At 53.2% G+C, this 69,776-nt stretch overlaps 4 protein-coding genes across 4 annotated transcripts in view; 1 reads left to right on the plus strand and 3 right to left on the minus strand.

The window, feature by feature from the left end:
- Positions 1-3,327: 3,327 nt before the first annotated feature.
- On the plus strand, positions 3,328-4,359 carry ZNF488 (zinc finger protein 488; the record flags this gene model as incomplete). The annotated part of the gene is made up of 1 exon (XM_046652800.1): positions 3,328-4,359. A coding segment is annotated over one exon (1,032 nt), but the record flags the coding sequence as incomplete, so codon positions are not given.
- Positions 4,360-14,494: 10,135 nt separating this feature from the next.
- Positions 14,495-25,554, minus strand: RBP3 (retinol binding protein 3). Its single transcript, XM_046652801.1, has 4 exons — positions 22,507-25,554; positions 20,103-20,293; positions 16,480-16,622; positions 14,495-14,931 (listed from the first exon to the last, which is right to left on the minus strand). Exons 1-4 carry the CDS (start codon positions 25,552-25,554, stop codon positions 14,495-14,497), a joined length of 3,819 nt encoding a protein of 1,272 aa, XP_046508757.1.
- Positions 25,555-45,679: 20,125 nt separating this feature from the next.
- GDF2 (growth differentiation factor 2) lies at positions 45,680-51,321 on the minus strand. Its single transcript, XM_046654764.1, has 2 exons — positions 50,822-51,321; positions 45,680-48,240 (listed from the first exon to the last, which is right to left on the minus strand). The coding sequence occupies exons 1-2, from the start codon at positions 51,159-51,161 to the stop codon at positions 47,297-47,299; spliced, it is 1,284 nt and encodes a 427-aa protein (XP_046510720.1). The 5' UTR covers positions 51,162-51,321; the 3' UTR covers positions 45,680-47,296.
- Positions 51,322-58,942: 7,621 nt separating this feature from the next.
- GDF10 (growth differentiation factor 10) overlaps positions 58,943-69,776 on the minus strand; it is a 14,326-nt gene continuing 3,492 nt past the window's right edge. The window contains exons 2-3 of the mRNA XM_046652128.1: positions 63,374-64,299; positions 58,943-61,416 (exon numbers count right to left, since the gene is read on the minus strand). Of these exons, the coding sequence (XP_046508084.1) occupies positions 61,225-61,416; positions 63,374-64,299 (1,118 nt within the window). The 3' untranslated portion in view covers positions 58,943-61,224. The remainder of the gene's footprint in view (positions 61,417-63,373; positions 64,300-69,776) is intronic.

The following is a 69,776-nucleotide window of genomic DNA, read 5'->3' on the forward strand; positions in this document are numbered from 1 at the left end:
TGTGGAAGGCAAGTGGACAGGGGGTCCCTCCGCCCCTCCATCTGCACTGGGGGGCTGCTCCACCTCCCGGGGGAACCTGAGGACACGGGCGTTCATGGGAGTCCGGTGCTCAGAGCTCCTCATGGCAAGGAGCTGTGCACACTGCTGCCTCTGACTCTGCCCCTCTCCCCTTGCCCTCCCCTGCCTCACTCACTGGGCTGGATTCACAGGCGGGTCTGGCCTGGCTCAGTATGAATAGAAAGGTCTCATTTAGGGGCACCTCTGTGTCACCCTGAGCTCCTGCCCCGCAACCTTCTCCTCATGGCTGGAATGTGCCCAGTCCTTCTTTGCCACTATGACTTTGCCTGTGCCGTTTTCACCATCACTTCCTGATGCACCCCTATTCATCCATCAACACCCAGAGCTAGTGTCACCTCTTCGATGGGGCATTCCTCAGGCCCCCCAGGCTGCTCTGGTTAGTGACTGTCCATCCCTGATCCTGCAACGTTTCTCCCACATTTTCTCCTCCTTCCTGTTCTCATGTAGTCTTCCCCTTCTACTAGGGAGATTCCACCCTTTCATGAGTCCTGGGCAAACCCCTCTCCATCCTCAGGGCTCAGCTGAAATGCCACACTTGCCCATTTATAACACGCACACACGTAGGCCAACACGTACTGTCCTGCTGCTCAGCACATCCCAGGACTGTCTTGTCACCACTGTCACCACAGCACCTAGGACAGAGCCGGCATGTATAATGCAAAGGTTTGCTGAATGAATGAACAAGTTAGGAAGTTAATGAAAAATACGACCTGTTGGTCATTTCTGTATATTTCCTTCAAGGATTCTTCCTTTGGCTTATGTGTTTTTGCCAAGAATAGATTACACCAAATATATAACCTTTTTCCCCTTCTTCCTCCTCAACGTTACATGGTAGGCATATTACACATTCCATTCCAAGGCTACATAATGCTTCATCTCGGCTACGCATCACAATTTACCACAAGTCTCTGTCGTGCGGCATTGAGCAGTTTGTTGTTTATCCTCACTGTGCACAACACTGTGATGGATGTCTCTGTTTCATCCCACATTGGGCAGATCTGCCCCCTCCAGCTCCTCCTTCAGCCACCATCAGTGTGGTCTGTCCCCTACCTGGAGGAAGGACACCTTCAGAGTTTGAGCTCCTTGCGTGGACTCATCCTTGGGAGGATTCTTGGCACCCACAGGCCACTGAGCCTTTCCCAGTCGGCTCAAGTGGCTGACCCTGGGCTGCCACTTCCCTGAGGAGAAACTGAGGGGCTTCTCACTGGGGGAAGCAATGCCGGGGTCAAGGGGAGGTAAGGGGATAGGGCAAGGCTGGAGGGCCTTGTGGTGCCTCATATTGGTCTCATGTCCGGGTTGGAGAGAAAAGGATGCCTTTTGCTGCAGATAGCAACTTCCTCACCTGCCGGGGTTGTGGACCAGGTGGGGCTGCGGGCCTGCAGAGAGGCTCCTGGGGGAGGCAGGTGCGGGAGAGCCTCAGAGCAGATGCCCCCGCCCTTCCCATGATGCGCTTTTCTCCTCCCTGGGACCCCACGGAAACATGAGGGGCTCACAGTGTCCTGTCTGTGCTGGGGGGAGACGGCTGCATGCTTTGTGAAGATAACGTTGATTTCTTCTGACGGTTGCTAAACCCATTTCATGTTCCTGAATTCATTCATTCAGCCAAGGTTTGCTGACCGCTGCTGTGAGCAGGCGCTAGGAAGGACTCAGATGGCGAGGCGAACTGATGTGTTGGACTCCTAGGGCCTGCCTTCCAGTAAACCACAAGTGGGTAAATATGATGTTACACGTGGTGCAATGCAGGACGTTGGTCCAGGTACGGCAGTGGTGGAGGCAGGAGTGTTCTCAGTGCCTGAGAGGATCAGGGGAGGCACAGAGAGGGGCCATGCCCAAGCTGGGCTTTGCCGAATGAGCTGGAGTTCATGGGTCCCATGGGGAATGCGGGTGTCCATGTGCAGGGGGATCCTGAAACAACACCTGGGGGGCATCTGGGTGACCCTGGGCAAGAATGAGTAAGACTGAGCAGGGGCCGCTGTTTGGGCAATCCGACCTTGGCTGGTCTTGGCCAGAGCAGGCTCGGCTCTGCAGTGACGGGGACCACTGCCCAACACACGGGGCTGGGCTGGGAGTGGGGGGACGAGTGGGGACATGTGACTCTTCCAAGAAGCCTGGCTCTGAGGAATAGGGAGACGACACAGAAGCTGGTGGGGCACGTGGTATGGACAAAGAGGCCGCTAGGCTGGGAGACAGGTCTGGCAGCCTGAGGGGTTATGGGGTGAAGTCAGAACAGAGACAGATGCTGTCAGGAGCAAGGACTATGAAGGCAACACTCCTCTGCACGCTGTGACATCCTGATGCTGTGACCTCCCTCTGTGCCCTTGGCACTCAGTGGGGCCAGACAGGGCCTGAGCATGGGGCAGGAACTGATGGTGCTGGGTGTCCTCACGCTGGAGTCCACTGTTGACAGATGACCTAGAACTCCTGGAGGGTCCTTGAGGCCTGGATGGTGCCTGGGACAGGCGCCCCTCCTTTCCCCTCCAACCTCTCTGTTCCTCAGCCTGGCAAACGGCCTTCCCCTGGCCGTTTCCGCCAGGGGAATCTGTGCGTTTCTCTCATCTCTCCTTGCTCCTGTCTCTAGGGGTTGCTGCTTCTAGGTATTTCTCAGCAGAGACCTCTGTCCCCACCCCCAGGGAGGACATGGGCAGTAAGGTCATTTCTTCCATTTCACAGATGCAAACAGAGGCTCAGAGAATGTAGTGGCTCGTCTAACATCACACAGCTAAGGATTGGCGAAGCCTGGATTCACATGGAGACTTGTTCACCCCCCAGTTCTTGCTCCTGTCACCACTTGACACCAGACATCAGGTTCCTGGTAAGAGGAGGTTTTTTTTTTTAACGTATGCTTTTTTTGGTGAGGAAGATTGGCCCTGAGCTAATGTCTGTTGCCAATCTTCCTCTTTTTTTTTTTTTCCCTCCCTAAAGCCCCAGCACATAGTTGTAGGTCATTCTAGCTCTTCTATGTGGGATACTGCCACAGCATGGCTTGATCCCAACCGGCAAATCCCAGACCGCCGAAACGGAGTGGGCAAACTTCACTACTCTGCCACAGGGCCGGCCTGAGAGGAGACTGTTTAAGGCAGCTGCAGCCTGCGTGCTGGGAGGTGATCCTGAGAGCCTGTGTCACTGCTGTTGCTTCCTCTCTCTGCAGAGCCCCGTGGGCCAAGTGTGGCTGGCCCGCTCATCAGGGGAACTCTCCCATCTCAGGGCTCCTCCCTGGCTTGAGCCCTCTAGAGCCCTAAAGCCCTGAAGACCGACAGCTATTGGATTGTCTACCTTGCTCAGCTGGCTCAGGCCCTGCTGGTCAACATGGCTGCTGGGAAGGGGGCTCTGCAGGGCCCTTCGGCTGAAAACAGATGGCGGCTTAGTGAACCCGAGCAGGGCCGGGGCCGCAAGCCTGTGCTGCTGGAGAAAACGAACCGCCTGGGCCCCCAGGTTGCCATGGGCAGTGGTGGCCGGGATGAGGCCTGTGCCGAGATGGCGCTGTCAGCAACCCCGGGCAAGCTCCGCCTGGGAAAGCCAATGCCGCGAAAGGCGTGCTGGGCACAGGGGCAGAGCGCCTTCACCGAGGTGCCTCGGCCTGGGAGGAGGCTGGGGGATGGGCAGGCCCACGAAGGGGAGCACAGTGGTCCTGCAGGCCGGCCCGGTCCCCAGGAGCTGACCGAGGATGTCCCCAGGGACCCAGTAGGTGGCTCGGTCTCCTTGGTGTGGCCCGTTGGAGCCCGAGGGGAGCAGAGAAGCGCCTTCAGCAAACCAGCCAGGTGTCCAGCAGGGAGGCCTGGGCCAACCTCTGTCCTCCAGGGAGGGGGACCTGCAGATGCGCTGGGGGAGCTCTTGGGTCTCATCAACACGGTAGATGCCTCTGGTTGGGGCCAACTTTCAAATTCTAAGCTTTTAGTGGCCGATTTCTGGAACCTGCAGATGTCGCCCCAAAACGCGTCTCTCTGCAGCCCTTTGGTGGGTGCCCCCATGCTGTGGCTCAAGCAGCCCACGGCCCAGACACCCACGCCCTCGGTGGCCTCCTCCACCGCCTCCTGGGCCCTCCTGCCCTCCACATTCACCTCCCTGGGCCTGTCCACCCAGAACTGGTGCGCAAAGTGCAACCTCTCCTTTCGCCTGACCTCTGACCTGGTCTTCCACATGCGGTCCCACCACAAGAAGGAGCGTGCGGCGCCTGACCTACAGTCTAAGAAGCTGAGAGAGGAGGCCCTCACTTGCCCCATTTGCCACGAGTACTTCCGGGAGCGCCACCACCTCGCCCGGCACATGACCTCTCACAGTTAGCAGGTGGCCGTGGAGCAGACCGCTGGGCACAGCGTCCACCTGGCTCACCGGGCCTTCCTTTGAAAGGGCTGGTCACAGTCGTCTGCAGGGCTGTGTGCTTCAGCATTTGTAGATGAACAGCTCAGTCGTCATTTGAAAAAGATAACCAAGCCCCTGTGATGTGTTTTGAAGGAAATAAAGTCGTGAAATAAAATGATGCGCTTTGCTCATCCAGGGCATGGTGACTAATAGGCACAAAGTGTTGGTAATGTTTTCAAAAGTGGGGATCCTACTCCTGTCACTACGCCTTTTGTTCTGTACAGAAGCAAGTTTGGAAAACAGCCTGGGCTCTGGAGGCAGACAAATCCGGATTCGAATCGCGGCCCTTTGCCTACTATTTGTCCTGACCTTGGACAAATAGCTTTAACTGTCTGAGCCCCAGTTTTCTTATCTGAAAAATGGAGATGATGACACCTGTGTCTTAGGGATGTTGTCAGGGTTACTTGGGAAGATGTGTGGAGAGTGGCCAGCATGGCGCCTGGCACAGTGTGATCACTGAGTAAACGATATTTATTACCAAGGTCCATCAGTCCTTGGACCTTAGTCCAAGGTAGTTCAGGTATTTGTTACCTGGTCCTTGGTTGTGGGTCTGTGGGTTGGCTTGGGCTGAGCTGGTCTTGTCTGAGCTTGGCTCCAGATTTCCGGTGGATGTAGGTCCATGCTCTTTTTCTCTGGGACAATTGGGCTTCTCTCACGGTTATGCCAAGAGCACAAGAGGATAAATCCAAATACACGAGCACATCTCAAGCCTCTGCTTGGGTCACTGTCATTAATGCCCCTTTGGTCAATGCAAGTCAATGGCCAAGCCCGAAGTTAAGGGGTGAAATGTGCACACTGCCCATGGTGAAGCCACAAGTGGGTGTGTAATCCTTGTACAGGGCCTGAAGAATTGGGACCAATAATTTCAACCTTCCACCTGGTCCATGGTTCTTCACATTCTGAATACATGAAAAAGGAAAAATGGGGAGGTCTAACACACCACACACACACACACACACACACACACACACACACACACTCCCCTTAGCTTTCAGGAAGTCAGCATATGCAGAAACTCAATGCTGAAAACATCATGAGGACTGGGGTAGTTCTGGATGCCATTTCTTATCTCTTGTCTGTGGAGTTTCTTTCAGTAACTATCCTGTTTACCCACATTTGTCCTTGTTCCTAATAATGCAGACCTCAGGTCAGGAGCTCTGATGTGGCACAGGCCATGTTGTGTGGAAGCCACTCGTTGGGAGTTCTTTTGAGTCAGTGCAGTTCCTTTGACTGGTTTCCACTTCACTGTCAGGATCTGTTCATTTGACCTCCAGTTTCCAACCCTCCACTGGGGCCTCTGTCACGGAGCTCAGGCTTGTGATTAGGGAGGAGCTGGTGGGGGTCTCACACAGAGGCCAGCTAGCCATCCAAAGCCCCTAGACTCTGCCTCTTCTCTCCATCTCCATGGAGCCCACCTTGTCCGAGGCAGCAGCATGACCTGCCTGGCCCGCCCAACCCCTCTGTCCCTCTTTCTCATCCTCCCTCACCTCCCACCCACACACCATCCATTCTCCACCCACAGCCAACCATCCACTCATTTACTGGCTTCCCTGGGCACCCATGCTGTGCCAGGCTCTGTGCCAGACCCTGGGTGGGGGAGCAGTGAATTCACCCATGATCCTTAGGGTGTGAGATGATTAGAGTGCAGTGTGACAGAGGCTAAACAGAGGTCTGTGCTGGGGTGCTGGATGTGGGGGGCTGCCTAAATCAGACCTGTGGGTAGGGGGGAAGGGCATGAGCTGAGCCTCAAAGTCCAGTGGGCGCTGGTGATTCAGACAGGGAGAGCAGTGGCTGGGGAGAAAGGGTGGTCCCTGTAGACATGCTAGGGTGGGCAAAGCCAGCGTGAGGAGCACTTGGGGGGGGGCGCCTCTGAAATAAAGACATAGGAAGGCCTCGAAGGAGAGGAGTTTGGACCAGGGCAGAGAGGGTCGGCTCTGAGTGGCACTTTGAGGTGGCCTCTGGCTGCAGTGGGAGGCTTGGGCTGGAGGAGAGGAGATGACCCCCTAAGCCATTTTCCTCTGCATCTGGAAGGAGCCAGCAATGTTGCCCATAGGCATCCCTCCAGGGCTTTGAACATCAGGCTCCACACTGCACTGACATCCATTACATCATTTCATCTGCCCAGCATGCCCACGAGGTAGATGCTTAATTCCCATTTTACTGCAGAAGAAACTAAGCTCCAAGAGGTTAACTGAGTTTCCTAACACCATGGGTTCAGGGGCAGAACACAAGAATAAGACCCCAGGACCGCCCAACTCTGAGCTCACATCCTTCCCAGCCTGCCTGCTCAGGAGGGCATGGTGACGTGGCTTCGTGGATGGTTCAGAAACTGGGACTGGGGCCAAGGCATTGTCTGAAATTTCCACTTGCACCCTGCCCGCCCCCCCCATTTCCTATCACTCTTCTTGCTTTAGCTCTTTTCACTGTTTTGCATTCTATATACTTTACTGATTTATCCTGTTTATGGTGTCTCTTATCACTAGTCTGTAAGCCCCATGCGGGATTTTGGCTGTTTTGTTCACTGCTGCATCCCCAGCAGCTGGAACAATGTAGACACGTAGCAGCTCTTCAGCAGACACTTGTTGCAGGAACGAAGGAGATGCCTTGTTCCGGCCTCACCCCTGACGAGTCTTGAATCAGGTTCTCACATGAGTTTTGCACCTGTCGAATGGTGTGCACAGCTATCCTCCTCTGGCTTATTGGATTGGTCCATCATTTCTGTGAAATTATTTTGAAAGGCAAAATGCATTATACCAAGATGCGATAGTAATTTAGAATTGAGAGGGACTGCAGATTTCCGGTCCATCCCCTCCCTTTATAGCAGGGAGCGTGGAGGTCCACTGATGAGCTGGTTAAGGTGAGGACCCCTGAGACGTCTAGCCCTGTGTGTCTCTCCTGGCCCGCCCACACTCTTCGAGGAACCTCCACTATGGCCTCAAATGGAATTATTACTAACAGTGACCATTCCATTCACAAGCAAGGGAGACATTTGGAAAACATTTAAATTAAAGTTATTGAAGAAGCACAATGAGACCTCTTCCTCTAACTCAGCTTTTTAAGATGGAGTTCATTTTGGTAAAGATGGATGTAGATGCAAGTTGCTTTGCAGCCATTTAAGGTAACAAACTCACAGATGAGTTACGGAGGTGATGGCTTGGAGTTTATTAACATGGCAGTTCCTGCTTGTCACCAGGCTGGGTTCCCAAAGTCCCCTTGGCAGTCAGATCCTGTCTCCTCTGCCCTCCTGTATCTACTTGAGAGTCGTCACTTCTAATCTGACTTTGCCCTAGCGCTCTCTTCCACCTTCTGGACCAGTTAAGAGTTGACGGGTGATGTTGTCACAAAACATCCCATCAGCGGGTATGCATTTTACTCTACAGTTCTAGGTGAGAAGTGCCACATTCCTCAAGTTCTCTCTATATCATTTCATCTGCTCTGCACCCCGATCCTGTGATTCTGGCAGGATGTGCCATCTGTCTTTTTCAATTCCTCTCCTGTGTCTCAAGGTCACAGAAAGCCCCCCGACACCCCCACCTAAGAGGGTATCTTCTCTTAGCCTCGTGAGGTCTCCCCAGGCCGTGCGGTGTCTGCCTCTGCACTCCCATGGCTCTGTCTCCTCTCTTCCACCTCTCCCGGAGTCTTGGGTCTTAGAGGTTTTCTGGCAATGCTGTCACTAGGCATGTTACACAGAAGCCACTGAGTCAATGAACAGAAAGGCTTGGCTGACTTTTTGGGCTACAGAGGGGAAAATACTCAGGGCGGCTGGAAAAACGGCTAATTATATCTTGATAAATTATCTCCCAGCAGCCAGTCCATTAAGAGTTATAAAAGTCCCCAAGATGTACTAAAATAAGAGATTCTGAATTCAGATTCATTTTACTGCTCAATTTTAACCAAGATCTGCTTTTCTCTCTGTTTTTATCCGGAGAGAAGTAAAACCTTGACAAGGCTGGGATCCTGGACTTCAACTTCTAGTCAATTCCTGAATCTTAGACCATGGATCCTGCTCAAATGCCCATCTAATTAGGTTAATGACGTGAGTGAAGCCCACTGAGTTTGGGGGGCGGGGAGAGTGAAGAGGGGCGGTCCTGACACCTGGAGCTCAATGGCGCTGGGTGAAGGCTCCTCAGCGCCAGGCTGAACACAGCCCTCAAGAAAGGCCAGAATCAGAACCGTATGTGAATTAGAGGTCAACGGATCCTGTTGTCTTTTAAACACTGACGGCCAAAATGGCATGGACTCAAGGAAGCTAGTCAGTGGTGGTGATGGGGAGGGGCAAGATCCCCCAGCTGGAGACCCCTAACTCTATATGCTCCCAGGCTTTGAGGGGCCTGGGTGCTGGGCCTGGCTCTGCTGACTTCACCCATCCACCCCCATTCCTCTGGGGACAGGAAGAGAACTATCTTTAGGAGTGAAAGTTGGTCGGAGTTGTCCCAAGGGAATTTTGCGTCCTTCCTTTCCTTGGAAGGCGCTGGTGCCCCCTGGAGGCAGCTGGTCTCCCCTGCAGGCCACTTCTCTGCAGAGAAAGGATTCCCACGCCCTGGCTATTTGCATAACTTATTTTCTCCTTTTTGTAGTAGAAGTCACGAGGAGGTCTAAAGATTATACAGCAAGATATAACTCCCAAAGAATAAATCTTTTATTTAAAAAATAACTCATTTCCGGATGTGTTTTGATTTGTGCCACTTCCTCAGAGAGAAGAATTTTTGGAAACCAGTTTTGAAGGGGGGGGCGGTGGAGGCAGTGCATGCTGGGAGGAGGGTTGGGGGTCTTTAAATTCGACTTCTTCCCGGCTGTCTTGTGTTTTCCCGGAGACAGGAAGCCAGCGGCCTCTGTCACCTGCTATTCTAAACTGCTTGGACTAGGAAGCTGTGTTCCATGCCTGCGCCCTGGTTAATAAGGCAGCAGGGAAGTCCTCAGGCGGGGCAGCCGCTAACTCTATAAGGACCAGGAGGTGTGAGATGGCGCCCTCTGTGGGCACGAGGGAGACAGGCTTCCCTGCCCAGGAGCGTGTTGGGGCTGCATCGTTGTCCTTTGTGAACCGCGGCCTCTCCTTGCCCTGAAACTGTGTAGCATAGCCAGGGCCCCAGCTGACACACAGACGTGGCAAGGGGCTGTGTGGGCAGGAACCGGGACCCGGGACGCGGGAGGCAAAAGGGTGAGAGAGTCGGGAGAAGAGGTGGGGTTCTCTCCTGCTCCAGCCCAGCCTTAGAGAGGAGCCACGAGGTCTTCCAGGGCCCCCTCACACTCCTTTCTGGATGGAGCATCTCACTGCTGTGGGGCTGGACTCTGCTGCCCTGGGGGTTTGGGCCCAGTCTTCAGCAGGGATCTCGAGGGTGAAGGTCACCATTTTTTTCTCTCTCCTAACTACATAGAGTCTGGTGGAGGAGTGGCTTAGTCCTGCCACAGCACACCTGAACATGGGCCCCCAGCACCCAGAGCCACCTCCCTGGACCCTGGCCACCGTGGCCCTGTGCTGCCAGCCCCTTGTCAGGAAGCAGAGGTATCCACTGTGCCCCCTCCTGACCCTCTGCCGCTCACATCTGGTACCCCGGGTCTCCTCTGCCTCCACGGCTTGCCCATGGCTGGCCTGCCACCCTCTCGATGCCCCCTGGGGCGGAGGCAGGAGGAGGAGATGGGCCCAGGATGCCACTGTGTTGCTTTCTCCCCGTAATGACCCTATGCCTGCCTACCTGGAGTGTGGTCCAGGTTTGATGAACCAGAGGGTTCATCCGCTGGTCCTGTCCTGCGCCAGAAAGCCGGCTTCGAGTCCTCTTCAGGTCCTTGATAATCCATTTGTCACTCACATTGTTACCACACAGCCCGGCTGGAGTCGTGTGGGCCTGCCGGCACCCATGGGTGCAAGTCAAAGGGGCTGCCCTCAGCCCTCCCTGCTCACTCCTGACGGACCTCCCTCCCCACCACAGCTCCAGGAGGGGCAGAGAAATAAGACGCCTTGGGCATCACATAACAATGCCCTTTCAGTGGAGAGGGGCCCCATTCATTCATTCACGGCCTGCTGACTTTCCTCTCCAGGGGACAGGCCTGTTTGGGGCTGGAAGAGCAGAGAGCAGGGCGAGTTCCCTTCCCTACAGAACAGGGGGAGACTGATGGTGCAGAGAAAGACAGACACTGTGGTGGGGGTGCCCCGGGGACTGAGGAGATGCAGAGAGAGGTCAGGGGGCTTCATCTGACTGGGTGCCATCTGAGCAGGTCCTGGGGAGCAAGCGGGGTTTGCCAGGTGAGAAGGGGGCATTAGGAAGCGTGGACAACCTAACACACCACAGGCCCTTTGTCGAGGTTGGGGTCCAGGTGTCCACAGGCCAGGGGTACCCTGGCGGTTGGGTGATGACAGCCTGGCCCAGCCCCTCTCCCTGCAGGGCGGGGGGCGCCTTGAAGGGTCCTCAAGCAGGGGGAGACGTGAGAAGGTTCTGTGGCAGAGCAACGGCCCTGGCTGTGGCAGGGGCACAGATGGGGCAGGAGACTGTGGTGGGGATTCAGGCATGGAGCCAGAAGCCCAAGACGAGGGAGAGAAGCTGGCAGTGGGGCCCAGAGCAGAGTGCTGTTAACTCAGGTCACTCATCCTGAGTCCCGATGATGTGGGCACAGGGTGGAGGGGCGGGGGGACAGAGCAGAGGGAGTCGGGAGTGGCTTCCAGATCTCTGGCCTGATTTCTGGAGGGAGGGGTGACTCTGTTCGAGATGGGGACCTGGGGGCAGGAATGGCGGTGGCCAGGCAGCCCTGGGGAGGGCGGGGGTGATAAGCTCATTCCGGGGCACCGAGAGTTTGAGGGGCCTGCAGTCCATCGGAGCAGAAGCTGCTGGGCAGCTGTGGGTCCCCTGGCTCTGCCTGGAGGGATTTTGTTTTTCTTCTTTTTTCTCCAGTCTTCAGTCTCCAAGCAGGTGACAGTGCAAGAAGGCTGAGGTCAGGAAGCTTGACCCTTTCCCTTGGCCTGCTCACCTCTGTGCCTCTTCTAAGACCAGGCCCAGGACCTATTCATGATGTGGTGGAAACAGCGGGCGCCTTGGAGCCAGACACATGTGGGTTCAGATCTCGTCTGCTCCCTCCCCAGCTGCCCGAGACAGTGCAATTCGTTGTAAGAAAACAAGCCTGTGGCTGATTGGAGCAGAAAGGGGTGTCTTGAGAGGAGCCTGGGCTGCCTACTGTGTGTACGGGTAGGCTAGGGGCCCAGGCTGGGCAGTGGGCGGGACAAGGAGCTACTGGACAGGACCTCAACCACGGTTGGGCCGGGGAAACACCTCTTGGGGGCGCTGCTGCTCCCACCCCTGCTGATGGCAGGCATGGCCGTGCTGCCTTGTACACTGGGCACTGGCCAGTCTACTGTCCGGCTCCCTTGGGTCACTTCCTCCAGAAAAAACATCCTGCAGAGAAGCCTCTGATTGGTCCAGGCAAGACCATGTGCCTGTACCCCACTGTCAGGGAGCTGGGAAAGTGGGTTTCCTGAGGTCTAGCTTTTAGTGGGGAAATGAGGACAGCTGCCATTGGCTGGGCACTGGATTAACTCATTTAATCTTCATAGCCTCAAAGGTGCTATCACCTGTCCTATTGTACAGATAAGGAAGCTGAGGCCCAGAGAGGTGAAGTAAATTGCTCAGAGTCACACAGCTGAGAAGTGGCTGGACAGCCCTTCCCACCCTGTGTGCTGAAGCCAGAACCTGGGCTCCCAGCCACCTCACTGCTTCTTCGTCTGCTGCCCACAGATTCATACGTGGAGTGATTCCCTGAATGTCCAGAGGGGTGCGAATGCTGGGTGGCCTAAAGGAGGACGACTGTCCGCTGTGCTAGGTATGTGACCCCGGTGAATTGTTGAGGTTCTCTCAGTCTCAGCTGACTCCTGCAGAGATGATAGTAACGGTTGTCCACGTGCTGTGAAGCTCTGAAGAGACAGCCGTGCAGGTCCCCCAGCCTAAGGGCTGTGCCGCCCCTTCCGCTATTGAAGACCCGCCAAGATCTTTGCCATCTGCGAACCCTACGGCACCTCGCCCAGCACCTGCCCCGGGAGAAACTGTCAATCACCCCAGTGGTGCACATCAAGGGGACCCAAATTCTGTGAAAGGAAAACCCCCGAAAAAAATTAAACAACCACTGCTGACCGCTAAGGAATGGTTAGTGACTCACTTATACAATTTATTTTATCTGGTTTACTTTATTTTTCGAATAATGACTGCTGCCTTTGAAGATAATGATGTATGCTCATTTTAGGGATTTCAGAAAAAAGGAAAAGAATGAAGAAAGCTAAAATATCCCCCCTGATTCTGCCACCTAGAAGGAACCATTGTTTGATTTAGGGGATCATTAGAAAGCCGTGTGCGTGTGCTCGTGCACATGTATGAGAGAGAGCGGGGAGGGAGGAGAGAGAGCTCCTAGAATGTAAGCACGGAGAGGGGTCGCACATTTGCCTGGACATTAACAGACATAGTAAAGAAAAAGGTGAGACCACAGTGCACAGGCTGCTACTAAAATTCAATCCTGCACTGAGTCTTCCTTGACTTTATCAGGAGAAGGAACTTGAGTGAAATCTTGCCTTTGGCTGGGGTGCTCCTCTTTAAACAGGGCGGGTTCAAGCTTTTCCAGTGGAGATACCTCCCCGCCCCCGGTGTTGGTGGTGGCCCAGAGGCGTGCCCAGATCCCACAGCTCTCTGGGGTCTGGGGAGGGGGGTGGTGAAGTAGGGCTGTGTGGTGAAGTCAGCCGGGTGCCATGGGGGAAGCTGCCTGTGACAGCTGCAGCCTGGACTCACCGGACAGCAAGGCCAGATGGCACCAATACTTCATCCTCGCTCGGACATCGTAGAGCCTGGGGCTCCCAGAGCACTGGCAGCGGCTGAGGTTCCCTCCACCCTCCTGGCCTCACCCCCACTGTGACTTGGGGCAGGGCCCTAGAGGTCTCTCACTTTTGGGTCCTAGTGACTCCAGCAGAGCAGGCTTGTGTGGCTCCCAGGGCACCAGCCAGGGGCCTTATTCACCCCTGGTCTCCTTGTCTCCTCCTGGGGTTTGCTCAGCTGTGGAGGAGGTCTTGGGGTCTGCATGCTGCCAGCTCCTCACCCTGTTAGGAAAGGGCATGGTGACCAGAGGCAGCACAGTGAGAGGCTGCACTTGGACAAATAGGGCAGGCACGCATACCGCCGCCCGGGGCTGCTCTCCCTTCCTCGTGGCAGGATGCTGTGTGGCAGGAGACCTCACTTTAGGGTCTGTGGCCGGAGCTGGAGAGCTTGGAGAGAAGCTGGAGGAAAACGCAGACTTGGTGCCCCATATTCACGTGTGTTCATTGCGCGTCCTTCGCCTGGGCACCAGGTGCCGTGCTGCGTGGCCGGCAGCAGGAGACGAGGACAAATACGACGACTCCTGCCCCTGAGGGCTATGCAGCAGGGTGGGGACAGAAATGATCCCAGGGCAGAGGGGGAGAGGTGCTATAACAGGAAAGACGCAGGTGCAGGGAGGGTAAGGTGGGGCCAGTGTGCCGGGAGAGTGGACGTGCGTCACCTCTGGGCCTGTGCTGTCCCACACGGGAGCCACCAGCTTCCAGTGGCCCCAAGCAATAAACATGTGGTGCACAAGAATGGGCATGTGCGCTAAGTGCAGCCCACACGTCAGATTCCAAAGACTTAGGGCAGTAACATCTCATTCGTAATAATTTTTAAGTTGAGTATGTGTTGAAATGAGACTGCTGTGAATCTAGTGGGTTAAGCGAATTATACTATTAAAATTAACTTCACCTGTTCCTTTTTACTTTTCTTAAGTGTGGCTGCTGGAAAATGTCAAGTGACACGTGTGCCTGGCATCTGTGGCTCACTTTGTGACTCTATGGGAGAGAGGTGCTCTAGTTGACAGCATGAGGAAAAGGGGTTGGCCATTAAGAAGCATGGGTGTGGGCAGATCCGGACTTCCGCTCCCCAAAATAACTACAATGGAGGGGTGGCCTTTGAAGGGGGCCAGCTGCTATCCTTAGGTGTCCAGAGAGGATACTGGCAGTGGTGAAGAGACTGATGGATGAGGCTAATCAGAGCTCAGCAGGGCCCTTTGCTGCCCCTTGGGGGCCTCAGGCAGGACCACATGCTGGAATGCCCTTGGGGTATGGCCCAGAGGTCCCGCCCACCCCGGGGCTCTGCTGAAAGAGGTCATCCCGGCAGCCCTGCAGGCCTGGGCTCCGCCTCGCCCTCAGCAGAGTGTGCTGGAGCATCTCCTTGGCTCTGGTGAGGGCGGCTTCAGCGGGGACAGCCACGTGGGGCACCACGCCCACCCCTTCCCAGGAGCTGCCATCTGCAACCCCCACTGAGCGGGCCGTGGGGATGGTGAGGTAGAGGTCGGTGTCATCCACGTGATAGGTTTGCGGCGGCTGGCAGCCCCCGCTGGTCACCTCCCCGACGACCACTGCCCGCCCCAGCCTCTTCATGATGTAGGTAAATTCCTCTGCAGCGCCAGCCGTCACGCTGCTGGTCAGAATGACCACATTCTTCTTGGAGCCGTAGCGTTCACCTGCAAGACAGAAGGCCCTTCAGCGTAGGGAGTCAAGGCATGACCCGGGGGCACCTGCCTTCTCCATGCTGTCTGTACCCTCCGAGAGAAGGGCTGAGATTTAGTTCTGCATCCTTGTGTCCACCTGCAAGTCACTCCCCTTCTGTGAGCCCCAGTTTCTGCATCTGTAAGACGGGGATATGAATGTGTGCCCAATGCCCAGCACGCATGTGCTTGAGAGCTCCCTGATGCACGCTCTTTTATCGCCAAGTAATGGGAAAAAGCTCGACTTTCCTGAGTAAAGGGCGTGCTTCCTCTTTACGAATAATTAGAATGCCTAAACTGACCCTATTCTCTTTTCACTTTGGACCCTCGGAGGAGCCAAATTTGTGGCTTGACAACTACACTCAAGGACAGAGACGCCCCATAGAAATACAACATGAGCCAGAATGTGAGCCACAGATGTCATTTCAAGTTTCCGAGTAGCCACATTAAGCAAGTAAAAAGAAACAGATGAAATGGACTTTAATAATGCCTCATTTAACTGGAGATAGCCAAAATATGTTCATCTCAAAATGTCATCACATGAAATTATTAACGAGATATTTTACATTCTTTTTTCTCATACAAAGTCTTCAAAGTATAGTGTGCACTTTACACTTCACACGTCACAATTTTTATGGCCATGTGTGGCATGTGGCTCCCATATTGGATGTTGCCTTTCCAGCACCTCATGATCTGCAGATCTGAGTTTGTTTTTAACTCCTGGTCTTGAATTTTTGTTTGAATTCAGAACTCTCCTGGTTCTGATTTTTATTTGCATTTTGCAATATTATTGAATGTGTGTCCTGGATGGTCCCCCCGAATCCTTGTGTGATAAGGAGGTATACAAATGGAAACTGTGGGTGCTTTTCTGGTCATAGGTACCCCCTCCTTGGTCTTCCAGCCCCCCTTTTGTTGGGTGGGATCACAGCTTCCTTAGTTTGCCGAACCAGGCATGGGAGATGGTATGAGGCTGACCACCTGGGACGGGGCTGGGAGAGTCATGCGCGGCTCCACGGAGCAAGGGGCCTGCATGGCTCTGGGCCCAGGGCAGGTAATGGGGGACCCCTCAGAGTCCTGAAATTCCTTCAGGTAAGTGTGTGCAGCTGCTGCAAAGAGCTCAGGGAAGATGAATACGGGGAACCCCATGGGGTTTGGTGATGGACAGGGGGACCCTTCTTGTTCTGCATTCACCTTGAAGGCTGATGGTTGTAATGGTGAGAATGGGGGACCTTTTGGTTTTAGACAAACCAGTGTTCAAATTTTGGCACTTTCATTTTGGTTTTAGTAGCTGAGTGACCTTAGACAAGATATTCAACCCAGTTGAGACTCATTTTTCTCCTCTAGAAAATGAGCATAACGGTATGAGTCTGGGGGGGATTAAAGATCTTGTGTACAAAGGGCACAGCATAGGAGACGGGTTTGATATTCCATTTACTGTTACTTTTACCCGAACCTTAGCTATCGTTCCCTATTTTCCAGAAGCTTCTAGAATGAGAACAGGAAATAGCAGCTTTCTCCACGCACCTGTAAGCTGAGAGTGGGTCCAGAGCTCACTGATGGAGTCGTTGGGCCGGCTGTAGATTTTGTCCAGCAGAATCGGAGGGCCTTCGTCATAGAAGAAGGAACACAGGGCGGAGATGGAGGAGGTGGGGCCACCGATGTTGAACCTGAGGGAAGGAGATGGAGGCCACCGAGGGGCTGAGCTCCCAGTGAGGCCCTTGGTCCCCCCGGGAGCCCTGGCTCTTTCCCCTGTCGAGGGTTCCAGTTCCAGGCAGTCTGCGTCGGGGGCCCCTTCCTCCTCCTATTTAATGCCTTGGTCAGCATTTCCCAGAGTACAAAACTCTTGAGAACGAGAGACTTTGTGGTCAAATTCATTTAGAAAATACAGGCACGCCTTGTTCCATTGTGCTTTGCTTTATCGCCCTTCACAGATATTGCGTTTTTGACAAATTGAAGGTTTGTGGCAACCCTTTGTTGAGCAAGTCTATCAGCACCATTTTTCCAACAGTGTCTGCTCACTTTGTGTCACTGCATCACATTTTGGTAATTCTGGCAATATTTCAAACTTTTTCATTGTTATTATATTGTCATGGGGATCTGTAATGTTTCTATGGTAATTGTTTTGGGTGCTATGAATTGTGCCCATGTAAGACGGCGAACTTAAATGACAAATGTGTGTGTTCTGACTGTTCTCCCGACTGGCTGTTCCTCCGTCTCTCTCCCTCTCCTGAGACACGACAATAGTGCAACTAGGCCAATTAATAACCTCCAATGGCCTCTAAGTGTTCAAGAGAATGGAAGAGTCAACGTCTCTCAATTTAAATCAAAAGCTAGAAGCAATGGAGTTCAGTGAGGGAGGCATGTCGAGAGCTGAGACAGGCCGAAAGCTGGGCCTCTTATGCCAAACAGTTAGCCAAGTGTGAATGCAAGGGAGAAGTTCTTGAAGGAAATTAAAAGTGCCGCTCCAGTGAACACACGAATGAGAAGAAAACAAAACAGCCTCATTGCTGATAGGGAGACAGTTGTAGTGGTCTGGACTGACGATCAAACCAGCCACCACATTCCCTTAAGCCAAAGCCTAATCCCGAGCCAGGCCCTCACTCTCCTCAATTCTGTGAAGGCTGAGAGAGGGGAGGAAGTTGCAGAAGAAAAGCCTGAAGCCAGCAGAGGTCGGCTCATGCGGTTTAAGGAAAGCAGCATCTCCACAGCATAAAAGTGCAGGTGAAGCAGCAGATGCTGATGCAGAGGCTGTGGCAAGTTCTCCAGAAGCTCCAGCTGAGATGGTAATGAAGGGGCTGCACTGAACAACAGACTTCCAACGCAGATGAAACAGCGTTGTATCGGATGATGCCATCTAGGACTTTCACAGCTAGAGAGGAGAAGTCAGTGCCTGGCTTCAAACTTCAAAGGACAGGCTGACTCTCTCATGAGGGGCTGATGCAGCTGGTGACTTTCAGTTGAAGCCAACGCTCACTTACCATTCTGAGAATCCTAGGGCCCTTAAGAATTACACTAAATCTACTCTGCCTGTGCTCTATAAATGGAACCACAAAGCCTGGATGACAGCACATCTGTCTACAACATGGTTTACTGAATATTTGAAGCCCACTGTTGAGACCTACTGCTCAGAAAAAAGACTCCTTTCCAAATATTACTGCTCATCGACAACCCACCTGGTCGCCGAGGAGCTCTGATGGAGATGTACGAGATTAACGTTGTTTTCATGCCCGCTAACACGACATCCACTCTGCAGCCCATGGATCAAGGAGTAACTTTGACTTTCAAGTCTTATGATTTAAGAAATACGTTTTGTAAGGCTATAGCTGCCATAGATAGTGAGTCCTCTGATGGATCTGGGCAAAGTCAATTGAAAACCTCTAGAAAGGATTCACCATTCTAGATGCCATTAAGAACACTCATGATTCATGGGAAGAGGTCAAAATAACCCTCCTGGATGATTTCAAGGGCTTCAAGACTTCAGTGGAGCAAGTAACTGCAGATGGGGTGGAAACAGCAAGAGAACTAGAATTAGAAGTGGAGCCTGAAGACGTGACTGAGGTGCTGCCATCTGATGATAAAACTTTAATGGATGAGGAGTTGCTTCTCATGGATGTGCATGAAAGTGGCCTCTTGAAATGGGATCTACTCTTGAAGAAGATGCTGTGAAGATTGTTGAAATGACAACAAAGAATTTAGAATATCACAGGAACTTTGTTGGTAAAGCAGTGGCATGCTCAGAGCTATGGAACCATGTTGAGGATGAGAGAGCCTATGCCCGTCCCAGGCCATTTGGATTTGCCCTGTGGTGGGACCTCCCTGGGCCTCTGTCTCCTCATCTGGGAAATGAGGAGTGCAGGGCTGGCTGTGTGTGAGGAGCTTTTTCTGGTTGATGGTCTAGGATGGCCCTGCTGGGTTCAGGGCCCATGACCTCAGCCTCTGAACCTCCAAACCTTGGGCAGGAAGGATCTTAAAGCAAAGCACACCTGTAGGTTGGGCCTCTTCCTCTTTAAAAAATATGGATGGCACAGGTAAGCAGAGAGGGACTTAGCATGACAGTCGTTTGGATGTTCGATAGAGCATTTGAAGAGCAAAATGACGAGAGGTACCACAGGAACCCCCAAGCTCGTGTTCTGGGCACACACCCTGGAGCCCTGGGAGACGTTTCATCTCCCAGGGAGGAAAGCCAGCCTCTGGGATCCAGAGCCACCTAGGGACCACTAAGAACCACGGGAATGTTGCAGGCCAGAGACCAGAGCTGGACTGGACACGCCCTCTTGGCCAATCTTAGCCACGTCTCTCTGGCAGCCGGGGGTCAGTGGGGAAGGAAGCATCCACATCCCAGGGGAGCAGCATGCCACTCCTTGTGTGGTGAAGGATGCCCAGGGCAAGTTCTCTCATGGACCTGGGAGTCACGGGAGGCCTGGGCCCGGCCACTGCCCAAGGGCATTCTTCTACTTTTCCCGAGGGAAACTCACTCTAGAAGCTGACACACACCTTTACAGAGGCAGAAGGGCGGAGGCTAGCTGAGAGCATCCCTCTGACTCTCATTTTGTGATGCAAAGAGTTCTTTTTACAACAACAGTGGCTAATTCGCAAATTCTCTCTGGGACTCCGGCTTTCTGGTTCTTGTGACCAGGGTGGGCATGGGCGGGTTTTGTATGATGAGAGGCACAGCCACAGGTGGAGGCCTCGCTGTCTCACACGTGCCTGATCATCAGAACTCCCTGGGCCTGCCTGTTAAATAGACGGATCACTGGGCCTCGTGCCTGGAGCTTTGGACTCAGTGGGGCTGGGGTGGAGCCCTGGAATCGGTGTTTTTAAGGTTTCCCTTCCCCTCCCTCTCCACTGAGTCCTATGACCAGGCAAGTTTGGGGACCACCGAATTAGCTCAGTGATTCTCAGCCTGGAATGCACATTGGGATCATATGAGGAGCTGAAAAGAATCTACAGGTGCTGGGGCCCAACCTGGCCAATTACGCCAGAACCTCTGGGCTAGGGCCAGAGCCCTGATGGCCAGGTCACCTAGCCCCTCTCAGCTCCCGTCCTGTGTCTCAAGTCCTTTCTCTTCCCTCCTAGGCCCGTAGCTTTGACTGTTCTCCATCAGCTGGCCTGGCCGGCTTGGAACCGCTGGCCCCTGGCCCACTGACCTCATGTCGACAATCATGGCGTCCGTGTGCACAATCTTCTTCCAGACGTGCTCTACCAGCAGCTCGGAGACCTGAGTGAGCAGCTCATTGTCTGCGAACATGTCGAATCGCAAGTAGCCGATGTTGTCTTCAAGCACATTCGTGTGGAAGGAGAACTTGATCAGGTCTTCGAAGGCCTCAGGGGAGGGAATCTGAAAGATCGGGAGGTGCAACCCAGCATCAGGAGAGGAGTGGAGCTGAGAGCGTGGGAAAATGGGCACCTAGGATTTCCTTCGTGTCGTGAGAAATATTGAGGGTATGGGAAGGGAACGAGCATTTCTGAAGGAGGCGGGAGGTGCCAGGGCCTTTTCCAATGGTGTCTAGGAAGTTACCCGGTTGGCTGGCCTGGGATGTGAACCTACGTGTAGTCAGCAGCCTCACCACAGAGAGTGCTCATATGTGCCCACCCCACGCCCTGGTGTCCGGAGCTGAAAGGCCCATGGTCTCCACTTTGACTCCCCCGACTTCACCAGACACTTCTTGACGTCCCTGAGCATCCTCCCTGGGCAGGGAGGGAAGACATTCCTGCGCCCCTGAGTCTTTACCAGGGGCCTGGTCTTGTGCTGAACACATTGTAGTCCTTTTCTTCACCCCCACGGCCAACTTGTGGAGGAGACACCATTATCCCTTCTTTTCAATGAGGAAACAGAAGCACAGAGTGATTAAGTAACTTGCCCAAAGCCACACAGCCAGTAAGTGGTGAAATCAGAATCTGAATCTACATGTCGCACCAAACTGTGAGCTCTGACTACGCTGGAAAGGAGTGAGCCGTTGGTTTAGAATCTGGGGACCTCACGAGCCTAGTACAGGGATGGCACTTCCAAGGTTCCCCCAGCATGCCTGGGCCTCTGCTACTCTCTCCAAGGCTGCTGGAGGGCGGCAGGCTCTGTGAGAGGGGCTGAGAGCAAGGAGCTGGCAGGGACCCCACTGTTGACAGGGACACCTGGTCTCCAGGCCCTGCTCCACCCTCAGTCTCAAGCTCTTTGGCCACAGGTCACACTTGTCTGCACCCTTCCAGGCCTCAGTTCCCCTTTTTGTAAAATGGGATAACCATTGTGCAGTAGATGCTTTTGGTGCCCTCAGCCCTCGTCTGATTTCAGCTGCAGCTGGACCCCTGCAGACAGGGCCAGGCCTCCAGCACAGCCCTGTGTCTTTCTACTCTCTGCTTCAGAACCTGCTTCAAGCTGCCTCTGAGTTCGAGAGTTCATGTCTCTGGGGGGACCCTCAAGCCATCGAGGACTGGCGCTGTTGGGGGGCATTCCTCACACTTGTCAGGGGCCCGTTGGAACCTTCAGAGGCAACGGCCTCAGTCATGCACCCACTTGTCAGCTTTTCCTCCTTTTCCCACTTTCCCTGCCCCCTCTCTGGGCTTCAGCACCACCTCCCACCCAAATGGCCTGCCCCGAAGCTCTTTGTCTCGGGACCCGCTTTCAAGGCACCCAAGACAGCTGGGGCCTGCCTGCTCACCGTGACTGTGCGGTGAGTCACAGATGGTGGACGGTGTGGAGAGGTGTTGTAAATGCTGCTTTGGATGGAGCTCTCCTCCTACGGGAACCTGGGTGGACCCTGAGGCTGACCGTGGCCCCAGTCTGCAGACTCTGTCCGTCATCCACCCAGCAGCAAGACCCTCAGCCTTGATGCACCTTTTCAGTGTTGCCCAGAACTGCAGTGCTGGTTTCAAATATTTCATCACAAGAGCCTCGCTTAGAATCGCCGGTCCAGCCACCCCCTGGATCAGGCCGCACCCCCACCCAGTGCTTTGGGTGTAGTGCTTCGCGTTGTGGGAGGAGACGAGCAGGCAGCCGGTGCCTAGCGAGGAAGGCTCACCACTCTGGCTTTCTGGGCTGGGCCCCGGCCCCCCTGACCATTCCGGGGTCTGTGTCCAGGCTCCACGCTCCAGCTGCCAGGCAACTGTGAGGCCAGGGCCCCCCGCCTGCCTCCCCGTCTCCCACCCTCCCACTCGTTCACAAGAACTGCAAAGCCCTGAGGCAGGAGAGTGGTGAGCGTGAACACATGCTGCACGTTTCCAGAGGACAAAATCGAGGTGACTTCACGCGACCTATTGACCCCAACACTGATAAGGAGAGGCCCAGCGAGTCCCTGCCTCCCACCCAGCCAAGAGAGAAGCGCCTTCTGCACCAGGGCTTCTCCGACTGAGTTCCTGTGGGTGCCAGGGTTCTACAGAGGTGCTCAGGGACCCCACGGGCATAGGGAGTTGATGGGAAAAGATGGGATGGGTGACAACTTAAACACAAAAGCAAGTCTAGAAGCCTTTGTCCCGCACCATGCACAGAGCCCGGGGCGTGAGGACAACTGGCCAACTCATTCCTGGCACCGTGCGGGCCGAGCCCCCCGTGATTCTCACCTGCATGGGCACAATCCCAGGAATTCGGTCCTTGGCATCCTCGGGGATGTGGGCCGTCTTCAGGTGTGGGTCCCCGGAGAGCATCTGCAGGTCGGCCTCCAGCATCTCGGCTAGGGCGCCTTCGGAGGTCACCCTGGCATAGCGGCTCTGCATGCGGCTCAGTTTGGCAGCCACCTTGGCCCCCAGCTCGGGGGAGGCATAGTTATCGGCCACCAGCTTCCCGGCCGTCTGCAGCACGGTGGGCACCTTGGCGCGCAGGGCCACTATGTCCCGGGCTGTGGAGAGGGCCTCGCTCATGGGCACTGTGATGTCGGGCTCCACTCCAGCCAGGTCCCAGGCCTCGCCTGTGGTGGCGCTCAGGGCCATCTGTGTGGGCATGGAGGCATACAAGGGGCTGCTGCCCACCTGGTAGATGCCCACGGAGAGCGCCCCTCCAGCCGTGGGCTCCCCGATGACAGTGGCCCTCTGCAGGTCCTGCATGGTGTGAGCAAAAGCCTCGGCCGCAGATCCACTGGTGTGGCTCATCAGGATGTAGAGGTCCTTGTGGGAGCCGTAACGCTGGCCTGCCACTTGGCGCACGGTCCACACCTCCGTGACCCTTGAGGTGGCCCTATCAAAGACGGAGTAGAGGTGCTGGTGGGGCTCGGCCTCAAAGAAGTAGGAGCAGAGCAGCGGCACCGCTGTGGAGTAGCTGCCGGGGTTGTAGCGCAGGTCGATGATCAGCGCGGCCGTGTCCACCAGCCTTTGCCACACCAGCTGCACCAGCTGTGGCCCGATGGCCCTCACCGTCTCCAGCTCGGCCATGGCATCGAAACGCAGGTAGCCCAGCTGGCCGGGAAGCACCTCGGTCTTGAACAGAGCCTCGATGAGATAGGAGAGTTCCTCTGGGGAGGGGACAGCGGGAGGGGGCGGGGGCGCCTCTTCGGCCGCGAGCTCGCCCGGGCTGTGGAACACCAGTAGCCGGTGGTCTCCAGACATCTCCTGCAGGTCGGCCGTGAGCTGGGAGGCCAGCGACTCCAGGTCCACCGCTGTGCGGTAGGCCCCCTGAGCCAGCTTGGCTTGCAGCAGGGCGCCAGTCTGCCCGACCACCTCTGGTCGGGCGTAGTGGGCCTCCAGGAGGTGTCCTGTGCCCTCCACCAGGGCCCCCAGGTTGCGGTGGAACTCCAGCACCTCCTGGGCTCTGTCCAGGGCCTCCTCGGCCAGCACGATGGCGTCGGGCACCACTCCACCTCCCAGCCAGCATTCGCCGTGGTTGTCGATGAAGGTGAGCACGGGCACCGTGAGGGCCAGGCCGCCCTCGGGCGTCTCCAGCAGGGGCACCGTGCAGGTGTGCAGCAGGCTGCCGGCGGTGATCTCACCCACCAGCGTGGCCCAGCCCAGCGACTGCATGAGGAAGGCCAGCTCTTCGGCGGCGGTGGCAGTGCGGTGGCTGGTGAGCAGGTACACCCCTCGCTGGGTGCTGTAGCGCTGGCCCAGCAGGTCCGTCCGGCTGAAGTGCTCCTGTGTGACGTTGGTGCGACGGTCGTAGGTGGTGAAGAGGCGCACGGGGCCGGGCTCAGGGCCCTGGAAGTAGGAGAGCAGGAGGGGCACGGCGGAGGATGGCCCCCCGGGGTTCTGGCGCAGGTCCAGGATGAGGTGCTCCGTGTCCTGCAGCGGCTCCCACACCTGGCGCACGATGTACGGGCCCAGCGGCCCCAGCACGGAGGCGTCGGCAAAGCTGTCGAAGCGCAGGTAGCCCACGTTCCCCGGCAGCACGGACACCTGGAACACGGCATCCACCAGGGCCTGCAGGGCAGCCTCATCCACGGGCACTACGGGGGCTATCTCTGGGGGGGCATCAGCTCCAGCCTCCAGCCCGGGAGGGGTCTCTTTGGACCTGACGACCCACACCAGGAGCCTGGGGTCCTCGGAGACAGCCTGCAGGCCAGCGTTGAGCTTAGCGACCAGATCGTCCTCAGAGACCACTGAGGAGAAGTCCATGCTGGCCAGGTGGTGCAGCAGGGCAGGCACGCGGTCCACCAGCGTGTAGTAGTCCTGTAGGGCCTCCTTCAGGCGCTGGATGACTCCTGGCAGGGCACGGCGCAGTGTGAGGATGGCCAGGGCTTTCTCTAGGGCCTGCTCGGCCGGGGTCCCCACACAGGGCAGAACTCCACTGCCCTCCCATGTTTGGCTGCCCCCGCCCAGGGGCCCCAGGGACCTGGACACAGGCACGGTGAGGAAGAAGTCGGACTGGCCTATCCTCAGCTTCTGGAGGTCCAGGGCACCTCCCACGGTCCGCTCGCCCACCACGATGGCCCTGCGCATCTGTTTGAGGATGTAAGCAATGTCCTCGGCCACGCCCCCGGTGTGGCCACTGGTGAGGACCACCACATCCCTGTCGGCACTGTACCTCTCTCCCAGGACCTCGGGCAGGGTCCAGATCTCAGTGGTCGTATTGGAGGGGCGGTCGTAGATGGTGTCCACGTGCAGGACCGTGTTTCCTGGGTGCAGGTAGGAGATGATATAGGGGATGCCGGAAACGTGGCCCCCAGTGCAGTGCCGGAGGTCCAGCACCAAGGCAGAGGTGCCCATGAGCTTCCTCCAGACATTGTCCACCAGGAAGCCCCCCAGCTTGCTCACCACCTCCTGGCCTGGGATGTCGTCCACTCGCAAGTAGCCCACGTCGCCCTCCAGAATGTCATAGCGGATGCCCTCCTGCAGCCGAGCAAGCAGCTCCTCTTGTGTGAGGTTGGTGAGTGCCGGGGCTTTCTTGGGAGCCTCGAGCATGCTGGGCTCATAGGAGATGACCAGCCTAGGGTCGTTCAGGGAGTTTTGCACCCCGGCTGTCAGCACTTGGGCCAGTGTCTGTGGGTCTGAGATGGCCAGGATCTCTTGGCTCTTGATGGCCTGCTCAATGGCTTCCTGCATCCCCATCAGGTTCTCTGGGAAACAGTAGTTGTCCAGGAGGACCTTGGCCATGTCCAGCACCAGGCTCGGCTGGAACAGGTGCGTGGGGCCAGCCAGGCCACAGAGCAGCATGGACAAGATCAGGGCCCATTCTCTCATCATGGGGATCCAGAAGGAGGGCTGGCTCCTGTGCAGACGCTCCCTAAACTCTTCACAGCTCTGCACTGCACGGCTGTTGTCTTTCCTGTCCTTCTCAGCCGGCGGACAGAAGGTCTGGGGAGTTGGGGTGCGGCTTCCAGCTCCGGTAAGCCTTTAATCCTGTCTAATGCAAGCACATCAGCCCCCGGGACTGGGGAGAAGGGGCTGAGGTGGTTTGACCCAGAAGGTGTGTTGGACCTCCTCTCACTGTGCCACCTCTGTGTATGATAAGGTGAATAACTGTCGTGTCCTGGGAGCCCCTGCCACGTGCCAGGCACTGTGCTCCATGCTTTATGAGCTGACAGTCCTCACCAGAGCCTCGCAAAGTAGAGTCATTAACCGCACATCAATAGCATTGCCCTACCACACTGTGGGATCCAGGACTCTGGAATTAGGTGGAACGTGGAGGCCTGGTTCTGCCACTCTCTACTCTGTGTCCTTGCAGAAGTGTCTTACTGATTGTGTCGATTAAGTGAGAAAATATGTATAAAACACCTCACAGGGTCAGGCAAGGAGAAGGCACTTGATGGCTGATGAGTTCTCCATGTTCGATATTATCTCTGGTTTACGGCTAAAGAAGGAGAGTTCAGTAGCCAACTGAAGCCCACCATCTTAGGCAGGGAGCTGTGGGGGCAGCGAGAAGAAGCCTGTGGGGCCACAGTCAGCTCAGGCCACACACAACTTGAGTCTAAGGCCGCCGTCCACGTCAGAGCTTGAAGTTTACTCCTAGTCCTGCTAATGCCTCCAGGAAACCCGAATGGCCCCCTCGACATCTTTCAAACAGTGGGATGAGATGTCTGGACCTCAACACGGGTGTGGTGAGTGGGAGGGTCATCCGCCTTCCAGACACCGTGGGACCCGTGACCCCACGTCAGATGAAGTTAGCTCTGAGATCTAACAGGCGTCCGTTCTTCCAGCTAAAGAAGACCCCTGCTGGTGGGGGCTCAGCCCGCGGCCCACTGCTTGCAGGGAGAACCAAGCCGCAGGACTTGTCTCTCTGGGGTCCCAGATTTCACAGGTATCCAGATCACCCCCGCACCTGCAGGGAGCTCACGAGCCAGTCCCGGGTGACCTGCTGACTCTCGGGCTCCCAGCTCCTGCTCCTTAGCCTAGAAGAGACATGGGTCCTGCTTGTGACGGACTCTCCACAGATATCCAAAAATACCTGCCACCGAGCCTAGAACCTAGAACTTCTGCTTTTAGGGGTCCCTCTGGGGGAGGGCACTGCCCTCAATTAACAGAAGAGCAACTAGGGCTCGGAGTGCTGTCGGTGGCGCAGCCAGGGAAGAGCGCTGGGCGAGCGCCTGGCTCGGCCCTTCTCGCCTCCCCCTTGTCCCAGCACACTTCCTGGGCCCTGCGGGCAGCAGGCCAGCGCACGTGTGCCTCAGCAGGCAGCCGGAGGAGGTGGTCTGGGGGACAAGGGGGCTTTCTCAGCACCCTCGAGAGCCACAATCCGCTCTCTGGAAATGATTATCTGAGGATGTTTACCAAGTGGTTTATGAAGGCCAAGAGGTCAATTAGCTAAAACAAACATATTTTTAGCTCATTAGGATTTGTTTAATGCCCAAGTGACATATGGTCGCATCACTCCACCGTTTGCAGCCAATGAACTGAGCCCGATTTATTATAATAATAAGGCCTCCTTAGTCCCCGCCTCCCCTCGGGGCATCACAACTCAGAGCGTACCATCCCGGGCCTCTGAGGGCACGGTTCTGTCGTCACGGAGCCCAGGCAGAGCCTCTAGACCTGGAAGAAGTCTCTTATTGGGGAAAGCGCTGTTCCCAGACCCTTCTTAAAGTGCAGTCTCTGAACGGGACGCCTGGAGCTGTTGCTGAGCTGCGATTTGTGTGGAAGTCTCAGAGCCAGGTCTGCTTCAAGTCACAGGGTGCCTGAGTCAGGCCGTGCCTGCAAGGGGAGGCGAGGTGTCCTCCTGTGGGTGTGGCCTGAGGCCAGAGAGAGGAAATTCTGTCCCGGGAGTCCTCCAAACTCTCCAGGGGACCTGGAGGTGAGGGGGAATGTAAGCAGGTGGCAGCCGGCAGAGGAGAGCATGCTCTGGGCAAGCCCCAGAGTGGGATCCAGGAGGATCTCTACATCTTCCCGTCCGGCCCCTGCCAGCTGTCGGCCCTGGGGGCTGCAGAGTCCCTTTGCGATCTTGGGGTTGAGTCTGAGTTGGGACTGAGTCAGAAGTCCCTGCCTCCCCTCGCTTGTACAAGCACATGGGCACGAGGGGTCAAGAATGTGCGTTTAGGAGCCACCCCAAACCCTCCTGCTTTCTAGTGTAGAGACTTCGATTAGACAACATGACTTTTCTGTGCCTTGGCTTCCTCAAAAGGGAACGGGGATGAGGAGAAGAGCCTTGCAGTATTGTTGTAAGAGCATTAGCGAGTATAATAAAGAAGCCGAGGTCACAGCAGGAGTTGATGAGTGGCAGCCATGATCGGACCTCCCCTGTGGGGTTGGGAAGAGATACTCCAAGAGGCTGGGGTTGTCTTTGGGACCCTCCGGTACTGAGTGCTTCTGAGGTCCCAAACCTTCTGTGTGTGTCTGGAGAGACTTTACACCTGAGAAATACCCAGTCCTGGTGCTTACTCCAAAGCACCCCACACAGTGACCAGAGCATCAGATTCAAAAGGGAATGATGGCATAAAAAGTGTGCTGTTAGGATGGTCAAAGGGAACATGCCTGAAGCCTGGGCAAGCTAGGAAGGAGTGAATCACCTCTTACAATATAGATTCACTCTTTGCACTTCACTTGTCTGTTTGGCTATTTATGCATCCACCCAACCATCCATCCATCCCTATCCATCCATCCATCCATCCATCCATCCATCCATCCACCCACCCATCCATTCTTCCATCCAACCATCCATCCATCCATCCATCCATCCATCCAACCGTCCATCCATCCATCCATCCAACCGTCCATCCATCCATCCATCAATCCATCCATCCATCCATCCATCCACCCATCCATCCTTCCATCCAACCATCCAACAATCCATCCATCCCTATCCATCCATCCACCCATCCACCCCCATTCATCAGTCCATCCATCCATCCATCCAATTATCATCTATCTATCTATCTGTCATCTATCTAATCTATTGTTTTATGTTAGCGTTTCCCTCAATGGTCACTATGGACACTTTCAAGTAGTATAGCAAATATCCGCATCCCATCTACCTAGATTCTACCACTGACATTTTATTACCCTTTGTTATGTCAGCTTTGTCTCTCTGGCCCCCTCTCTAACCCTCAAGCCCACATATTTTTTGGATGCATTTCAAAGCAAGTTGAATCTTGACTTTATTTGTTTTAATCCTTTTTCGTTTTAATTTTTTTAAAATAAGAGTGAAACATACTCATTTTCACAAGTTAAATAATTCATAAGTGCATGACCAATCTTTTACCAGAGCCTGTCTAATCTGGCCAATCATAACAGTTTAACGTGTAGCTGTCCTCACCTTTCTCTGTGTTCACACGTGGAAGCACATCTGTAGGAAATAAATCTGTCCATCCACCTATGGTTGCCCATCCATCCATCCATCTATCTATTGTCACCTCATAATAGTATACACAGTAATTTGCATTTCGTTTTACTCATTTAAACATACGGCAGAAACAGCTTTCCAAGTTGAAGCGCATACGTAATGTTCATCCTTTTAATGTCTGTGTAATAGTCCTCGATAATTTACTGATCCATTCCCCTAGAGAGGGATATTTTGAGTTCTTTCTGTTTTTGCTTCTGTAAACAATATTGTGATAAATGTTCTCGAACACGTGTTGATAAGGACTGGGGCTTCTTATTTCTGAAGAAGAAATCAAAGAGCATGTGCACTCTTTATTTGATTTTTTTCTTTATTGTATTTTCCAGTAACTTTTAAATTATATGATAAATGTATATTTTTTACAGCTCTATGTATAATTTACATACAATAAACTTCCTGTATTTGGAGCGTACGGTTTGGTGAGTTTTGACGTGTGTGTATACACCCTTGAAACTATCACCACAATCAAGATAATGCATATTTCCTTCACCCTCAAGTTTTGCTCGTGCCCCTTTGTTATCCAATGGCCCCTGCATCTCCATCTCCAGACAAACACTGGTCTACTTGCTGCCATCACTATAGATTTGTTTGCATTTTCTAGAATTTTATATAAATGGAATTATACCATGTGCACTGCTTTTTGTCTGTCTCTTCTTACTCAGCATAATGATTTTGAGATTCACTTATGTTGTTGAGTGGACCATTAGTTTATTTGTTTTATTGCTGAGAAGTAGTCTGTTCCCTAGATATACCACAATCTGTTACCCCCTCGCGTGTTGATAGCCCTGCAGGTTGCTTCCAGTACATAACTATTACAAATAAAGCTGCTGTGAATATTTCAGTATAAGTCTCTGTGTGGACATATGTTTTTATCTTCACTAGGAAAGGAATGTATGTTTGTTTTAAGAAACAATCTGTTTTCCAAAATTTAAATTTCTACCAGCAACACATGAGACTTCCAATTCCTCCACACCAATGCCAACAATTGGTATGTATGGTCACGCTTTAATTTTAGGCATTCTAAAGTTGGAGGACTCACACTACATGGTTTCAAGATGTACTACAAGCTATAGTAACCAAGACGTAGTATGGGTGAAAAGGTAACGGTGAAAAGACCAACAGATAAACACAGCAGAATGGAGAGTACAGAAATAGAGCCACACATATGCTGTAAGTCACTTTTTGACCAAATTCCAAGGCAGCTCAATGGAACAAGAAAATCCTTTCAATGACTAATGCTGGATCAACTGGATATCTACATGGAAAAAAATAAACCATGACCTCTACCTCACACGATACATAAAAATTAACTCAAAGTGGATTATAATATAAAGCCTAAAACTATAGAACTTCTAGAACAAAATATTAAAGAAAAGCTTTGTGACCTTAGGATAGGCAAAGATTTCACACATATGGCACCAAAAATATAATCATAAAAGAAAAAGTTGATAAATTGGAATTCATCAAAAATAAAACATTTTAATCTTCAAAAGACACTGTTAAGGGCATAAAAAGACAAGTCACACACAGATTGGAAAGAAATATTTGCAACACATGTATTAGGCGAGAGACTCATATCTAGAATATAAAAATATCCAACTTTGTTATTCTTCATCAAAATTACTTTGGCTTTTCTAGTTCCTTTGATTATCCATATAAATTTAGATTCACGTAATTGATTTTAGTTTCAGATAATTGATTTCAGAATCAGACAATTGACTGGGATCGAATTGAATCTATAGATCAGTTTGGGGGACAATTGTCATCTTAATAATACCAAGTCTTCCAATCCATGAATATGGTATATCTCTTTATTTATTTAGGTCTTCTTTTTTTAAATCACTGTTGTATGGTTTCAGCATACAGATCATGTAAATCTTTTGTTAGATTTATACCTTTTTCTGATATTTTTGGGTGTTATTGTAAATGATACTTTTTTTTTTGAGGAAGATTAGCCCTGAGCTAACTACTGCCAATCCTCCTCTTTTTGCTGAGGAAGACTGGCCCTGAGCTAACATCTGTGCCCATCTTCCTCCAAACGATACTTTTTTACTTAATTTTTAATTTCCAGCTATTCATTGTGTGTTGATCTTATATCTTGCAGCCTTGTTAGACTAATTTATTCATCCTAGTATGCTTTTTTTGTAGATTCCTTGGAATTTTATAAGGGGATATTAGTGTTGCATTCCTTTCTTTCCCTTCTGCAGACTTTATCTCTTGTTCTTGCCTTATGGCACTTGTTAGGACCTTCAGTGCCTTGATCTTGATCTTAGGGGGAGACATTGATTCTTTCTCTATTAAGTATGATGTGAGCTGTAGATTTCTTCATTTGTTTGCTTCTGGTACATGCTCTTTATCAGTTTAAGAAAATTCTCTTCTATTCCTAGTATTTGGGGAGTTTAAAAAAATTAATAAATGGATATTGAACACTGTCAAGTGCATATTGAGAGGATCACGGTTCTTTCTTCTTGAGCTTGTTGCTGTGGTTGGCTACCTTGACTGGGGCATCCATCACAGTCTTCTTCCCTCTTGGCTCTGGTATCAAGGTAATACCGCATTAAATGAGTTGGGAAGTATTTTTTCCTCTTCCTGTTTCTTCACTTTTCTATTTTACAGTACACTTTCTGTAGAATTGATATCATTTTAAGTATTTAGCTGAGAAATACTGCTCTAGACAAGGAAGGAAGGCTTCTGGTTTCTTTATTTCCACTTCTCAGCTGAGCATGTTCCCAGCTCTGTGCCATGAAGAGAAAGCAGTAACTGAAGTCCCAGAATATGGATTATTCCGGCTGTTCACCCCACACTTTAGGAAGTGTTCACAGCCCCAAAGATGAATGACATCATTTGCCTGATGTGAAAGCGGGGAACTGGAGGAACTTCAGTTGCAGCTCCCACCAGGGGGCGCTGTGTGCCCAGCCAAGAGCCTGGTGGGGGCCCATGGGGAGCCTTTGAACTGGAACCCGGTTCTGAGGCATGTCAGGGGCTCAGAATGGTGGCCAAGGTCCTTTCAGCAGTGGGACCATCCCCCCCCCATGCTTTCTCTGCATGGTGGAACCCTCTCTGAAGCACCTAGTTGTCCCGTTCGTTTCCTGCACCGAGCCTTTTCTATGTAGTGGGGGCAGAAATTCAAGCTTAGGGACAAAGAGTAAGTTGTGGCTGGAGCCAGCGTGGAGACAGAGCACAGGAGAGTGAGGCTTAAGGAGGTTCTGGGAATGCATGATTTTCACAAATAAGTGAGAAAAAAATTTTGAATTTGGAGAGAATTCATGTCTAATGAATCCTTTTCACCAGGAAGGTAAGACCGTAAGAATAGTGACCAAGGGTCAAGTCGGTTTCCTCTGCCCCAACCTGCAGGGCCTCGTGCAGGGAGCACTGGTCCACGGTGATGCCTTCGCTCAGAGGCCTCGCCCGCATCCCTCACCTGAGGGATTTCTCCTAACCACCATCCCTCTGTTTTCTGGATGAGGAAGGTGAGGCGAGGGGAGCTTAAAGAACTTGCCCGAGATCACGGAGCTGAGGAGTGACAGCCCAACTGAGAGGAGGAAGGACATTGCCATCCTCTCAGGATTCTGCACACACCTCCCCAGGCTTTGGTTCCTGTCCCGTGTCCTAACCCTAGGCATGGACTTGTGGTGGGAGGCAGGGGGAGGCATGGCAGGGCCTCGATCCCTTTGGATTTAGCAGCCCCAGCAATGTTGTGTCTCTGATAACCCCAGGGCAGGTGGTCTGCTGGATGCTGGGGTAAAGCCTGACCCCAGCAGGCAGTGCACCCCCCTGCCGCTGGGAATCCAGGAGATAAAATAGGATGACGGGGGGCCTGGGAGTAGTGGGGGAGGTGAGTGGACCACAGTCTTGGAAATCTAAGAGCAGGACCACATAGGGGGCCTGGAAGCACGTATGGGGTCAGACCCTGGAGGACGTGGGGCCTAGGGCTGGTTCAGATCCACGGAGTGAGGCTGGGACCACACCAGGATGCAGGCTTGATGTGAGACTGGCTCACATCAGGGCAAGGCAGAGGGGTAGGGAGCAGAGAGGGCAGGGACTGGACCAGGAGGCAGGCCTTGTCCCTGTCCCTTGTCCAAGGTGCCTGGTGTGGAACTAATCCTGGGAGGTGAGAATGCTGGTCCAGGATGGTCTAAGATAAGGAGGTCCCTAACGAGCACTCCCAAGAGGCATCTTCCTCCATGTGTCCTCCATCACCACCCCTAGGTGATTCTGGAGGCTGGGTAGAGATTCCTGTGCTTGGAACACTCGGGCTGTGTGTCCTGAGCCAGACTATAGGCAGGGCTTGGTCTGCAGGGGCATCTGGTCCCTGCTGGTGGGCCCAGCTCTGAGAAGGACAGTCTGGCTCGAGGTTCTGAGAGCGGATAAAGAGGGATTGGAGGAGATGCTTAGAATCACAAAAAGAAAGAGGTGCAGGGGACAGAGACAGATGGCTTTTGAAGGCAGAATGGATCTGAAAAATAATCGCCTATCTCATTTGTACCATGTTGCATCCCTTTTGTGAACACAGTCTTATTGAACCTTTGTTTAAAAACAGCTATATTAGGATATAATGCCCACATATACAGTTCACCTATTTAAAGCACACATTTCAATGTTCTTTAGTATAGTCATAGAAATGTACAACCGTCATCTGAATTGGGGCATCCTTGGGTGTCAATAATTTTAGAACAATTTCATCATCTCAAAAAGAAAAGCTGTCCCCTTTAGCTGTTACCCTCTATTCACCGTCCCTTCCACCTCTGCCTCCTAGCCCTAAGAAACCACACATCTACTTTCTGTCTTTGAAGATTTCTCTGTTCTGGACTTTCCTATGAATGGAATTGTATAACGTGTGGTCTTCTGTGACTGGCTTCTTTCTCTTAGCATAACGTTTTCAAGATTCATCCATATTGTAGGGTGTATCCGTATTTCATGCTTTTTATGGCTGAATCATATTTCATTTTATGGATGTACCCATCACATTTTGTATGTCCATTCATTCATTGATGGGCATTTGGGATGTTTCCATCTTTTGGCTATTACGAATAATGTTACTATAAACATTGATGTACAAGTTTTTGTATAGACATATGTTTTCATTTCTCTTGAGTATATGTCTAGGAGTGGAATTATTGGGTCATATGGTAACTCTATGTTTAACTTTTTGAGGAATTGTCACAGTGTTTTCCAAAGTGGCTCACCATTTTACATTCCCACCGGCAAGGTATAAGGGTTTAGATTTCTCTATGTTCTCACCAACACTCATTATCATCCGACTCTTTGATCCTAGCATCCTAGTGAGTGTGAAGTAGTTTTGCTTTGCATTTCCCTAATAACTAACAACAGCAAGTATCTTTTCATATGCTTATTGATCATTTGTATGTCTTCCCTGGACATACGTCTATTCAGATCCTGCGCCCATTTTTAAATCGGGTCATTTGTCTTTTCATAACTGAGTTGCAGGAGTTCTTTATATATTCTAGATACAAGTCCCTTATCAGATATATGATTTGCAAGTACTCCCCCCGCTCTGTAGGATGTCTTTTTCACTTTCTTGGTGGTGTCCTTTGAAGCACAGAAGTTGTTGATTTTGGCGATGTCTGGTTTACCTAATTTTCTTTTTGTTGTTCTTGCTTTTGGAGTCATATCTAAGAATCCTTTGCCAAATCCAGGGTCCTGAAGACTTACCCTGACATTTTCTTCTAAGACTTTTATAGTCACAGCTCCTATATTTGGATCTTTGATCCATTTTGAGTTAACTTTTATATATGATGTGAGGTAAGGGTACAAATTTATTCTTTTGCCTGTGGAAATCCAGTTGTTCTGGCGCTTTCTCATTTAATCTTTACAATCTAGTGAGGTCAATAAGGATTCATCAGGACTTCTCCAGGAAACCATATACAGATAGAGATGATTTATTGTTAAGAATTGGGTCATGCGATTGTGGGGGCTGGCAAGTCTGCCATCTGTAGGGTGGGCCCCAGCAGGCTGGAGACTAAGGCTACCTTGAGGCAGAATTTCTTTTTCCTCGAGAAACCTCAGTCTTTCTTCTTAAGGCCTTCAACCGATTGGCTGAGGTCCACCCACACTACAGAGGGTAACCCGCTTTACTCAAAGTCAATGGGTGGTAAATATTAATCACATTCACAAATATTGTCACAGCAACGTTTAGGCTAGTGTCTGACCAAACAGCTTGGCACCAGAGTCTCACTATGTGGACATAGCATTAACCATCACAGGTGGCATTATTCCCATTTTATAGGTGAAGAAACCAGCCTGGAGAGGTCAACAACCTGGAGAGGTCAAAGGTCTTTTCCAAGGGCACAGTAAGCAGCAGAGTCAAAACTTGAACTGAAGACTAGCTCCAAAAAGCCACGCACTCCGCACTCGCGTACGAGGCATTTTTGTTTGTTCTGAGGATAGTTCAGGCTTCCAGATCACTTGAATTCTCAGTGCATCAAACAGGTTCCAGAAAAAATTACAGTCTCACTGACCACAAACACACACATGCTGTCAATGACTTGAGTTTCTCTAGAACATAAACTCCTCATGCCATTGCCCCTCAACTTTTAGCCACAATAGTGCCTTGCTTCTCATAAAATGTTAAGTGAGACGTAGCTCTCTCAGCCCACTTTCTCCAGATGTCCGGATGGGCCTGAGTCCACCGCCCCGTCTTCTCTGCCAGGGCATCCTCTATTTGGGTCAGGACAGCCTCTCCTCTCGGTGATCCTGCGAGAGCTTGCTTTGTCGTCTTTTATCCTCAGCTCCTGAAACATAGTGTATTGTCCTCTATCTCCAGGCCTCAGCAGTTCAGGGGTTCAGCCGGGAGCATGAGCTGAGCTGACTCAATAAGGACGGCCAATCTCTGCTGAACTCTGTGTGCCTATGTGTGTGTGTGCACGCGTGTGCACACAGATATGTGTGTACGTTTGTGTGCTCACATTTGTGTGTGCTTGAGATCACATGTGCCTTTGCACCTACATTCCCTGCTCAGGAGTTCACTCTGCCCTCCGATGAATCCTGTAGCCTGGGAGCAAGCAGGAAGCTGGTCTGTGCAAGTCCAGCCCACAAGGCCACCAGGGCAGGGCAGTGCGCTGTGTAGCTCTTTGCAGCTCCTGTAACAAATTACCACAAACTTAGTGGCTTAAGACAACTGAGATTTATTCTTCCTCAGTTCTGGAGGCCAGAAGTCTGACATAAAGGTGTGACAGGGACACATTCCCTCCGGGGCCCTGGGAGACAATCCTTCTTAACCAGTTCCAGCTCGTGGTGGCTGCAGGCATGGCTTGACGTGTGGCCCCTGCACTCCACTCTCTGCCTCTGTGCTCACGTCTCCTCCTCCTCTTCTTTCTCTCTTCTCTCTATGTGTCTGTCTCATAAGGATACACGTGATGGCATTTAGGGCCACGTGGATGATACAGGACGTGCTCCTCCTCTCAAGATCCTTCATCACATCTTTTGCCATTAAGGTGACACTCACTCTTTGTGCCATAGAAGGTCACACTCACGGATTCTGAGGGTTAGGTTGTGGACGAGCGTTTTTGTGGCCCACATTCAGCCAGGGCTGCGCCAGGCCTGAGATGCCGTCAGGCGACGTCAACAGCCCTTCTGCCCTGGTCCCCTGGCTCCCGGGCAAGGTGTCTCGCTGAAGTCCTGCATCTGATGGCTCCTCTGTCTCTCCAGGTGTCCCTCTGCCTTTGCATCCTCCCTCAGTCCTGGCTTCTGCTGTCTTCTTGGACGCCACCCACCAACTCTAAATCCCAAATCCCGTGTCTTATTTTTTTTTTAATTGAAATCTCTCTTACCAGATTTGCTGCAAACAAGAAGAGAGAGAGGGAAAGACAAAAGTGGTCAGAGGCAGGACAGACAGTTAAGAGTTTAAAAGCAGCTCACATTCTGCCTTAATGGCAGCGTAATTAATAGGAACAATGGTGGTTGCTGCCTGTAGCTGGAGGGCGTTTTTGCAGATTCCATGAGCAAAATCACCGTCTGAAGAAAGAGTGTTTGAGTCTTCATGGCAACTGTGACTATCCGTGTTATGGGTGTGCGTTTCCTGGGTGGTCGGTCAGGAAAAGAAACTTCCGACACGGGGACCCCCTTGAGAGGTCTGGGAGACGGGTCTGCTGTCTGTGTTGGCATTTTCAGGCCAATATATTTTTTCCAGTGTGGCCAACATGCTGTCCATAATCCACCCCACGTATTAGGAGGGCCCCAGGAATGCCCCTAGACAGGCCGTGTAGGGTGGCAGTTCTCACGGGCCATTCCCATCTGGGATTCTGGGTTGGTGGGTGGCCTCAGTGCCCCGCCCACAGGGCCAGATGCGCTGTGGCTGCTGGACATGAGTTTGAAATTTGGCTGGTAATTTGGGACATACACTTGTTTCAGTTTTTTTCTCGGCTTTTTGCTGTTTGTGTGGCGCGTGTCTGTCTGTAGGTTTCCACATGGAATACCATTCCAGGACGCTAGTCCACCGTTTCCCAGGGAAAGTCTTTCTTCTTATTTCATTTTTAACATTTTTAATACACTTTATTTTTTAGGGCAGTTTTAGGTTTATAGCAAAATTGCGTGCAAAATCCAGAGATTTTCCATAAACCCCTGCCCTCACTCATGCACAGCCTCCCCCATGACCAACATCCCCCACCAGAGGCGTACAGTTTTTACAACTGATGAACCTACGTTGACACATCAGAACCCACCAGAGTCCACAGTCTTCATTAGGTTTTGCATCTTCTCTGGGTTTGGCGCAATGTCTAATGGCGTGTACCCATTATCATAGTATCTTAGAGTGTTTTGCTGCCCTAATATGTTGTTCGAGTCTTGCCATGGTTTTCCGACGCCTCCTTTAGCAAACGCCTGCAGAAGTGGGTCATCCTGCTGTTCTGTCTCTGTGCATAACAGCTTCTCCCAGTGGCACGGAGACACTCGCTGGCTGCTCGGTCACGGTGTCCCGTGCAGACCTCCCTACACTCGCATGCTCCCCATGAGCAGCCGCAGCCAAGGGCTCCAGCACATGCTCCAAAGGCAAGTGCTAGAAGCTGGTCACTCTGTCCATCGGACTATTTGGATTCCAAACTTTAACTTCCAATTTTGATGGCTCAATGTCATCCGCTTCTCCTCCTAAGAACATTTCTGGGACATCTGCTTGATGCCGAGTCCCACTCTGCCTCTGCCTCTGTGCCAGCTGAGAGCGTTTCCACGAAGGAACCAGAGACTGACAAGTGGAAAAACAGCCTTGTCCCTCCCGCATATGACAGCCAGCTGTCTCTTTCGGAAGACAATGCTGCCTTTTCCCTGATTCACAGTGGTGTGACAAAAGGAGTCCTCTGGGTTCTGCTGGAGTTTCTGTTTGTTGGTCAAGCCAGCCTTTCTTGGTGTTTTAGGGTCTTCCTTAAATGTGGAGGGATCTGGTTGTGTCTGAAGCATCCCACTTATGCTTCCACCTCGCCCCTGGCGGATGGGCTGAGTTCTTCTATCCTCTATCAGACATGGGCTCCTGGAGACATTCTCAAAGTGCTTGTCGTCTCCAACCCTGAATGAGCTGGCGCCCGTGCCACCAGCCCACCTGCACCCACAGGCCCAGCAGAGCCCACTGGCCTCATTGCTGCTGCTTCCACCTTGGGCTTCCACGCTGCTATTGAGGCTCTGCTCAGGCCACTGGGCTCAGCTGCCCTCAACCTCTGCTGTCCCTTGAAGATCTGCTGTCCAGGGGGCTGCCTCCTGCCCTCTCCTGCTCCTCTCTGTCTCTCTGTCCGGCCTCTGAGGAAACGTCTTCCTTTTCTGGTGCCCAATCCTCGTCCAGAAGGTCGAGAGCTGGTGCCCCCTGTGTTGTAATTCCACCGGGTTTCCCTCTCAGTGGTGCTCTCCGGCCTGGTTGATTCATGGTCCTCTCATCCCCAGCGTGTCTTGTCTGGGGTGGCCTCACCCTGTGTCTAGGGTCAGTGACACACTGCTGCTGAGCAGGGCCTGCTCCCCAAATGCCGTCCTCACTACGCTGATTTTCCCCTAAGACATAAATGCTCTTCTTGCCCTTCTTTCTCCCGTTTCTCCCAGGCCTGTGAGACGTGTCTGTATATGTCTGAACCCCAGTAATGAACTGGCGTCAGGATCTCCCATTTCTCCCAGGAGCATCAGGGCTGTGGAGAGTTGTCTCTGAGGTCCCCAAGGATGTGGCTCGGTTTCCGATTTGGGTGCCAGTACACGGAGCACCTCTGGTGTGTGCACGTGAGGAGGGTACTTGCTGGTGGATGTGACTTTCATTTCCAACCCAGGTACAGGCAGGGAGGCTGAGGATGCTCGGAGAACTTGGGGAGAGAAAATGAAGAGGGGGAGATGAAAAAGATCCGAGGAAAGAAAAGAAGGTTCCAGAGTAGTGGAGTGTAAGAGGAGGCAATAAGAGGCTCTAACATTTTCCCAAGCATCGCTCAGAAGGAGAAGCAAGGGCCCCAGTGAACTTTCCCTATGTACCCTGGAGGCATTTTTGTGTCATTTTTCAGGTGGTAAGCAAGGACATCAAGACTCAGTGAGCCTGTGTCCCTTGACATAACCATGAGCCAGTAGGTGACCTGGTCAGGATCTGAGCCCCAGCCAGGCTACCCCATGCTCTTCCCACCCCCTGCTGATCCCAACTGACCTCTATGATTGGCCCCTGAGCTGTCCCTGGCCAAGGACACCATATAACATGTCGTCTAAATGGGGGCCCCAATATTAATTATACAGGGACAGCAGGCGTAAACCAGGACTGTCCCTGGGAAACCAGGATGACAGTCACTGAGCCAGAGGAAGAGGTCGGCCAAGCACTGCCCAGCAGGAGCCTTGTCCAGGCAGAGGAAGGACAGTCCAGGCGCTGACTTCGATGACCCCAAAGGCACTGGGGTGGGGCCCCGCGTGGCCTCCAGAATGTGAGCATGATATGGGGGTCCTAAGAAGGTCACAGAGCTCACACTCTCACCATCCAGCTCCGTGGACCCAGGGATGCTGTGCAACACCCATGGGGAGGTCACGCCTTGGATGTCATCAGGGATTAGAAAACTGTTTGCAGTTTTATGCTTTTCTGAGCTGGGTCTCACCTTCCCTTCTCTGTGTGCTGCTGAGAGTCAGGGGCGCAAAGTCCAGTTCAGCCTGGGCAGCTGCTGCCTTCGTTATCCATAGAGCCGATGCTTCCAAATGCCCTGGCACTAAGGATGTCACCCCCCGCCCCCGCTGAGGAACGTCGTGTGCAGAGGAGTTGTGAACACCAGAAGACCTGAGTTCAAGTTGGCTTTGAAAACCTCTCTTCCCTACCTTTCCGCCTAATTAGTCTCAGAAGTGCAAACAGGTGGGTAAGAGCTAACAGGTGGGTGCCAGCACAGTGCCAGACAAGGAGGAGGGAGGAGGGGACAGACATTCATCTAGCCACGTGCTGGGCCCAGGCCCTAGGCTCTGTGCTGGGACCCAGAGACAAACCAAGCTCACAAGTGGGAAGGCAAACATATGAAGAAATCTCCGCAAGGATGATTACGGAGGCCACTGCCAAGTGCAATGAAGACTCTGTGGAGGGCCCAATGGACACTCCCTTCCAGGAGAAGAGAGGAGGGGCAGCGTGAGGATTGAAAGAACTGTGGGCCTGGAGCCCAGTCTAGTGAATGAGATATAAGCAGAAGCCTGCTAGGGACCTCTGGACCAGCAACCTCTGTGGGTTGCTGCTTCCCCTTCCTGCTGCGGGAAATAAATATGTGATGCTTGACGCCCAGGTGGCCATCTTGTGGCCATGAGTAGCAAAGCGTGCGCTAAAGGCCAGAGCATTGCTGAAATGCTGACTCTCACGTCATCTAGCTGTTGGCCAATGCTAGGCAACAGCTCACCTTCAGACCCATGTTTTGTGAGAAAAGTAAATCTCCTAGCAAGTGTCTTGTTTTCTAAAGTCTGCAGCTGAAAGCGTTCCTAACTGATGTGGCTATTAGGGAAATGAAGGCCTTTTCAAAGCCTGGTCTTCAGAGCTTGGCCAAGCCCATGTGGAGTATTCATTATGGGAAAGCTGGATGTCCCAGGATTTAGAAGCCTTAAAAAAAGAGGAGAAATGAAGTCTGTGCCAGTCCATCAAGTAGGGCCACACCCAAGGACACCCCAATTCAGAGGCTGACAGCTGAGTCCTCTGTCCATTCAGAGGCCAAGACTATGGGATATTTTTTCTCGTCTTTTTAATTTTTTTTAAGTAAAAATATCCTAAAAATTTCCCAAATAACCCGGAACAAAACAATTACCCATATTTCAATTGCCCAAAACCAACACTCTCAACACCAGTTTATCCATTTCTGTTCTTGTTCCTGTGTATGTATTTAAAAAAAGAATCACAGAAGTAGGATAAAAAGACCTTTCTAGATAAAGGGAAATGCATTTTTGACATTCCCCACCTTCCTGCGATTTACTGTGTCCATCTAGCCCTTTTATAAACTCCTTCCTTATATGGAAGCATGTGCTTAGAATGCACGCAGATTTTTGTGGGTTTTTAGTTCTGTAACTGACATCATGCTGTACATTTCACACGGTAGCCTGCTTTCCTCACTCAGCGTTGCGTCTTTGATACTGATACACACTGGTGCACACCAACTAGCAGGCTTTTTATTTGCTCTGCGTCATTCCACCATATGCATGTGCCACCCTCCAATCAGCTGTTTGCCAACTGATGGGTGCAGGTCAGCTTCCCAGGGCAACAGACCGAGACAGGACTGGCTGCAGAAGCACACAGGCAGTGCTCCAGGAGCTGCACCCGGACTGGACAGAGGGAGATGTTAGGGGTGATGGAGCTGCAGTGGGGGCCTTCATCACCCACACAACCAGGTATTGGATGGAGGCTGTCTCTGAGGAGGGCATGTAACCTGAGTCCATCCCTGTAGGGAGCCGAGGACACTTCCTAGGAAAGGTAAACTGTGAGCCGTCAGCTGATGGTCTTGACGGGTGACCTGGCCACTACAAGGCCATCGCAGTTTTTCATGATTACAAACCATGTTGCAATGCTGTCTCTGGGCATGCCTCTCTGCTTATAAGTGCATCTCTAGAATGACTATAAAGAAATGGAGTTTCTGGATCTCTCAGCTCTGACTGATGCTGCTGAATTGTCTTCCAGGGTGACCAACCCCACTGGCAGTCCTGCCAGCTGCCAATGACAGTGCTCATTTCCCCCTTTGCCAGCGCCCACGCATTCTAGTGTCACATGCTTTCATTTATGCAAATCTAATGAGTATAGGATGGAACCTCGTTATCATTTCCATGATCACGAATGAGGCTGAGCACAGACTTTGGCCCAGGCTCAGGAACATCCTTCTGACGAGCGGAGTCGTCCGCTAATGAAACGGGCTCCCTCGGGGAGTGGCGGTTGTCTGAGTGAGCAGTGCTCAGGGAAGCTGGGGCCAGTGGTGGGAGATTTCTGCCTGTAGTGGATGCTCTAATTTGGGAAGGAAAGAAGTTCAGAAAGTTTTATGCAGTCACCTGAATAAGCGTAAGCCACTTAACCCCCTGTGTGCAGTGCTGCCTGCCTTGTGCACAGTCTCAGGTCTCCTCGCTAGGTGAGTCTGGGTAAAGCAGGATCTCTTCACTCCTGGATGCTCCTGACACTCCCAGGAACCTGGATCCCCCCAGGTTGCTGCTGTGCGGATGGAACAGGCTGGCCTTTGAGAGCTGAATAGGGTCGCTGTCTTTGGTCACAAATCTGAGAAGCCTCTGGACCTCCTCAGCGTGCACCACTGGGGAGTGGGTGGGGTTTATCCTATTGCTGGGACCCTGGGGGCAAGCTCTCAGCAGCAAAGCTCAGACTGCCTGCCACACCAGGATGTAGGCAATGTCGAGGCCGGAGGCAGCCTGCAGAGCGTCCTGGGTCTTGGGAAACCAAGTCCACACACACGCCTTCAGAATCAGCTACATCGTTTGCGGGGCCAAGTGCAGAATGAAAATGTGGGGCTATTGTTCAAAAATTATTATGAATTTTAAGATGGCAAAAGCAGAATATGAAACCAAATGGGCCATGTGCCACCGTACAGGCCAGACCGCCACACCTGTGTCGTTCTAGAGCCTGGGGGCACAGGTGCCCTGTGGGTGAGAGGCCAGCACAGGCTTGCTGGCCTCTCCTCACATCTCTGGGCCCCATCCAAGCTAAAGGCAGGGGAGCAGGAGCTGTGTGAGCAGAGGGAGCCCCCTCAGAGGTGGGCTTGCCCGGGCTCCCACTACATGCCCTGTACCAGTATGTCCACCACGCTTCATCACCCCCTGAGGGCTGCTATGAGGACCCCATGAAGTGATGGAATAGGAACTATCTGGGGCTGTGCAGGCCCATCTCAGGGGCCCAGATGCAGAGGCCCCGTGGGTGGTAATAGCAGAAGTCTCCAGAAGATTCTGGGGAGAAACTGATGTCCAGGACAGAGGGAGCTGATCAGATGAGCTGGGTATGGAACCAAGACCTTAGTACATGAGAGAAAAAGAGTTTCTGAGTTCAGAGAGTGTGACCGCCCACTCCCACCTGGACTAGCCCAGCTCACACGGGAATTAAGTTGGGCTTGGGAAAGAAAAGGCCATGAGCAAGAATTGACCCAGCGATCCCTTTCTCCCAATTTTGGTAGAATTCTGGAAGATGTTCAAGCCACAGTGTTTAGTGACCGTGTTGACAGAGCATCAATCAAAGGCGAGAAGGCTGTCATTCTCCTCCTTCTCCAGGGAATGGCACCCTGTGATACCCAGCTGACCAGAGGACCCTACACGAGCAGGACAAGAGAGGCAGTGAGCAGGGTGGGCAGAGCCCAGGGGAGGGCAGCCCCTGCAGGGACAGCACAGGCTCCGTCCCGTTCATCCAGCTCACGCTGCAGCTTTGATTCTTTCTGCTAGTGTGACCATGACCTTGACCTTGACCTTGAGGAAGCCTTCAGGACAGAGGCCAGTGCAGCAGAGAGAATGTGGGCTTGGCGTCACAACTGGGGGTCACATCCTGGCTCCGGCAGATCCTGGCTGTGGCTCTGAGCAAAGCATGAGGCCTCCAAGGGCCTACATCGCCTCCCTGTTTGTAAAAGGGGGGATAAAAATGTCTGTTCATCTGAGATTGTTGTCTGAGTCACCGAGCACAAGTTCCAAGCCTGGTCTGGTGCTCAGGGCTCTCATGGCCTTCCTCTCTGCAGCTCCCCGCGGTCGCTCCGCTGCTCACTGTCTCTCTGCGTCTGCCTGTGGCTTTCTGCTCAGCATCCCTGAGCCTCTCTCTGCCCTGGCTCCTGATCCACAGGGCAGGTCACATGAGGGGCAGGGGACAGCCCGTCAACCCTGCCAACTTGTCACTTCGCTGGGCTTCTACTTCTTCATACTTGCGATAGCGATAATATCACCACTCTGCTATGACAAAAATGAGAATGCCTCAGGAAACATGACAAATGCAGCATTGAGAGTGGTGGTCCTTTGGCGGAGGGCTAACTGGCTGCATCACAGAGAGTCCAGAGGACGGACTGAGCTCGTGCGTTTCCTTCTCCAGCTGGGCGTGAGCAAGTTTTGGGGAATCTGGTGGAAAGCAGGCCTGGTGAAATGGAAGACAGAGCATTTCTGGGGGCACTTCTTGCATGTTCTGTCCCAGCACATCCGTCCAAATACGTTTGTCCTGAGCCACAGGCCATGTCAGCCCTCTGAGTGACAGAGGCCAGAGGCTCGCAGGCCTTGTCCCCAGAGGACTCGGTGCCACAGGCAGTTCAAGACAAGAGGTCAGCAGGCCCCCATGCCATGCCCAGGACACCCGTGAGACAGAGGCATTCTAGTGCTCCTCAGGGCCAGGGAGTTCAGAACTGGAACATCGGGAGAGGGGACAGACAGGGTGACACTACAGCTGGGCCCCAGAAGGTGGACTCGGGCTGTGGAGCTGGGAGTGGGGCGGCTAGGGCAGTCACCCCAGGGCTGAGAACAGGGAGTGGCCTTGAGGGCGTTTGGCTGGAGCTGGGCATCAGAGGAAGAGTGTGGCGGGAGCAGATGCTGGGGAGCTGGGCAGGCCCCAGGGTGTGGGGCGGAAATGATGTGTCTCTTAGTGGGAGCCCGGGCGTCCCTCTCCTGACGTGTGGGGAGGTCAAGGAAGGCATGGGGCTACCTGTCATTGTCCACTTGCAAGCACCTACATTCACCCACACTCATGCCCACCGTGCACACCCACACAAGCGCCATTATATGGACACGTCTACTCCCCCCGATGTGCAGAGACACTGCCCACACGTGTCTACCCGTCCTGTGGCAGCTCCGTCTCTGTGCCCCTCGTCTCCACCCCCAAGGGAAAGAAGGGCCTGTAAGGAGGGGTGGGCGGGGTGTGGGGCTGGGGGACATCAGGCCCAGGTCTCACACTCAAGAAAGGCCATATATTAGATATTTGACTATTTCCAAGAGAAACTTTGATGCAGGCACAGAAATACAGCCTCAGAACCGAAAGATGCTCGTCACCCATCTTTATGATTGAAGAACATCATTGTACCAGGACTTATATTCTCTATAACTCCAGTAATTAAACAATGATGTTTTACCATATTTTTGTGTTAAAGCTATTCATTGATTCCATGTAAACATTCGACACAAACCATTTTATTTAATATACTGGGAGCTTCAACCAGTGGGAAGGGCCCAGGCGTCTCGAGGCCTCCTAAAGGCTCTGCTCTGGCCAGCGTGAGAAGGCCGTGGAGTGGAATCTTCACCACTTCTAGACTCTTCCTCACTTCACTCCATTCCCATTCCATGTGCGGCCCCGAGAGTCTAGAGAGAGGATGAAATGCAGAGGAAACGGAAACTCTGTCCTCCTTTGGGGTCAGTGGGGGCTGAGTCCAGTCCTGCAGCCCAAGCCCGGGACAGGGGCTGCGATGCACAATACTCAAGAAAGCCAGCAAAGCAGGCAGAGCCGGCCATGCCCAACAAGGACCCGGGTTCTTCAGTGGCCAGGAGCCCTCGCCCAGTATGCCTGGATGTCGTCACTTGAGTACATGTCACCAAGGAGTAAAAACAGGGATGTTGCCAATGCCAAAGCAAGAGCACATTTATTCCAACAAATTCGAATCCAGGCCCTTTCTCCCAGGCAGGCCTGGTGGGAGGGACGCCCACGGCGGGTTGTGCTGGAGAGTTGGCTATGCAGAGTAACTGCAGAGACACGGGCTGCAGGCTGCCCACCCCTCAGGGTAAAGTGTGCCGCCCCTCCCAACCACCTCACAGTCTGAGTCCACGGGCGGTGAGGGGCCCCGCGTGACCCAGTGGCCACACGAGCACTGTGCCAACGGGTCAAAGCACTGCCGGCGACCATGTGCACTGCAGCCTGCAGGCTTCCATCCTCTGCTCTCTCCATCCTGCCGTTGGTTTGGGGGGTAGTTTTTCAGTGATCCAGGGGTGATCTTAAAAAACATCTGGCCACTGAATCAGCACAGGTACCCAGCAGTCAGAAGGTGCCCTGGGTGTGACAGGCAGCCCGGCCACACTGGTGGGTGCCGGCCGGGTCTCATTCCAGCTTGCCCCACAGTCCTCACCTCGCAGCATCTAATTGTTCTTCAGCTGCAAGCTGACCTGCTGAGCTGCGATGGGGCCCTTGGGAAGGTCCTGGGCTTTGGTGATGGGCAGACCGATGGAGACCTCTGGGTTGGAATCTTGTCTTTGACCCGTGCACCGACCTGCCCAAGTTTTGGTTTCTGCATGTGTAAATTAGGGGTCACAGCGCCATCTCACTGGGTTGTGGGGATCAGTGAACTGATGGGTGTAGAGCACTGTCCCCTCCTTTCCCCCGCACTCCCTGAGGTCATTGGAATCAGCCTTGTCCTTCTCGTCGCTTTTAATTTCCATCAATCTGTGAGTCACCACCTATCTGTCTATACTCCTCTGGCTCATGTCTGCTCAGTTTTCTGCTGACTCTGGGTTAGTTTTTCTCTTGTCCCCTTTGCATCATCTCCCCTTCTACCCCAACAACCCTCTAGGCTCTCCTCTTCTCCCCAAAGGCCGCCGCCCCTTGCCATCACTTTCCCCTGCAGTTAAACCCCTTGGGGTGAGTTTGAGATGGGCCATGAGAGGCAGAGCAGGACTTGACCTTGAGGACGTGGTGGCTCCCTTTCCTTTCCGGGCTGGCATGCAGAGGGACTAGTCCCTGTTGTGCCCAGGGGGACATAGGACCTGTCATTAGGACCCTCCCTCCACCCTGCTTCCCCCACCCGTGGGCCGGCACTACCTGCACCCACACTCTGCCACGCTCATCCCTTCGTAGTGGTACTTGAGGGTGGGGACCCCCATGTCATCCTTGTAGAGGATGGAGATGGGGCTCAGTTTGGTGGGCACGCAGCAGGCCTTGCCCACCTTCATGGGGAACTTGAGATGCACCAGGGTCTGCACAATGGCATGTTTCGTTGGCGTCACGTCATCAGCCAGGGGGAAGAAGCAGCCGCCTTTGCATTCATAGGCATCGTACTCCTTGGGTGCAATGATCCAGCTGTCCCAGCCGATGTCCTCGAAGTTCACCCGAAGGGAGGTCTTCTGACAGTGGTTGCCGGCCCCAGCGCTCCTCTTCCGTCTGGCTAAAGACAACCCCGCAGCCATGGAGCCTTCCACATCCTCCTCGTCCTTGTTCTCATCCGCCTCTGCCAGACCGTCCTTGGACAACTTCCTGAGCACACTCTCCTGCTCATGGCCGATCATCTCCCTGAGCTCCAGCCTGGTCTCCTTGGTCCCGTTGCTGCGGTCATTGGAGAAGACGACGAAGAAGGGCAGGTTTTTGGAGCCCGGGGGGACACTGATATCCAGCCTGTCACAGCCCTTCCTGTGGCTCTCCACGGTCACTTCCAGTTTATTTTTGCTTTTGGTGGAGTCTGCCCTGACCCACCGCTTCACGGCGCTGGAGACTTCAAAGGTCTCCCAGCCCTCGTCCCGAATGTCCTGGGACACCAGAAAGGTCTTGGTCCCCATGGAGGCGTCCCAGGCGTCTGCTCCATCCAGAACATCGTAAATGACCATGTTGCCTTTCAGCTCGTGAGAGGAGTCCACGTGACTTTGACAGGAGATATGCAGCCGCAGCTCGGCCCTTGTGATCTGCTCATGCCTGGGGATGGAGATGTTAAAGAACAAGATGTGCTTCTGGAAGGAGAGGTCTTCTGTGGCCATTACAGAGACGGCATCTGAAATGCAAATACACGGTGATGGGCATCTGCTGGGAAGATCTGTTTTCACGACACCAAAGCTAAGGCTCATGGCTTGGATGAAAGGGCATCCTGGATGACATTGCCTGTCCCTATCAAATCTTTTTTGGTTACACTTAAGCCCTTAGCATAGAAGAGAATTTTAAAAGGTACATTTAGCATCTTCCAAAGACAAACAGAGGTAGAGATGCCTTGCCTTGGAATTGACAGGTCCAACTGTTTATTGAGCAGCTACTGTATGCCCAGAATGGCACCAGGAGCTGTGCATACTAGATTTCACTTGCCTCTCCACACTGACCCTGGGAAGATCTAATTATTATTCCACTTTGACAGACGTGGAGGCTGGGGTTTAGGGTGTTTAGCTGCCAAAGTGCACACATCCTGTAAAGATCCTCACTTAATTAAAAAAAAAAAGGATCAAATAAACAAAACAGCAAAGCACACTGTCAGCCTCAGAGTGCAGATCCTGAGGGTGTGATTTTAAAGGAGAGATCTTGGGGGGGGATGGTGAAATTCCAACACGAGGACAATTAAAAATCTCAGCATCTAGAGAGTGTAGAAATCATTCAGATTTGTAACTTGCGAGCAAAGTGAAAGTGGATGACTTTTTTTAATGTTTGAGGGAAAAAATGCTTTAGCCTCAACTGCTTTGTCATGTTAGGTAAAAACAAAGCTTGCCTTTTAGCCACATGATTGTCTCACTTGCCCACTTCTCCTGGCTGACACACGGCCATTAGCACGTCTCTGTCACACAGGGCTCGATCACAAAGAGAGAAGAGAAGCTGCATTTTTTGAGCACCTACTCTGCGCCAACACGAGAGGAGACTGTGTGCTGTTGTGAAACCCGGCAGCGTGTAACAGACTGAAGTGTCGATGCTGACTCGGCCCCTTCCTAACCTTGTTACCTTTAGAAGACCTGAGTCCCTCTTTGCCTCAGTTTCCTCATCTGTAGAATGGGGCTCATCCCACCTTCCTCCCAGGGTCCATGTGAGGCTTCCACAGGATGACGCATGAAATGCACCCCACACGGTCCCTGGCTCACAGCTGATGCTCAGTCTACATTTCTGGGTCCTCGCCAGGCCCTCCTCCCCATCTGTGCATGCCGCCCCCTCAAGAGCACGTGGCCTTTCACACAGCTCTCTGTGGCCCCCCCACCCAGTGTGGACGGGCCATTCTAACTCCTACAGAACGAGCTGAGCTGCCACGGCATATGTGAAAGGTGAGTGGGGTCTGTGAGCACTGCATTAATGACCCACCGTGCTCTTAAGGTGGCATGCCTTGAAAATGGCGGTGGGACCACATCGGACATCTAGAAAACAAGTGCCCTGCCTCCCTGAGCTGTACCGGGACCACCTGGAAGGAAAGCATAATTGACCCCCATAGGGGTGCTGGCCACAGGTGGAGCACTTGTTTCCAGGACACTGACAATGCTGGGGCGGGGGGAGGTGGGGGTGCACCGAGATGGCTCCAGACGCTAGACTCCCAGACTATGGGATTTGGTGATTAGGTCCAGCCTGCACCTAACGCAGGGATTACAGACAGGTCCTGTGGGCATGATGAGCTGCTGATAGTATCTAGGTGACCTGCAGACTGCATTTTTTAAAACATTAAGCCTATGTTTTAAGAATCAGGCAAGTTCCCATAAAATCCAGATTTTTCTTCTTCTTTTGGGCATCATGACCATCGCATCTTTTAGTCTGGGCATATCCTCTGCGGGCAGGGCAGGTGTGGCCTGCCGTGACACTGAGTAGGGCCCGCTAGGAGTTGGCAGGGCTCCAGCTCAGGAGGGGAGAAGCCCTGTGCTCCGGCTGTTTCGAGGGAGACCGCAGCAGCAAGAGAAGACCGGACTGTGCAGACGGGTAAGCCTGGGTCGGAATCCAGCCGCTTAACCAATATGCGACCCTGGCAAGTGCCCCAGGCATTGGGCTTCCCTGCCCGCCATCCTTTCCCCCGCGTCGTGTGACTCAGTGGACCTAAGACCTAAGCCGACGTTTGTTACCTCCTGGTCCTCGTAAGTCAGGGAAATTATTTTATGTTTAGAAAATCACTAAGCTGTCCGCCAATGTTTCTCTCTCTCAGAGGAATTTATCTGAATTTTAGACACCTTTCAATGAGTGAGAAATAGACATTCTTTCAAAGTTTAGAAATATCCCAGATGGTTGGCGGCTAAATAAGTTGTCTGTTTCTAGGCAGGAAGGGAACGGGGGGGGGGGGGAGGGGGGGGAAGGGAAGGGATGGAAGAAACCGAGCTGGCATTCCCACACAACTACTGGGTTAAATGTGGCACCGGGCCCAGGGAAAGAGAATCTTCTAGAATAAAGCTGTCCAGTAGAACCCTCTGGGATGATGGAAATGTTCTATAATCTGCACTGCCCTAGAGGGTAGCCATTAGCCACACATGACTGTTGAGCACTGGAATCCAAGCTAGTGAAACGGAAGAGCCAAGTTATTAAGTATATTTCATGGAAACTTAAAGAGCCTCATGTGTCCAGTGGCCACCATATTGAGCAGCCCAGTTGTGGACCACTGAGCACCCCCCCACCCGGGGTGCCGACTCTACCTTCCACGCTGAAGCTGCGCACGATGTTGGACGTGGGGGTGGACGACTTGTCGGTGGTGTATCTGTTGTACAGGTCGATCATGTACTGGGGTGGCTCAGCTCGCGTTTTGTCCTGGGAGGGGACCCCGCTCAGGTTGAGGCTGCGCAGGAAATCCACCTTCATGTTCTCCAGGAACATCCTCAGGTCGAAGGTGCCCGCCTCCTGCTCACCTCCAGGCCCCCCTCGTGGGAGGTGGGCATCTCCCCCGCCTGCTGCTCGCCCCCGGCTCTCCAGCGGCTTCCCCTGAGCGGAGCAGGCCAGCAGGGCGAGCAAGGCCACCCGTAGCGCCCCGCGGCACATCTTGGGACCCGCTCTCACCCTGGACAGGGGACTGCGGGTGCCGGGCGTGTTAGCGGGCGCGGGGAGGAGCCGGGGAGGCGCGGGCCTGCATCGTCCTGCCCCCGACTCTGCACGGAGCCCCCGGCCGGCAGGCTCACAGGCTCTCCAGTGCAGCCCTGGAGCGTCCTCCACTTGGGCTTATCTGGTCCTGATGCCACGCGCCGACCTCTTATCTAGGGGACTCTCAGTTAATGAAGGCTCTGTAAACATCTGACAAACACACAGGGCTTGTGGGAAGGACACGGCCTGCTCCAAAGAACCCGAATTTCGCTGTGGGGTTATCGCCCCCTAATTAGGATCCACTCTCATTTCCTTGCCAGCTCTGGTCAGAAGAATCTCGAGACAGGGTGACAAATGCTCCATCTCCGGGGCGGCGAAATGAAGAATCCAGGAAACAAACAAGACCACAGAGTCCTCCAAATATAGACACGAGGACACAAAACTCCCAGAAGACGCAGGCACCTCTGCAGCAGGGTGGGAGAGGGGGTGGGGACCCTCACAGCGGCAGTGAGAGGCTTGCCCTCTGTGGAGGTGGACCCTGTGTGTGCCTCATGTACTCCTGCCTCGGTTTCTCATCTGTCCAGCGAGTTCCCGAGCATTAGAGATCGTGGGTGAATGTGGCACCTATAATTTAGCGAGGCGATGAAGACTTCAGAGTCGGATGAGTTGAGGGTTCAAACCCCAGCCGCCTCACTTGTCCCTCCTAAGCGTGACCAGAGCAAATTGCTTCCCGTCTTTGAGCCTCCAGTTTACAAGGGAGTTATAAGGATTTAAGACAATTATGATTGTGTGCTAAACATCATGGCGGTAACTGCAAGCCCTGGTCAGTCCAGTGGCTGCATTAGGGCTGTCACTTCTCTGTCCTGGGTCTGGCTGAGCCTTGTGCCACCCCAGCCTGCTCTCTAGGAATTACACACACACACTGAGAGCTGCTGGCCGCAGGACCCCAGAGGAGCTCTGTCCTGGTCCTGGGGGGCTGGTTCTTGCTCAAGTCAGCTGGGCGGCTGACTGGGCCACGCTGGTCAGCTAGGATAGAGGACGGAGGGGAGGGAAGCTCTGAGGCCAGTGCATGCCCAGGGGGTGTCCTCTGGCCTGAGGAAGCTGACAAGCAGTGAGCAGTCCAGAAGCGGCCCGTGAGGCCACTGCAAGGGGTCTGTGTTATTTCAAGAGCATCATGTCCACACTTAGACCCTGTCCATTTTCATCATGTGTGAGTTTGACCAAGACAAAGAATGAGCGTAGTTAAAAATATTCTGAGGGTCTACTCAGAGGAGGATTTGAACAGGAAAGGTTTCCACGCTGGCGAGGCTCCTGGGCGGGGTTGGGGTGGGGGTGGGTAGGGAGCTGAGCAGGTTCAGAAAGCTGCAGGAGGGGCCATGGCAGGCTGAGGTCACAGATCCCAAAGTGTGCCCAGTTTTGTCCTCAGCCCTAGTGGGGGCAGGATGAAACCAGGAGGCCCGAAGAGTGGCCGGGCCCAGACAGAACTTACTGTCCCCGGCCTTTGGGGACGCTGCCAGGAGAGGATGGGTGGGAACGGCGCAACTTCAGAAGGGCTTTTTGGAGAGGGCGCAGGAAGCATGCGGGGCATTGAGCCAGCTCAGTGCAAGAACTCCCAGGGACAGGGAAACATGTGCAGGCGCAGAGCCCCGGAAATGGAGCTGCAACTGTGCAACTGCGTAGTGGGGCAGGCTGGGAGGGGCTGGAGAGCAAGGCGGCCTCCTCCCCTGTGTGCATCCCTGTAGGCAGCCCAGGAGGCTGTCATAGTCAAGAGGTGGAGCCAAGAGACGTGTTGGGGGGTCCTGAATGTGCTCAGGGAAGCTCAAGAGGCTGCTACCTGATGTTTTCTTAAAAACATGACAGATTTCTTTTTCTGATTATAACAGTAGTATATAGCGCAGATAATTTGAGAAATGCAAATCATCATAGAGAAGGAAATAAAAATAACCTACAACCTCACCATCCAGCGATGCTGACAGTGAACATTTTGAGATTCTGTACATAGCTCCACAATTCTCAAATTAAAATCCTTGTGGGTTTTGAGATTCAGAAAGCTGCAGAGTTTGGAACTTTGGTGTAATATACTCAGTGGAGCTGGGGACAACACCCCATAGCCAAACACATTATTTCTGCAGAGAAACAAGTAGAAACACAAATATCCATTCAGGTAAAGCTTGGCTGTGAAAGGAGTTAACAGGAACTTCAGCTTTTCTGATAGTTTTGGGTTTGGGTATCTCAGAAAGGGACTGTGGACCTATTTACATAGGGGGGTCACCACATCGGGGCGTGGGGGCTGCATGTGAACACCGCCTGGAGGCGCTAGTCACCCAGACCGTAATGTGGATGGTGCCCCAGAGCTGTGCACGGCAACGTACCTGTGTATTTCTGGAATTACGTGCCCAAGAAACGCAGAGTATCAGTATGTCCCATGTCCTTTCCTGTTTTAAGCAGTTGCATGAGGCCTCCTGACCCATTTTATTGGGAAGTCTAGTTTTCCCTCTCAGGCATCTCTTCCTGAGTTGTCTGAGTGCCCCGCAGGTTTATTTAGTCCAAAGGAGACAGAGGTGGGGTGGTATCATGTCCGGTTTGTAATTCTGGAAGAGGGGAGGAAGAAAGGGGTCATAGCAGGGCCCACCTACTGTTGCTACTCAGTGACATGCAGCTTTGCTGCTGGGATGCCCCTGCTGGTCCAGGTTTCTGCCCAGGTCTCCGTAAGGTCTGCCTTTGGGCACCAAGATAACAGCTTTCTTAGGCATACTGCCAGGCTTACCCGTTCTCCAGAAGGCACATCTCTGTGGCAGGTGCCTGGGTCGAGAGAAGAGGCCAGCTGTGGTCACGCTCTGATCCCATTCTGCCCTCTCTCACAAATCTCTAGGTTCTTACGCGGAGCCTGGATCACCAGCCCAGACTCCCCACTTCCTCAAGGTTGTGTGATTTCAGAGACCTTCTTAGCTTGCTGTACAAATGGGCCTTGGTCCATGTAGACAGATCCCCTCATGTCTTGGTCATAGGGAACAGGGTTTGGATCTTGTTCTGTCTTTCCCAGAAGGTGTGGGGTCCTCATGCAAAAGGACTCCCTCCCTCTCCTGCCACCAGCTTTCCATTGCTGGGGTCTTGGGAAGGGCTGCCTTAACTGAGCCACAAAAGATCCTCTCATCCTTCCTCTCCTCTCCCAATAGTGTGCCGTATCACCCAGCAATTCCACTTCTGCATATATACCCAAAAGAATTGAAATCAGGGTCTCAAAGACATATCTGTACACCCATGTTCACAGCAGCATTATTCACAATAGCCAAAGGGTAGAAACAACCCCAGGGTCCATTAAGGGATGACTGGATGAACAAAATGTGGCACATACAGACAGTGGAATATTATTCAGCCTTAAAAAGGAAGGAAATTATGACATGTGCCACAACATGGATGACCCTTAAAGACATTATGCGAAATGCAATAAGCCAGTCACAAAAGGACAAATATTGTATGATTCCACTGCTATGAGGTCCCTAGAATAGTCAAATGCCCAGAGACAGAGTAGAATGGTGGTCCAGGGGCTGGGAAGGGATGGGGAGTTAGTGTTTAGCGGGTACAGAGCTCCAGTTTTGCAAGATGAAAAGAGTTCTAGAGATGGAATGTGGTTCTAGAGATGGAATTCTACAATGTAAATGTACTGAATGCCACTGAATGGAACACTTAAAAAATGGTAAATTTTGGGGCTGGCCTGGTGGCATAGTGGTTAAGTTCATGTGCTCTGCTTTGGTGGCCCAGGATGGGCTGGTTCTGATCCCTGGTGTGGACCTACACAACGCTCATCAAGTCATGCTGTGGTGGCATCTCACATGCAAAAACCAAAAAGAGGAAGATTGGCAACAAACGTTAGCTCAGGGCCAATTTTCCTCACACACAAAAAAGGGAAATTTTGCTATGTATATTTTACCATAATTTTAAAAAATTCAAAAGCGTATCTTTTAGAGTTCCTTTTGCCGCAAGTTGCAGAAAGGGAGAATCCAAACACACTTAAGCAAAGTGGATTCTGGCTAATGAGAGCTGAAAAGTTCAGCCAAGGTTTGGCTTTAGCACAGGCTGGTCCAGAGCACAGGCAGAGTTGTAGTGATGTTTCCTCCACACTCAGAGCTGCCCTCCGCTGTGTGCTCTTTGCGCTCCATCTCTGTGTCTTGGCCAGATGGCCATAGGAGGTCTGCATCCTGTCCACATCCAGTGAGAGAGGAGCAAAAGCCTTTTTTCCAGGAAGTCCTGGTTGCACTCAAGCTCTCTCCTTGGTCCTGATTGGGTCATCTGCCCATGCACCAGCCAATCGCTGTGGCCGGGAAAGGCAATGCCTTGATTGGCTTAGGTGGGGCTGATGTCCTTGGCAGCAAGGAATGAGAGTCAGATTGGGATGATTTCCCAGAGGAGTCTAGATCTGGTCACCAGAAGGAGATGCCCCTAAGGGTTTTGTAAGTATCTTCCTGTGCCATAAAAAATTTTTCACAGACTTCATTTTTAACATTTTCCTTCTTCTCCCCCAAATCCCCCCAGTGCATAGTAATATATTTTAGCTGTGGGTCCTTCTAGTTGTGGCATGTGGGATGCCGCCTCAGCATGGCCTGATGAGCAGTGCCATGTCTGCGCCCAGGATCCAAACCGGCAAAACCCTAGGCCACCAAAGCAGAGCACGGCAAACTTAACCACTCGGCCATGGGGCCGGCCCCCTATACTTCATTTTTAACGACTGAACAATATCCAACCGTATGGACATATCCTAACGTATTCAACATTCTCCAATTGTAGGACAGTTAGACTACTTATTAAGATAACGTTGCAAGGCACATTACTATAGTCTATATCTTATATTTCTTTCTTAAGATGGGTCCTGAGAAGTGGCATATCTAAGTCAAAGTATATGTACATATTTTCAAAGCTCTTGTTGCTTTCCAGAACTGCTCTTTTAGGGTTTACTCCATGAGCAGAGCCATCTGTCTTACCACCCCCTCACCAGTAGTTCTTTTTAGTCTTCAGTAATTTGATGAACAAAAAAATGTTAATTTGCTTTGCTAGCTGAGCTGGACTATATTTTCCCCATGTTTTGGTGAGCCAGACCACAGTGTCTGGGCTTCAGCCTTTTAGAAGCTATGGTACTAGCTGCCTCTCACCTGCGCTCGTCCGGGGCCGTGCTCAGGAATCATATTTGGTACCACGCTGTGTGTCCAGGGAGAGGGCCAGGGGGATCCATGGATGCCCAGGTGCTCCTCAGGAGCACTGAACGGCTTTAGCACAGAGCCTGGCGCATGGTAAGGGCCCAACAATGTTCGTTGTTGTTCTTGTCAGTGTGATGTCGATCTTTCTATCCCTGTCTTCACCCCCCTGGGGCAGCTCTGCCCTTCCTTTCTGCAGCGCCCTGCTTTTGTTGGGTTCTTGGTTGCGGATGTCTCATGCCCCTCCCTGGGCCCATCTGCTCGCCTTTCAGTGCCTCCTTGGGGCTCCCCTCTGCCATGCAGCCTCTGTGTTCTGAGCAATGGCACCCTATTGGATTCACCTTAGAGCCACAACAAAGGGCCCTGGCACTGTTGTTTTCTGTTGGCTTGACTGTGCGCATCCTTCCCATGATTCGACATTCCCCATGAGCTGGCCCTGCGTTCACAGTGGATCTGAGGTCCCGCATGGGCAGGCCTCTGTGCTCATCTCCGCATATGTCCTTGAACACCCTGGGGTGCTCTGCCCGGTGTGTTGGTCAGCCTGCTCCGCCCCCCACGGCTGCCGGCTCACCCTTGTCCCCCTGTCTATACTCAATGCCCAGACAGTTTGGCAGTACTATGCCGTGATTTTTAACGAAAGCCTCTGTAGCATCCTCTCCCAGGACTTGTGAATTACAGAAACGGAGTTATCACATGCCATTGTTCAGGGAGAAGTACTATTTAATGAACAAGAGAAGCAGATCTGACTCATCCATTTATTTCAAGGATCACAGAAGCTCATCCTTCCAGCAGCCATTGACTTCAGCCTTCATTTACGGAGGTGGGACGGGATCTGCCTGAACTTCTGTGGTATGGCTGCCTCTAGGGGGTCAGGAACACCCCCTAGAGACACACGTCTCTCTGTGAGCTTCTCAAGCTCCACACTCACCCACACATTGCTCAGAGGAATGAAAACTGGACCTGCCTTGAGGCTGTCAGGAGAGGGCACGAGCCGGGCAGAGCAGGGGTGGGTCACTTCCCAGCTCCGGGCCTGGCCTCCTGGCATCCTGCTTCCATTTGGTTCATAGTAAGCGTTCAGCCCATGTGAACTCCCTGACTCAGGACTGCGCCCGGCTGGTCAGCACATTTATTAGACTAGTGCTTCTTAAAGTGTGGTCCCTGGACCAGCAGCAGCAGCAGCACCCGGGAACTGGTGGGGAATGCGAAGTCTTGGCCTGAGTCAGAAACTCCAGGGGCAAGGCCCAGCAACTGGTGAAGGCCTCCAGGTGATTTGGATGCACGTTCAAGTGCGCACACTGGTTTTGATAAAAGAGATTTGTATGAGCCTGGCAAGATGCACAGTATGTGTGTACTGCTTAGTACGGTATCTGGCACACAGGAGATGCTACATAATTGAATAAACACACAGGTCCTTTCCTCTGCTCACCTACCTCCTACTCATACCAACAGGACTGCTGGGAGAGACTGGAGGAGTTTAGGATTGGGACAAGGCCTCAGTGAGAAGGAAAAGCAGACCAAAGCTTGCACGAGCATCTTTATCTCAGGGAGCAGGAGACGGGAAGGGAATGGAAATCTCAGAAGCATCAGTTTAGCAGTGAAGGATTTTATGTGTCTAGCTTTTGGTAAAAGGAAACAGCCTTGAACTCTAACTTCAGTGTTTTGGTGCATGACTTCTAGCCAGAGCCAGTAGGCTGGCTCTGCCCTCTCCGTCTTCCCATCGAAACCCCCGCCAGCCCTCCTTGGCGTGTGCTGCTGTCGAACGCGTTTTGCACAGGCTGGTACCCGCACCGTCTTTATGCCGCCAGCCGAGGCCAGCTCTTCCATTCTGGTCGAACCATCTCGATACCTCTTTCCCTGGAGCCCCTTCCTCATACTCTCCCACCCCTACCCCAGACTTCTGATAACGTGATGTTGATATTTCAGATAAGAGGAAAAAAAGTTGTTCCATACATACATGTCTTGTTCAAGCTTGCTTTACTGTGAGGCCCCTCAGCACCACTGGCACGACCCCAATGGGCTGGGGGTGGAGGTCACTGGCCGGGAAGCTGGGGGCCAGCACTAGCCACATAGACTTTGATTCAGGCAGCACTGGGTGTCAAGGCTAACATTGCTGTGGTCTTGGTAAGACATTGGTGGACATAATTACTTAGCATCTCAAGCCTGTTTTTCTGAGTCACCAATTGAGTAGGAAGTTGCAAGGTTGCTGTGAGGCTGAACAAGCTGCTTTATCTAAACTGCATGGTGCTCCGTAACGTGAGGGGTGGCTAATGACTCTGGTTTCTTCCACCCGACTCCTAAGTCATCACCACCGGGTGCCATCCATCCCGGCACAAGCACGGGACCCCTGCCCCTGGCTGGACACAAGGGGATCCTCTTAGCCCGCTCCTCCCACCCCCTGTAATCCAGAAACGAAGGCTCAGAGGAGTTGCAGGCTTTTGTGATGACCCTGAAGATATCCCAGAAACTGAAAACGTGAGAAAGAATGAGATAGAACCATTATGGGACACCCCATATTTATTAAGAAATGGAAAGGGAGCAGTTGGATGAGAAAAAATTGAGGGGGGAAAGGAAAAATGAGGAATCTAATATGGAGAAGAAAGGCACTTGAAGCTTTATTGAGCCCCCATATTTTGACTTATTTTGCTCTTAATTTATACCCCGTCCTGTTTCAAAAAGGTTAGACATGGCACAGCAAGCACGAAGCTTGCAGACGGATTTGAGGCCGCCCCACCATCCAATGAATGGCTCCTTCAGTCCCAGGACAGTGTCTGTGGGAGTAAGACAGCCTCTCTAAGGACAGCGCCCCTCGACGCACTGAGCTCTGTCAGGGGCAGCTGTTCACACACATGTCCCAGGACCCTCTGGAGCCCCTCAGAGGAGATGCTGGGCACACGCTGCTATCCACCCAGGTGCCCGCAGACTCCCTGACCTACCCTTCTGGGCACTCTCTCCAGTGTCGGTCCCTTTGCCTCCAGTAGCTGCCACTGTGGCCTTCTTCAGAGGCTGCTTGGGCTTCTGAAGCCACCGCGGCTGCATGTGCAGAGGGCCAGGGAACTGGGGCTCTCCATCTTCCCAGCCAGGGACACCCTGGGGTGGGTCTGAACGTCCAGCTCCCTTGCCTCCATGCCGGACTAACCCTGAGGTGTAGCTTAAGCTCCAGCGCTCCCCACAGGATCTGGGATGTGGGATGCTGGGCTCCTCGCCCTCCTGTCCTGCTTCCCCCTCCCCTTCCGTTTCTTCTGGGAGCTCTTCCTTCTCCGTCCCTTGCACAGGAATTCTGGTCTCAGGAGCCTGACCTAAGACAGGAGCCTTGGGCTTCTTTTCTCCCTCCGAGTCCCCTCTTGGAGGACTGCTCATGGCTTCTCCATCTCCTCCAAGTAAGACTGGGGTCCATGTCATCCTTGCCTGTCCCAGCAGAGGGGCTGTCACACACTTGCCCCTAAACAGACCCAGCTTCTCCTTCAGGAATGTCAGTCAACCAGCTTCAGGCGCTACAACTGGAAGGTGATATCATCTCAGGGATAAGGGAGCCGTGTGGGGGAGGCGATCTGGGGACAGGGCTGTTGACAGGAAGCAGGGTGGCCATCCTACAAACATGCACAAGGAGAAGTAGACATTCCAGGCCCTCCGGAGCCCTCAGACCACAAGAGAGGCCCTTGATTGCTTCTTTTGAGTCTCCTGCTTGAAGGAGCCCAAGAAAAAGGTCTGTGACCAGCAACTGCAGAAGTTCCTTTAAATGCCTCGGACACCTCCCAAGCCCTCGATGTCCCCTCTGAGCCAGGAAACTCTGCGAGGCCACTGTGCCTTCCTGGGGCCATATCCTGCCTGGATGAGCCCAGGGTGTGGAGCTGTGGGCCGGGGGTGGGGTCAGACTCTGGAAGGCATAGGAGCAGCCAGTTTCTGGAGCTCAGGACAGAGATGAGAGTGTGTGGGGGGCCTTGGCTGATCCTAAAGGGGGCTGTGACCTCAGCAGCCACCCAAATGCCACACTACAGATGGGGATCCATTGATATTTTGCAATGGGCAACATTCAGTTTTTCAAGATACCCCTGTGCCTTGAATTTATTAACCTCCCATAAAAACACAGAACATACACAATCTACAGTATAGAAAGTATAATTTACAAAAATATAAAAATCTTGGTTATTTTTTAGTATTCCAACATATTACTGTGTGTGTTATTTCAATAAGCACGTTTAAACAATGCGCACCTCACCGGCATGACGACCTCTGTGGGGGATGGCGTCACCTCCCTCTTTTTTGTTTTAAAATAAAATATATATTAAGAAAAAGAAACCAAAATCGGTTATACGTGCATACTGTGTGTGTAAAAGCTTTTGCAGTGGAGCTGGAAAGAAACCCTCCACTTAGACCATTATTCAGGCCTTGTTTTCCAGGATCAGTATGTGGCCCGAAGTGCTTTAAACTGGTTGCTTAAACAGAGGCGTTCTCCAGGTGTGGGCAGCCAGCACCCCCAGGTTTGCAGTTTCTTCCCGGGTTATGAGATGATGTTCACAAACGCCAACATTGTGGAGACGTTCGGTGGTCAGAGTAGAGGGGACGGACCATGGGTGATGGTCAGGCCAGGGCCCATTCCCAGATTCCTTCGCGGGTTCACACCAGCACTGAGGGGCTAAGTCACTAGCAATGAAAGACCCCAGAATGATGCCCCGGGGGACACATATTTCTGGGGACCAGCAAGGCTGCCTGTGAGCTCTGCCCTGCCTTTACCGCTGCACCCCAAGTCAAGCTCTCACTCCAGAAGGCTCCAAGGATGCTGCCCTGCTGGGCGTGGGGTGGGGTGGAGGCTTCCTTCCACCCCAGAGGAGGCGGTCTTACCGGCAGGCACAGGTCTCCACGGACATATTGGGGTACACCTTCAGAACCACATTCCGGTTCTCATCCAGGAAGAGGACCCCAAGAGAGTTCATCTTGTCGGGGACGCAGCAAGGCTCTGGGATGCCCGGGACGATGCCCACAGCTCTGACGATGCTCTGGATGGTGGCGTGGTTGGACGGGCGGACGATCTGCAAGGCGGGAAAAGGAGCACGGTTACCTCGGTGCTCGGCCCTCACCCACCCACCATGCCATCAGCACGTCCTTGACTGCGCCCATGGAAGAGGCATCAGCATAGAAGAAAAGTGAGGTCCCACGGCTGGGAACTCGTTTCCTCCAAAGTCAGCCACAGACCAAGTCCCAGGGAGGTTGAAGTCATAGCCCCTAAACGCCACTGGCCACTTGGGGGCACTTGTGCGTCATGCATCACCCAGGAGCCCTGGGAGCTGGGCAGGAGCTGTCCAGAGGGGAGGCTGAGGGACATGCCCAGCCAGTGCCGTCTGGGGCCACAGCCGCCCAGGTTTTACAGTCTGAGGAGTACAGACATGCTTCCCGTGTGAGCATGTTCTTAGCACCGACGGGGGAGGCCTGCAGACATGTGTGCGCCAGCGTGATGGGCTGAAAACTGACATTTTCCAGGTGGGTCTGACTTTGGGGTGGCAGGCGCTGCTTCACCTGCATCACCCCATTGTGTCATTGTGACCATCTTATGGGGCGGGTTTTACCTTAATTTTACTGGTGAAAAAACTGAGGCTAAAAGTGACTAAGTAACTTGACCGAGACCCCTCCGTTAGAAAGTAGCCGGGCTTAGAAACCATGTTCCCCGGGGCCACACCCACCGGCTCTCTTCCCCTCCCCAGGCAGCCTCTCGCATCCAGGGGAGTCTGGGTTCCAGCAGCGGGTACAGAGGATGCCCTTCCGTAAGCACATCCAACAGGATGGACAGGACCAAGTCACATGCACTTCAGCTGATCGCGCCCAAAGAGAGCTTTATGTATAGTGTGCTGATGAGAAAGGCCTCTTGCACAGGGAGGTGGGGAGAGCGAGGCAGGGACACTGATTTATGGGGAATGTGGGAAGGCAGCGAGGGGTGGGCTGATAAGGTAAGTAGGGGTCAGCCAGCTGGAGTCTGCGGAAAACTCGTCCTACACCTGCCCCAGGCCTGTGCTAGGACCTTCCAGCAGAGGCCTGTCTCTCTATCACGCACCTCCCTTCCCCTCTCTGCACATGCACGGCTTGGGGAAGCTCTTTAATTCCCAAACAGGTTAACGCCGCCCCACGTCTGGGTCTGGGATTTCCCAGTTGGCCGATTTATTTACGTTCAAAGTGGATTTATGCACTGACTTCCCTTCTTGGAGAGGAGACATGGCCTGGGACTCGGCAGAGGAGCCAAGCAGGAGGGAAGTGTTTGCTGTGTGCCGGGTGGGGGGCTGGGGGGGGCTGGGCGGGGGGCCACATTGCCTGGCAGCCAGCCCATCACAGCTCAGGCCATGGGGAGAGGGATGGACAGAGCCACAACCCAGCCCGGAGAGAAGGTGAGACTCTGAAAAGCCCAGGCCAGCATCATGGATAAAACAGCCGCGTGCTGTGTGTCTTGCAGACTCGTGCACAGACAGCTTACTGCCCCGTGGGTTCCTGCCCTGAGTGGGAGGGAGGCCGGAGTCCACACTGGTAAGCCACTGAGCCCAGCCCTGTGCTGGTCACAGATGCCAACATCCTGAGGTCCAGGCCAGGAACGGAAATGAGAGCCTTGACAAAAAGGGGGCCGTGGAGACCTGACACGTCTTGAGGGGAACAGGGGCCAGCATCTACTCAACCTCTGTAGATTTTGCTAGGTGGTGACACGAACCTAGGGCGATGGATTCTCCTGCTTCCCGAAAGAAAAGATGCTTTGATCCAAAAATTCAAATTCAATCAGGTCAACACTTTCAAAAGCACAGGCAGACAGCATCCATGCATCGGCCCAACGGGGGGCGACGTTGGGACCTCCCTCTACCTATGGCCCGCCTCGAATAGATGGGAGGGGTTAGTGCCCCTATTTTACAGACAGGAAACGGAAGTCAGGAGGCAGAGGGACCCGGCAGGAGGGCAGCCTGCGAGTCACACTAGACATCGGGCGGCTGACAGCGGCTTCCCCCCTACACCTACCTTGGGCATGGGGAACTCACAGGCACCTGCGCAGTAGTAAGCGTCGAAAGACTTGGGCGAGATGATCCATTCATTCCACCCGATGTCTGCGAAGTCCACCTTCAGATACCTCCGGGAGCAGACCCTTGGCTCATCCCACTGCTTCCTCCGGGCTTTCTGCATCGTCTTCTCGTCGAAGTCCAGCACCTGCGAGGAGGCCGCGAACGCATCCTGGCCCTTCCTCCTGCGGTCCTTGCGTCCCGGCCGGGACTTGAGGGCGCGGAAGGGGCTGGGCCACAGCTCGTGCTTGTGGTAGGGCTGGGCGTGGGGGCCGTGCGCCGGCCTCTCGTCCAGCCCCGGCAGCTCGTTGTCCTGAAGGGGCCCGGTGACCTGCGTGGCCCGCCGCACACGGGGGTCTGCCGAACTGTTGGGGGCTGCGCCGGGCTCCGGGTCTCCAGTTTGAAAGGGGTCATATCTCTGCAGTGTCACTGCCACGCTGTTGGGCTCTGAGATGGCCAGGTCGTTGGCGTAGACGAGGATGTAGGGCGCATGGGGGCTGGGCCTCGGCACCCCCGGGTCCTTCTCCCCAGGATCCAGCTGGGCGGAGAGGAGCAGCTCGCCATCCCGGCGGGCCGCCTTGACGATGGGGGAGATGTCCTTGGCTTGCCACAGGCCCCGTGGCGGGGGCGCCAGGGCCATGGCCCCACGGAGCAGCCCCTGCGTGGCTGTGTTCTGCGAGAGGCTGCGGAAGAGCAGGTGCTGGCGGGCAGGCGGGCCCGGGGGCAGCAGGCGGCAGGACGCGTTCTTGGCGCGCTGCTTGCACGGCACCTCACGTGCCTGGGGCCACCTGGGCTCCGAGTAGAAGTGGAAGGTGGCCGTGAGGATCATTTCTGAGTCCTGCATGGAAGTCAGGTTGAAGAAATACACGGCCTTCTGGTTGACCACTTCTGCGAGGAAAGGACAGACCACAGCCTGTGAGGGTCTTCCCCGGACAGGTCCCCCTGCTCGAGGGTCTCCCGCCCAGGGCTGGGATGGAGGGGAACACCTATTTAGGGAGCACTTACAGGCCAGCCAGGCTTTCCTCATCTCGTGTAACACTCACATTAAACGGAGGAGGGCGCCCTTTATCACCCCCAATGAATAGTTGAGGAACTGAGGTCAGAGAGGTTGAGGATTATCAATATCCGCTTGCAAAAACAGAAGGTAGCAGACAGGGCAGGTGCTGGGGCCTGCTGGACCCTCCACCTCCTGTGTCCTCCCCGGCACTCTGACGCCTCTCAATGAACAAACGAGCAAGCACACCTGATACCGTCATTAACCAGGGAAAGTGGCATCAGGGGTTGGGGATGGTTTGGGTTGGGTCCATGACCTGCTGACAGCAGCCCCTCTCATATTTGCAAAGGCCTCTATAATGCAGATGTTAAGCACAGTTATTCTCCCAAAGGAGGAGAAATAATCAGAGCGCTTCCTACTTTCTGCAAATTCTGAGGGTCTTCGGAGGGAACTGGGCTTAGGAGCATTTGGGCATCTGCTGTTTGTTCTGCCCTAGGGCTTTTAAGCTTGTTTTACAAAGAAAGAGCAATATCTGGGTTGTGCCAGATCACTGTATGAAATCTACAAAGTCCAGGTTGTTCTCCAGAGGCCCAGACCATGATAAGGACCAGGGTCCCTCAGACTTCACACCTGCAGCTCGAGAACGCTCTGGTCCTCATGTCCCTGGGGCTTCAACCGCCCCTTCCTTCTCACCTGGTTCTCCCAGCTGTGACCCCGGGCCCAGGGCAGGGCACCCTGGTCTGCAGCCCTAGGGAGCCAGCCCGAGACGGGGCAGCATGAGTGTTCTGAATGGCCAAGTCCTCTCTAGGTGCGGACAGGAGGGAGGAGTCGTTCCCAGGCCTCCCTGTGATGCTACAGACCAGCAGGGACCAGAGCTGCCTGTCAGAGGCTTCCCCTCCCATGGCTCTGTTTCCTGCTGCCCCGCCTCTGTCTGCCAGGTAAAGCTGCAGAGGAAGAGAGCTCCCAAATGGAGGAGGGTATATGTGTGCGGGACGCTGGGCTCACCGAAGGGCATGAGTTGGGGCCACGGCATCTCTGAAACCTACACCTATGGGATCAGCTGGGATTTTTTTTTAAAATCAAAATCATCAGTTTAAGGTTATTTGTTTCTATTGGGAAAGAGGCATAATTCAATGGGAAAATTGTTGTGCACTCTTAAAGGACTAGGAGAGAGAGCAAGGAAGGAAGGGAAAAGCACATTTATGGAGATGCGATGAATGCCAGCCAAGGCTTAGCTGACATTCTAGAGATGCTGTCTTATCTTATCCTGGGAACAAACCCACAGAGAGGTATGGTGGCCGCTTAACAAGCTCCACACACATGGAGCTGCGCAACGTCCTAATGGTCATTTAAGCTTGGCTTCCCCAAACACTGCCTTGAATGTCACAGTCTCCGGGCTTGCCTTTCCCAGACTTTGCCATCACCGGCTTCCTCCACAGAGATGCTGATTCAGAGGGTCTGGGACAACGGGGCCCAGGAATTTGTATTTTAACCAGCACCCCAGGGGATTCTAACCATCAGGCAAGTTTGGGGAGCACTGGTGGGCGGTGGCCGCATTATCTGGGGTTGACCTGTGTGTGGGGAGCAAGTTCCCAATGGGACCACACCGCGCACACCTGCCTCAGAGGGACAACAGAATCTCTATCTCACCTGATGGTTTGGAGGATTAAATACACGACATACCTCATGTGCCAGGCACAAAGGAGGAGACCCCAAATGTGCTTCCCTGCCACTTTCATCTAAAGGACGAGTGGTGGCAGAGCAGGCTCCTTCTACACCAACTCGGGCACCTCCCACCCAAGGATCCAAAGACCTGAGTTGTGACCCAGCTAACACGGCAGATAGACTGTTTTCCTTTTATCCAGTTCCAGTCTTAACTCTATTGTTCTACTAATGGAGTCTTTACTAGAAAAGAGTGAAGAGGCTCGAGGACAGACACTTCGGACTCTTTCCGAAGAGCTGGCCCTTTGCAGCCGGATGCAAGCATCTCCAGCCTGGAAACCTCCAGGCATCGGTGAGGAGGAGATGGCAGACTGGTGGCACATGGACAAGGCTCCCCAGAGAAAAGCACTTTGGCCCCCCCTCCAGCAATAAGGTAAAGAACGAGAGGCGGTATAAAGGAGGACACTGTGAGCACCACAGCAGGGGCAGCCACTTTGGCTTGAGGTGGGCGTGGTCCAAGGAAGGTGCTGGGAGGACTGTGCTCCGGGGTGAGGGGGGATGGGGCAGAAGTGCTGCAGAGAAGGACTGGCCTTCCCAGCAGATTATTTCTGCACAGTGTGTGTGTGTGGGGGGGGAGGGGCAGCAAACATTGCCTGGCCCTTAGGATGGAGAACCACAGAGAGCGTGCTCAGAGATTCAGATGGGGAGGAGCCTTAGAGGTCATGCAGCCCATCAGTGCACTCGGGGCAGGAGTCCTTCCTCTGTTTGGCTTTAGCCCTTGGCCATAGGGAGCTGGCCGCTTACTAGGCAGCCTGCATGTGAAGACCCTCCCTGATGGGAACTGTTGAGGTAGAGATGGGTCCGCCCTGTCCCCGGCACCTGAAAGGCCACAGGCTGGCCCTGCTCTCTGACAGCACCTGCATGTACACAATGCCAGGGGCTCTGGGCTGTGGCTGAGAGAAGGAGTATCTGCCTGCAGTCTCGTAGCTTGGCTGAGCCCAGGCTGCCAAGAAGAAGCCCCAAAGAGAGGTCCTTATTTCCTATGCACCGGGCAGGTGCCCTGGGCTCCTGTCTTTGGTCAGCTAGAGAAGATCCTTCATTCCTCCCTCCCTCTTTTCCTCTGAACACCAGACCTAAGAGCTAGTCAGTGCTCAGAAATACCTGTTGAAGGACCGGGGAAGAGTGGGGTCTTTGCTACATCTGCCTGCTTCAGTTAACAATGAGGGGAGAAGGGATGGCTCATCCAGTCTATGGACAAAAAGATGGAGCATCAGAGAGGGGACATAACTTGCCTAAAGTCACCCAGCTGGTAAGGGGCAGAGCTAGGGTGTGCACCCAGGCCATCTGACCCCCAACCTACACCCTTCTGTCCCCCACCCCCGCCCTATCCCGTGTTCTCTGATAGAATGTGGAATCATGATCTGCCTCAGAGCAAATGTAACAAAGATCATGCATCGTGGACTCTCAAACGTTTTACAAATACAAATCATTATTTGGAGGATTTTGAGTTCTGACTCTCCAAGAAAGAAAGGATGGGGCTTACTTAGATCTCTCTGCAGGTCTCTGGAACTCTCAGAACCCTAAGCCAGGGCCACTTTGCCGGGCATGCAGCCTCCTTCCAACTCAGTGGGGCGGGACTGGAGGGGAGAGAGGAGGGGAAAGGGCCCTAGCTCAAGGGCCCCCCAGGCTCCCTGCTGGCCACCCCTTGGGCCAAGAGGACCCTCAGACTGCTCTGACCTATAGAGACAGAATCCAAGCCACTTGGAGGTTGTCCCTTCATCCATTGCCCTTGAAACTGCCATCAGGGTGACCACAGTGAGAACACAGGGCTGAGGTGCAAGCAACGACAAGCTGGAGGAAGGAAGTGGCTGGACAGCTGGCGGTGCTGCGGAGAAGGGAAGAGAACCAACACGTATCGAGTATCCAGTTTCACACAGGCCCCAGAGTCAGGGTTTAAATCCTGCCTGCATCACTTACTAGCTGTGGGTCCTGAGGCAAGTCAGGGAACCCCTCTGGGCCCCAGTTTCCTCATCTGTAAACCAGGCAGAGTATTTGCACGTGCCCCCTAAGGCTGTAAGAGCATCTCTGCAGAGTTCACAGCACAGTGCCTGGTGACTCAGTGCATGCTCAGAACACACTGGCCATGTGGCATCATGAGCTGCTGCTCCAGCAGGGTACACACCCAGGCTTCCTGTCCCTGTGCCCGACGGGAGGCATGGCCACTGTCTGCCCCTCCAGCAGGAGCCGGAGAATTCTCACGGCCTCATCCGCCTCCTGCATCTAACCAAGCCCAGCTTCTGTTAGGTTTCCATTCCTTCTTGTCCACAACCATCCTGAACTCTGACCCCTTCCACCGCTGCCTCGTCCAGGGCCCGGCTTCTGCTGCCACCAAGACTCCAGAACATGTCCCCCTCACGTCACACTCACACTTCATAAGGAAACCGCCTATTACAGATGAAGGGCTAAGGTCTCTACTATGTAAAGAACCTCTAAAAATCAGTAAGAAAAGGACAAGAACCCTGAGAAATGGATGCAGTTTCCACAGGGACAGTCGCAAATGGCCAATAGGCATGAAAACCAGTTGAGGATGACCAATAATGAAAAGAAAGTAACCGCCAGTGCAGATATGGCAAATTTTACCTCCATGTTGAAAACATGATCCTCTTAGGGTAACAAAGGATATACAGAGGGATAAAAGGATCTATATAGACATATGTATACATAGATATAGATGCTGCCCATATACACATACGTGTATACATATATATATGTGTACGTATATATATATTCCACCAAAATATTAACTCTAATTATATCTGGGTTTGTGATTAGGGATGACTTCTTGTCTTTACTGTAATTTTTTAGGATTTCCAGATTTTCCCCATTAAGTATGCATTTCTTTTGTAACCTCTCTCATTCTTTCTTCTCTCTCCTCTCTCCCCACCTTCTGTCTCTCCTTCCCTCCTCCCTCCCCCTCCCTCTCCCCCTCTCTCCCTCCCCCCCCCCCCCCCCTCCCCCCCCCCCCCCCCCCACCGTGGACACACCCACATACTGCCCCCTACAGGCAAACTCATAACCCTCAGGGCTCTTGATGGCCTGGTGGTGGTCCACCATCCCCTTCCCCCTCCTGCCTCTCTCCTCATGCTATTTCCTCATTTAAGCCACACTCGTCCTAGCCCCCAGCACACAGTGGACGGCGTCGTTTCTACACCTGGCTACGCCTCGGGCCCATCAGAGTCTGCTGGCCTCGCCTGCTCTGTGAAGGTTTCACTGGTCCCTGTCCACCGGCTCCTCCCCTGCGGGTCAGGGCTGTCCCTTGTGGCTCCCGCAGAACACCCCTAGCCCTTTGTCACTCCATTGTACCACCGGTCCTGCTGTCCACATTCTTCTGCTTACTTCTCCCTGCCTGCCAGCTCATGAGCTTTTCTGTCTATGCATTTTCAGTCTAGGCATCTTTGTGTCCTCCGAGCTTACAGCATCTGCCACCTATTGAGGTGCTCAGGAAAGATTTGGGGAACTGAAATGAACGTGACTTTTGGCATTTTTGACAGACCAGAATGGATTATTATTCTCATTTTAGAGATGAAGAAATCAAGCTCAGAGAGGTTAAGCAACTTGCCCAATATCACACAGGTAGGTGGAAAAGTCTAGATTTAAAGACAGGCCGTTTAGGGTGGAGGTTGTCTAACCTTAACCCGTAAGGTCAGGC

The sequence above is a fragment of the Equus quagga genome, chromosome 2 (genome assembly GCF_021613505.1).
Source record: "Equus quagga isolate Etosha38 chromosome 2, UCLA_HA_Equagga_1.0, whole genome shotgun sequence".
NCBI classification, from domain to species: Eukaryota; Metazoa; Chordata; class Mammalia; order Perissodactyla; family Equidae; genus Equus; species Equus quagga.

Bases quoted from the DNA above. Each gene is read 5' to 3' on its own strand.
- RBP3 (XM_046652801.1), bottom strand. From the start codon at position 25,554: ATGATGAGAGAATGGGCCCTGATCTTGTCCATGCTGCTCTGTGGCCTG. The intron at 16,623-20,102 runs GTCAGTGGGCCA...TCCTTCCCTCAG, and splicing joins GCCATGATTGTCGACATGAG to GTTCAACATCGGTGGCCCCA. The intron at 14,932-16,479 runs GTGCGTGGAGAA...TCTGTCTTGCAG, and splicing joins GACCCACTCTCAGCTTACAG to GTGAACGCTACGGCTCCAAG.
- GDF2 (XM_046654764.1), bottom strand. From the start codon at position 51,161: ATGTGCCGCGGGGCGCTACGGGTGGCCTTGCTCGCCCTGCTGGCCTGC. The intron at 48,241-50,821 runs GTAGAGTCGGCA...TTTGCATTTCAG, and splicing joins GCGCAGCTTCAGCGTGGAAG to ATGCCGTCTCTGTAATGGCC.